The sequence below is a fragment of the Corvus cornix genome, chromosome 3, assembly GCF_000738735.6.
Source record: "Corvus cornix cornix isolate S_Up_H32 chromosome 3, ASM73873v5, whole genome shotgun sequence".
In the NCBI taxonomy this organism is placed as follows: domain Eukaryota; kingdom Metazoa; phylum Chordata; class Aves; order Passeriformes; family Corvidae; genus Corvus; species Corvus cornix.
In genome coordinates, this window is record NC_047056.1 from 41037267 (window position 1) to 41109355 (window position 72089).

A 72089-nucleotide genomic window follows, 5' to 3' on the forward strand; every position below is an offset into this window, starting at 1 on the left:
CTGACTGAACAAGAATGTCTCTTAGATACCACTGCTGGCTCTTTGGATTGAAAGTGTGTGAATAACAAGAAAATAGGGGACATACTGAACTTAAGGAAAAACAAACCTTGGACAAAATTGACCAATAAGTAAAAAAAATAATTCTTTGCCCTGGAGGTTGTTGCTGTGCCTCTGATGCTCATCAGTAAGGTTTCAGAGGGATAATCTCAAAACCATCCCTGTGAAGAGCCCAAAGAGAGCAGTAAAGTGAGAACAATTAATTAGTAGTGATAGCGGCATATCAGTTGCTAAACTTTGAACTCAGGTTCTAAAATGGATCATCATCAAAAGGATCATCTTCCCTGCAAAATAAAAATCAGATTGTTAGTATAAGTAGCTAACATTAAGTGATCATATCGTGCACTTTTAGCCCACTTTTCTATTTCAAATCCCCAGGAAAGTAACACCATGCACAGCTCACTGCTTTTTTCCTACACAGGACATAGCTGAGCCTTTCAGATATTCTTCTTAACAGCAATAATGTTGGTAATAAAAGTGAATTTAAAAAAAAAAAAATCTTTCCTCAGAATTACTATATCTGGCACTGTAGAAAAATTTATTTTTTACTTAGAACATAGATTGTGACCATATGCAGTGCTGTTCTTTTAACTGTTCCTGCTGTTTTCTTTCCTTTAGACAGTTCCCATACTGGAGAGCTCCTGGAAATAATTTTGGAGTCAGAAATTCTTTCTGTGTAAAAAATTTGAGACTTCCTGCAGCTGTGGGCTATGAGCCAGCAGACAGGAGATTTGGACTTGCTTGCCAGCTCCTGCACAGTGCATGGAAGAAGAAAGGTCCATAATATCATCAAAGTTTGATGTGGAGGTTTTCCACTCAAGAAACAAGGCAACAATGAGTGTTAAACACTAGAACAGAAAGAGAAATAAAAGTATCATCTGGTTATTCAGGACAGTTATGTACGTAGCTTTTGCACACTGATTTTCATGAAGGGGAAGCAGTATCAGATGTGGCACCTGGCCCACTTTCTCCTCTGTCTGGCATGTCTCTTCCCCTGGTCCAATACATAGCCTGGATCTGGACCACACATAAGGGCTTCATCAGATTGTTGGTAGCACATGAGCATCCCGAGTCCTCATTCCAGACAGAAGGGAAAACAGTTCCCAGAATGTCTCCTCCCAGAACAAACTCAGGGGAACATGCTCTGCTCTGGAGATGGGAAAATATGCCAGTGGCTTCATAATGGGTTATTAATTTTATTAGCAAGATAGGAAAAAAGCATACTAGTTATGAGTGAAATTTGAGCTCTAGGGAAAGTCAAGAAGAGGTTGATGTTAGCTCCAGTGATGACAGGATTTAACTCTGTGTCTTTATTGTCAAATTTAAATGGTGTTTTTGGCAAATGCACTAAAAACATTAAAAACATAATTGAAGCACTTCAATCAAAATACATTTCATAGGGTTTTCATACCACTTACTCACAAATTTCTGAACTATTATTTTAATGGGTGAGAAACCTTGATTTCTCTAGTAAAACTTCCATTAGCAGCCAACCACGAACTGGCAAATCAGCGCCATGCTATTATTTTTCATCTGGAAATCTTAGCTGAGGTTGTTATTAGTTCAGGAGTCTCTTTGTGTCCTGTTGCTTTACACATTCTAGGCTTCCCTAAGACACATATTTTAAGTATCATTTAAAATGCAAATGCAAACTGGACAAAGACTAGGCCAAGGGTAGTAGTATCCAAGCTGGGAATGTATGGCAAGCAAGTGTATGAGGAGAAGAGAATTTATGACTAAAAGGTGCAAAAGTATGCAGGTAAAAGGAAATCAAATCATTATTGGACTGGAGTAGTCATTTAACCTTTGGCAGGCATTGCAGTTCTGTCATGGACTTTTGACTATGGACCTCAAACGCAGGGCTATGGTAAAGTAAATAAAGACCAAACTTCAGTAGCTGGCTTGATAGGACAGGAATCTGGATCTTTCCTTTAACGAGACCTGCTCCAGCCATACTGCACCACAGTTCATTCTTGCTGCTGCTGTGCCATGTCCCATGACGTCTGCCAAATGCTAGGACAACAACAAGAAGAAGCTAACATAAATATTTAGTCTTTGCCTCATAACAAATTTACAGTGTTTGGCAAAGGTTAAAATGCCTGGACATATCCTTGTTCTATGTTTGTTGTTGTAGCTTTGTGCTAAAAAATATTTTTATCTATCTTGAAATTAACAAGTGTATTTAAGGGAAGGGAGGAGACAATGATCTAATGTGCCTCACAAGAGACAAACTTCTCATTTCCTTAAGGAAGGAGAAAACACAGTGAAAATGAAAAAATTGTCTTTCATTAAAGTACAGAAGCTAATCTATTTTCAGGAAAGAGTCTGCTAGGCCTCAGGAGCATGACTGAATCACAGTTTAATATTTAGCCCTAACCTAATCCCTTTCCTAATACACACTATTAGTGCAATGCTTTCTGAAGTGAGATAGAGGCAATTGAACCATTCAGTGTCCAAACACAGAGTACCAGAATGCTCCAGTCAGTAGCTGTCTAACAGCTGCTGCACCTACTTAAAAGCATCTTCTGCTCCTTGCTGGTGCTTAGGTATTATAGTCAACAGTGGTCTAGTCTATACAATCAAGAAGGCTTTATTCTGCTGCCCCCACACAGGCTTCTTCATTGGAGATGTGGATCCAAGGGATCCACACAGAGCTGGCAAATATGTTCCAGGACCTGCAGAGGATTAATGCCTTCCTGGTGGACAGGTGGGGTGCCTTGGGGTATTAAATCCTCATGTACAAGCAGCTGTATGGACGTTGATGAAGTCTGGAAAGTTATTCTATTAATTATTGCCAAGTATCTGCCATAGGGTCAAGTTAATTATTCAATATGGGTTCCATTAATTTTGTTGACTGGACTGTCAGTGAGTGCTCAGACTTTAGTTCATATACAGAAGCCTGAATAAAGCCTCAGCTGAATACCACCCTCAGTGAGCATAGCCCACAATGGTTTACTCAGATCTTTCTTAACCCTGCTGTATTGCAATGGAGACATGGATCTTCTTTCCTACTTAGAGGAAAATCTCAGTTTTTCAGTTCTGTGCATTTGATCACTTAGGTCTTGAGTATCTGAGTATTTATTTTCACCTTAGGATGTCTAAAAGCAGAGCTAGCCTTTATTCCAAACGCCATATTCAACCTCTTTAACTTGGGAATTTTCAAATCTCTAAATAGCCACATCTGCTTTGAGCCCACATCCACAGACGGGTTTCAGCCTCTGTGCCCGTGTGCCACAGTCTGGATTCTTCTGGCCAGGATATGTGCCCAGGCTCTGCGTGCAAGCTCAGCACTTCCCAGCTGAGAGAACGCTGGCTGCCATGACCAAACCTCTGTTCCATTCCCTCTTGCTGTCTGAGCTGTATCCTGACATCTCCTTGTATGTAATTAACTGTCTCAACTACAGTGCTATCCAGCTGCAGGATTTTTACCCAATGACTCATTTACCCTCCTGCCAAAAAGGCATTGTTTTTTCCGTCTTTTTTTGTTTTGCTTTGCTTTGCTTTGTTTCTGTGTAACAGGCAGCCAAACACATTAGCCTTTCTTTAGCGATTCCCCTATTCTGGGACACCATACCATATGCAAATCTTTCTCACAAGGAATTCTCAGGACAAAGCAACCTCAATTACACACGTTCTTACTTCGTGGCTGTGCAAGATCAACTTCCCAGCTCCTGGTAGTCCTGATAGGGCTGTGGATCATGCAGCTCATTTAGAGAGTCTCACACTCCTCTGCCACAGGCAATTTCTGCCCCATTGTTTAAAAATCTCCTTAGCATAGACATTGATAATGCAAACAGTTGGGAATCAAACACACAGCTTTACAGAGAAGCATCCAGACAGATAATTCTATTGGCAAAGGTGTGTTAGCAGTCTTGTTTTATTTCAATTTCAGGCTTTGGTCGTCTTGGAGGAACTAATTGTTTCTAAATCCCTCAAAGTGACATGTATGCATGAATAAAGCAGCCTAAGGTACTTCATTTTATTCTAGTTCTCTGAGTGCTGATGAACACAAGTGAACAGGCGGACAAGCAGTGACTTGAAGCCTGTGGTGAAAGCAGATCTGAATGATGAGGGATCCATGCCCATTGTCTTTTCCATGGCATCTTTCACAGAGTACAAAACCCACAGATAAAATTTGTCCAAATTTGTTGTCTTGACTCCAAACTTGTGAAATGCACAGTTACCTGAAGTAGAATATATTTCAGGGTAGGGTATGAGTAGGTATTACACTTACTATACAAACACTTGGTATAAACCTACACAATACAAGTAAAATTTAAAATCACCAGTGGCTTTAGCCACTGTCAGGGACTTGAATACATATTGCATTCCAAGACAAATAAGGAGCTCAGAAAAAAAAATTATAGTGGACATGACTGAATTTTTGCAGTGTTGAGAGGACAGAACTTCTATTACAAATAGATTTTTTTTTTTAACCCACAAACCCAAACATTTTAAAAAACCACATTATGTGTCCTTGAATGCCTCTTGCATAGGAATTGGAAACAGCAAAAGGAACTACACAGCAAAATGTGGTGCAACTCAGATTGTGGAAAATGCTGTTGGGAATCAGAAGAAGGGTAGGTTCAGACACAGACTTCCTTAGTTCTTTCACATGGCTGGAAGTCATGAAATTGTTTTCATGACCAGTCATGAAACCTTTCTCTATGGCTGAAATGATGAAAACATTTTAGCTCTGAGCATTTTACACACACCAGGAAATAAGATTTTTTCACAGAGTTGGGAGTTTTTTAATTGTTTTTAAGGGCTGATGCAGAGATTCTGAAACAACAGGTACATTTCCACTTTACAAGATGAAATGTAATCAATTCCTTAAAGTCAGAATTTTTTTCCTGTATCAAACAAAAGATGACATAATAAAGCAGGGAGCACATAGGCTCAATTATGCCTGGTGTGATTTAACACAGCACATAAGTGAGTGGATTGCTGGGCACTGTAGCACACTTTCTGTTTAAGCAGACTTGACTAAGAAAATATTTTAATTTTTTCTCTGAATTCACCTTTTACTCCGAAGTACAGCTATGCAAAATTCATACTGATCTACTAAAGATACCTGCTCTTTCTCTGTATCAGTATCTGATCTTCTAAATTCAGTGCTTAAAAAAATAGTTTCTCTTCTCTATTGCAGGCAACAGTGTACTATCTTTTCAGTAGAATTTTACATGAATTGTGATTCCAGAATCTTTATTACTAACCCTGGAGCCAGAAGGAGCTCAGACAGACTTTTAGATTTTGTGATGAATTTTTCAAGGTTTTAGCCAGTTAAGAGACAACCTTCTAGTTGTAATTTGAGCAGATTTTATATGAAACTTCTTAAAGATGATGTATACATCCACAAATTAAAGACACTCTTAGACAGAATATTCAAAGCCTTCTAAAGTCCTGCTTAATAATAAAATTATTAAGCTTTCTGAACAGATTCTTCTGGTCTTTCATCTTTAATGTCCATGCAGAAATTTTGTCAGGATTTAAATTACAATATTTTTTGTCAAATGAATATAAATTAGGCTGAAATCTGCAATGCACTTATCCTTCTCTCACTCAAAATGACACCTGCTATTTTAGGAAGCTACTCAACAGATTGTACTATTCATATAATTATCTCAGTAATGTTAGCAGCAGTCCAGAGAGACAGATAGAAAGTATCAAAGTGCTCCTCTTTGGAGTATTGTGATTGTCTGTACAAACCTGGTCATCCAGATTATAGTTTAGTAGAACTAATGCAGTATATGCAAATATTTCCAAAATGGCTAGTAAATCTGTATTAAGACCTCCCCAGGCTTGTCTTTCAACAAGTTCTAATGTTCAAGTCCAAAATATTTTAAAAATATTCAAATGCTCTCCGTGAAATCTGGGGTTTTTTTCAGTCCTTAGAAGGCCTCATTTGCATGGTTTCCCTGCTACAGAGTTGATAGTTCTCCATCTTAATGAACTGCAGAAATGCTTCTTACTGAGGAGGTAATATTCTAGTGATAGATCTCTACACAAATCTTAATACTTTCCTTAGAACAACAATAAAGAAAAGCCAGGTGGCTTGATTTTTTCCTTGAGCAGGTCATTTACTTCTTAATCTTCCTAAGGTGAAATCAATTCTGGCAGAAAGCCATATACATCAGGTCCACACTCTATTTAGTCACGTTTAAGTCCCATTTGTGTTTAGGAACATAAGTGACTCTTAGGTTTTGCACAGGCCCTGTGCAGCCCACCAGAAGTAAGCAATGGTTAAGGATTGTAGATAATGATCTGTGTCTAACTGGCAAAAATTCCCAAAGCACATACTCGGGGGTTTTTTCCATCTCCTGAAATTCATGGTTCCTCCATATGTCAGACCCAAGTACATCACGTTATTTCACACTTCAGACAAGCCCTTTCTCCTTCCTCTCCCTTACATGGCTTACAGATTGGCCTGATTCCATATAAATGCAGTAGAGCATTCACTTCTAGTAAAATTCATTTGGCTAATATCAACCTTGAAAGCTGAAAGCCTACTTTAACACTAATAGAATTGAAATTTTCTCACAGCTGATCTGATTTGATCACATAGCTTAGCAGCACAGACTGTATAACCAAGGTAGAATATATCACTAGAGAATTTCCACTGGATTGCCCACTTTGCAAATTACCTTTTTTGTGGTCCAGTAAAGGTGTCAATTAGCTTATTTTGATCAGCTTTTAAAAAGTGGAAATGACCTACTATTTTCATAGGCTTGACCTAAGCATAAACAGAAATATTTCTGACAAACTTTAAGGAGTCCACCAAAAATATACCATATTTTTGGGGATAAGGTTCAATGGAAAACCAGAGCATAAACATACACACTAGAGAAAGAAAATAGTTCAGAAAAAATTGAATATACTGAATACTTACGAGCTGAGCTCTGCTCCAGGAGTCAAGGTCAAATGCTTTTGGAGCAATAGGCTAAGGCTAAAATCCATTTTGTTGTTGCTACTGTTTTGCTCATGGTTGTTTGGAGGTTTTTACAAAATCTCTTTAGGCACATGAAAGAAATCATGTGACTCCTTTATTAAATTGCATATTTATAGTGAAACAGATTGATCTACAGACTCACAGACAAGCAGAGATGACGACTGATACCTTTTGTTTGTTTGTTTTTCACATATTTTTCAAAACTTGCTTGGATTGTTTTGGTGCTGCCTTGTATGACTGACTGAGCTTACATTTTCCCAAATAATTCATATGTTTTACCGTAAAAGAGAAAGACAATGTCATTGCAGCAATCAAGACAGGAGAGGAGGAAAAAATATGCAAAGTCTTGTCTCCATACACTTCAAACTCTAGAGAGGAACTTTTTTTTTAGTCATATCAGCTCAAATTTCATGTCAGCTTGAATTTTGAACTGTATTCCAGTGATAACTTACCCACTATTTGAAGTTTATTTAAGTTTTTGTTTTGTTTTGTTTTTCAGCTTCACATTACCACTAAAGCAGAAGGATAATGAGGGCACTATTTTATTGCCTCTGCACTCTTCGATATTTTTACTTTCACTCCCTTTAAGTATCAAACTGTTATATTGTCTTGGTGTGAGGCATGCAAACGTTTTAGCCAGTAGTAATTAGGAGTAACAATGGACTCATCTGGGCACTTCTGACCACCTGACTCAAAACCCGACTTACCCAGGAGTTAGCTCACAGCATGAAACCAAAGCAAGATTTGAGTTCAATCCCAGTGGGCCTTCAGAGGAATAACACCTCTGTTTGGAAGGCTAAAGGCAGACAAAGAAGTGGAAGAAGGATAAATAGATCTGCCGTTTAGGGGAGGGACACATTGCTGCATTTGTTCCAAGGCCGGCAGAGAGGATGCTCTGGTTTTTGGGTGTCCCATGGCCTGAAATTTCATTGGCAGCAGCAGGTCATGGGGAGGAGCAGTTCATTGCTTCTGGAGTACATCTGCTGGTTTCACTTCATTCAAAGGGCATCAGATTCACACACTCCAGGATGACTCTGCAGCAAGAACTACTACATGGGTAGTGAGAGAGATCAGGAGATTACCACTAAAAGCACACACATCTGAGGTCACCTACGACACTAAAGTCAGTCTGAGTTCATTTGCTAGGGTTTTCAGTTACACCTTGGAAAATTCAGCAGATACTCAGGAGGGAATAAAATGATTTTTTAAAACAATAGCCTCTCTCTTCACTCACTGCAGGTGCACAGACAAGGTTAACAACAGAACTAGGCATTATTCTACTCTTCCCCTGTGGGGACTTGTACAGTAGAGAGAAAAACTGGACCGAGACTTTGTTTCAGCACTAAACAGTTTCTGAGGGATCTTCAGGAACTGATATGGTTGTGAAAATATGCTCTCTACCTAGTTAACTTTTTCCTTCTGTTCCTTAACAAGCTTACCTATCTGGCTAGAGAGACATCAGTTCACCATCATCACCCGTCCTACTTTCACCTGATTCTGCCTTTGCTTTATCTAATTTTTTTTTCCTTTTATACCCACCGTTGCTCCAGCTCACATTTGATATACTAAGATACAATAAATAAACTCTAGCCCAATCCACCAGTGGATAAAAACTGGAATAATTTTGAAACAATGGATTTGCAAATCATTTCGTGTGTTATGCATTTCTACCCTTTCCCAAGCCTGCTTGATTCCATTACAGGACCTTTCAAGAGAAGACTCTTTCTCACCCTCAGCTTACAGAATGGGCCCCAATGACCACTGGAACCTCCAAGGACCACTGCATAGCAAACAATAAGAAAAACAATAATGCACAAAAGAGAAGAATTTGTCTATCAGACAGAAGGATTTAGTTCTTCTATCACTATTGCATAAATTTAATCAGATTTGACCAAAATTTTTCGTTCGAGTTTTCATTGCCAAGGAAGCTTTTGTAGATCATATTGACCCAGACAAAACAATTACAGAATTGTGTGAACTATAAATATTCATGTTTCTTTCTTTAACCTTGGCTTGCATTTCTTTTTCCTTGACTTAAGCAATAATATTTCATTCTGAAATGTTCAAGCGGAGTGAATCAAAAAATTAGTAAGAAAAACAAACATAAGATAGATAAATAACAAACCCCACTATGGTTTATCTAACATTCACTATCCATGAGAAAAGAGTTCTGGAGTCTTACTAGGGTTATAGCCCCTGGATAGATTTCCAAAGACTATGAAGTTTGAGACTATAGACTTAAGATGAATTAATAGTGTTGTGCAATCCCCTCACAGTATGATGTGTTTGTGTGTTTATGAAGCAACTTGGGAGGTTAATGAGTAGAAGTGCATACTAAAGATTCTCCATATAATTTTAATCTGTTTGAGAAATGAAGATATGAAAAAAACTCTCATTGCACCCTGATAAATGGTAGCAGAGAATTTTAAAGGAAGAGAACATATTGCTCCAGGATCCTTCTGAAACCCAGACATGCCACTCTTTTTTACCCAGTGCTGATGACTGGCTAAGTTATAAGATGTATCTTCAGATGGTAGCCATTCATCCCCTTTCCACAAAGTTTACTGAAGCACTTATGCAGTGCTTGCTCCAGCTGTCAGTTGTCAGGACATCTTTTTGCCAAAAACTCTCAATCTATGTAGCTATCCAAATCTCATTATGCTTGGAAGCAAGTCTGATTTCATGACCAAGCTCTCCAAGAGCTGATTCTGCACTAGTACACAAGAGAATACCTCAAGTCAAACACTGGCAAGGTAATTTTTCATAAGCAAAGGAGACCTAAGCTAAAGAGTATGGTAAATCAGACTAAGGAACTCTGGCAAAGAGAAACATTTTCTTGTCTGCATAGTAGAGAGTACAGCTGAAACTCAGTTTGTGACCTCAAAAGTCACAAAAGAAACATTTCTTTTTCTACCATATCTGTTACTGATGTGTTATTTTACAATAACGTGCCTTTTTAGAAACCAAATTAACCCATGCAGAATGCAGAACAGACTATACTAACTTAAATAGTTACATATCACAGATATAGCCTACTCTCAAAAAAAACCCTGTAGGAAATTTGTCAGAACAAGCAATAGGCAATATCTGAAAGAAATAATCAAGCTGACATATACGAGATGGAGAGCAACTACTAAAGAATGTGACGTGGGACTAACAGTAACCAGCTGAATCTGTCAGCATTGTTATACAGATGCAAAAAAACACCAGTCAAACAAACCCAAACAAAGCATGTTTGCATATTTAAATAAGAATCCAGCCCGCAGAATAAAAGAAGTTGTTCTGCTTTCTGCTGCACTATGCAGACATTGCTTAATGGAGTGCTATGTAAAGGGTAGGGCTCTGTATTTCAAGAAAGATGTGAACTAACTGGAGACAGTTTAAAACTGATCAGCTGCCTGGAAAGTTTGAGTTAAAAGGAAAGATTAAACAAACTGAGATTGGCAGAAAACATGGGAAGACATAAAAGTCCTAAATTGCTACTCAGGGTTTATTAAAAGAAAGTCTTTTACCCAGTTTCACAGTGGTAAGTATCTACTATCTAATGGTAAATATCTATGATACAAACAGAGTTAGTTCTGTCTTGTGTATGACAAAACCTATTTTTCTACCCAAATATGGATTAGAAATGTCCACTTAATTCTTCTCCATTCACTCAATTATGAATTAGGTGCTTATACAATAATGAGAAAACCTATTAACGTTTCATTCTAATTGTAAAGTCTTCTGTCCCTTGTTTCTTTTCCAATGTCTGAACTTCAATCCGTATTATATTCATTTAAATAATATAAAATTACTTTAATTGTTTGTGACATTTTCTATGATAATACTGACATGTCCTGTCATGTCAAGTTCATGAATGTGTGAAACACCTGAAAATTCATCCACTGACCTGAAAAAGAAAATAATGTACGGTTGTGCATCTGTGTCTTTTGCAAGCATGTGTAGTTGATTCTACTTTCCATTCAAACTAGTTCTATGTTAAAAAATAAAAATCAATGCCCTTTGTCTGCACCTTTGGTTTTGGGCATCTAATAAAATATGTAAAATGTTTCCAGGTTACTATTTATCCACTTACATCTAAATATCAAACAGCAGGTATTCAATGACACTTTTCACACCAGTTTCCCTGTTACCTGATTCTTCAGTCCCTACACCCCTAATCCCACCCCTACCTACAGAGCTCTTTGGTTGCAGGCTCATAATCTGAGGCCAGGCTATTTATCAGCTGGTGCTCATATCAAGCATTGTTCTTGCCACATAGAAACTATAAATAATGCTGAAACACCTGGTTAAACCATAAGTATCATTGATAGGTAGGAACCATCTCACTGAAATTACGTGTGGAAGAACTGTCCTAAGCCACAAGTTCATAGAATCATACATTGAATATGTATTGATTTAACAGTATAAATATATGTGGTTACAAAATTAACTGTATTTTTCACTGGGAAGAGACTATTACAAAGACTTTTTGCGCTCCTGAGAACACAGTGAAACCGCTGATCTGCAGCTGCTCTGGTTGCTGCAGAATCCTTGGTTCACACAAAATGCTTTCACAACCTTTTCAACAGGTGTGCTGGGATACAGAGTGGTTCCTCCATCCATCCAAACAGAACAGCAGGGCTGAGGTTTCATTTGTGAGAGAGCACCAGTAAGAGCAGAAGTGAGTATCATGAAAACTGGGAAATTATTTTTGTAACATTTAAAAAAAACCCTGATGTTTCTCCATTACAGAACTTCTTGAAAGAAAAGGATGAAGCCTCCTCCACCAGCACAGCCTCTATCAATATCATAACTTGTCTGAGAAAGCCAAAGGTCATTTCCAGTGGGATGACAGAAAAGTTGAAGCTACATTGCAACACAGCATGTCATATTTAATTCCCTAGTGAAGAAGAAGCAGAAATTCATGCAGTGGGATGGCTGTTGTCCCACTGAAAGGCAAAGCTTGGTATTGAAAGAGCACAGCAGGGGAAATAGCTCTAAGGAACAGATACAAATGCTGGCTCCAATTCCTGTGTGGGATTGCACATTTGATTTTCTGGTTTCTGAAAAAGTGAGCATGAATGCAACTGTAACTTGGCTGTACACTGGCAGAAACCTTTCATGTGGTCTTTGCATCTCTGAACCACCTTGTTTGGCAGGCCTGCTTTTCTGCTTCACTCGAAGACCCCCAAACCTGGTATGAACCACAAATTACCTCAAGTTTTACAAAAGAGTCAGCCCTGCCAAGTCTTTCAGACCAGAGAAGTTCAGAATAACATTTGAGTGCATCTGAATAACAATTTTTCAGGGCCCTCTGTGGCCTGCCTCCTTCCCTCTCCCTCTCTCCTAGGGGTTTAGCCAGAGGGAGGCTGGGCTGTTGTAACCTTTAAAATCACCATACTGTCAGAAAGACAGTAGTCAAAGATTTGGACCACAAGCATTAGGACTATATGATAACTATAAATTTTGTAATCTGGGATTTAGCTTTCAAAGAGTCTCACTTTTCTGAATAAATTTAGCCTAAGAGATTTTGAGGAGAGTAACATTAAAAAAAAAAAGTGTCCTTTTTATCAAGTTGCACAACACCTTATCTGCCAGTAAAAATGAAAATAATATACTGTACACACTGTCATTGGTTACAGGATTTAAAACACTGACAGTAATCCCATTATCATAGTCCTGGCATCAGTAAACATTTGTTGTGCATTAGAAAGAACCCAAAACAACTAATATTCATTAACTAACTAATACACTCAGAAAGTATAACCACCTTAAATAATTCTTGTAGGCAAAATTGCCTCATTATTTTTTGAAAAGCTTCAGGACTGGGTTTTCTGAAGCTGTTTTTCAGTCTGCTTTTTGAGTGAGAATACATCCCATCCTTCCTGCGGGGCTTTCCTATTTTTCAAGACCTCATCACCTTATGCTTGTACATAATGAAGCTGTTTAACTGTGGCAATAGGTGGTCTAATGAAATATTACCATACCATTTCTTCAAGGACTCTTTTGGCTTCTTGTGTCATTTATACTTCTCAGAAGCATAGTGTTTACTTTGGACTCTTTTGCTGGAATTGCTCCTTGATGCCTGATTGATTTGATGAATCACTGGGCCGCCACTGCCCCTTGACCCTGTTCAAGAACAGGAATGTTTCTCCAAGGCTGGCAGCCTGTGCTCACTCCAGGCGCTGCTCCAGGTCTCTGAGGAGGAGCAGCTCTTTCACAACACGTAGCCTGCTTGGAGGAGTCCTGTTGGCATCACCAGAATTGCCTTCACTTGCACACTGGTGGTGGGAGATGCAATTCAAGGAGATGTGAAAGGCACAGGAGGATGGGGGAAAGAATGGTCTTCTGCAAGTCATAGATCAAATGTTTTATTTCTTCACCGAGCCAGAAACAGATTGCTTTGAAGAGACACTAGGGATTTGAGGCTGTCGGCCTGAGTGCAGCTGGGACTCCAGCTGAGCTGCTGTTCTGTGTTTAGGAACAACAATTGTTCTCAGTCAGGAACTTCAGAAAACAGCATGTGTTTGGAGAAGCAGGATGATGCTGCCGTTGCTGTGAAGTACCAAGTATCCTTATGTCCCCACTCTGCAGTGAGAGCTGAGAGCTCTCAGCACTTTGTTGGCAGTGATCATCACCTCATGATTAGGTCCATGGACAATTAAGGCTTTCAGATATTCCCACACAGAAGTGATGAAGAGTTGCAAACATGAGGTTCTGATTCTCACTACTGTTATGAAGTGTGACTGCTGAACCATTTATTTCCACTTACAGTATTTGTCCATATGTGTACTCCCCTATTGCTATGCACACGCAGTATGCAGTTTGAAAGGTTGCAGTTTGAAATCTTTGGCCAGCAGGATCTGCTGGGGACATTCCTACTTCTTCTATGTGCACCTGCTGTAATGCCAAAACTGTAAAGGGCAGTTCATGTGTAACAGCACAGTTTCTTCTCTGCATTCATATTCTCCCAGGATAATCATTGTAGTCAATACATGCAGTAGTGTTAGCTTAACAGTGCTAATTAGGTTGCTGTTCCCTGAAAGTTCATTAATCAGATTTAGTTTGTAGACAGAAATGAAATGAGTTTCCTTCTTTGGGATAAGCTGTTCCACACTGGGATTGCAGGATTGAAACAATGCCCATATTTTAAGACAGAATTACTTCTTGCTCAAAGAAGACACATTTTTAGCAAGGACCTCAGAAACTGCAAGTATTTAAAAAGACCTTAAGAGCATCAGTAAACATGTCCTTACCTAACTATCCATGTGGAGACTGGAATAACTTCTAAGCTTTTTTTACAGAGACCAGTGGCTTTGTTAAGTTCATTAATAGAAAGCAAATAAACATTATGTGCTTTTGCTTCTTTACCCTATGTCCGTGCTGGTTCAGAAAGGAATTCACAGCACTGAGTAGAATCACAGAAGCAAAGGACATCCAGATTTTGAAAGAAAAAATCAGTCCTGCTCTCAAAGGGGCCAACCATTCCTCCAGCACATCCATAGCAGGGGACAACTGATACAGACTAGTGGAAAAGCAACCACTTTCTCTCCAAACGGAAAGCAGGTTGCACAAAATTTAAGCAATACTGTACATGAGAGGTGACCACAAAATAAACTTTTGAAAAAATTCAACTTCATAATGGGTATTTATAAACTGGAGAGTGGTTTTGCAAGACACATGATGCAATCCTTCTGCTCTGCTTCTAATAAGATTTGGGGCATTTTTTAACAGGCATGTTAAAAATACAGGACACTGGAAGACACTAAATAGGAAAACAAGAAAGGTGTTTTTGGCCCTATAATGTGTTACTTATGAGAATAAATTGATACTGGCTTGCATGGGAGGAAGGGATACAGAAAAAAACAGGTCTGCAAATATGTAAAAGGTTGCCACAGAGTTTAGCAGTGAAGTATTGTCTGTGGATAGGACAAGAAGTAGTTGGTTCAAAGAGCAGCTAGAAATACTTCATGAATTAGGGAATTTTTTCTCTCTGTAGCTGTGGTTAAGCATGATATCTAGGGCAGTTGTGAAATTCCTGCTCTGAAGAACAGACCAAGAAAATCATCTGTCAGGAATGGGTTGGGTAGCGGTTGCCCTGTGGGTCTGGACCATGGATCTTTTCTATTCTACAGCAATGATTTGATATAGTATAAAACTATTTTTCATTTAAATAGAAGTAGCAGACCCTTGAATGACATGACTTTTTTTTCCCCTAACTCATTTCCTACCTTTCCCCCTGAATGCCCACCTTTACTTTTATCCATATTGCCATAGACAATGTCAGTGTCCAACAACATGAAGGAAGATAATTAGTCTAAAAGATCTTACCTGCTAGAGGATAAACTAAACTAATTCCTCTCAGCTTTTCAAATCCTGCCTAAGACTTCCCATTAGATACTAATGAGGAAGAACAAAACCTAGCATTTGGGAAAATTGTGTTCTGTTCCTCTATGACCTTTTGGGGAAATCTGGGGAAACCGCCTTGACCTGCCTATTACACCATTCTCCATCTGCCCTTCCCTCCACTCATGACTTCCACACAGGCTTGAACATGTATACCTTTAGTCTATCTTGGGCACTTAACAGATTTTCCAGCACAGCAAAATGCACCTAAACTGTGCTTGTGCAGTACCTAGCAAGTTATCCATGAGGCTTGATTAGTATTAATAAAGAACAAAGAAATTACAACTTGGTTTTGTTTGTTTGTTTTAGTTTCACATGAATAGATGACTCATGAGCATTCTGAGGTATTTCCAAGGACACGAGCACGGGCACTGGAACTAATGACTGGCTTCCAATCCATTTGTGTATTTTAGCTGAATTTTCATTCCTCATGAGCTTTATAAGATACCAAGGAGAAAGAGATTAGAGATCTGCTAATTATGAGGAAAGATTTCAGTCTTTTTGTAACTTACTAGTAAAAAGAGAATCCACATGGAAGAGAAAATTTAATCAATCCTATTGGCACAAAAAGCCATATATACTTTATAATCTTCAAAATGTCTGTCAACTTCAGCTCTGTCAAGTCAATTTAAAAACAGTCCAATGAACTTAAAACTTCTGTAAGTCATTTGTAGCAGATGATAGACAGATGGAGAGCATAGTTGTGCCAGCTTCATTTCTTTGAGAAACTAAGATTTTTAAAAACCCTACTTCAGGTACTAGTTAATTTTTCACTGTAAAATTGATACAAAGCATTTTCTGTATCCTTAATCATTTACTTATTTTGACTGTTTGGATTTTTTTTTGTTTGGTTGGGTTTTTTTTGTTGTTTTAAACTCTTCTTGTTTAGACTACTGTTAAGGTAAATGATTTTCAGTCAGAGTAATAAAGAGGTGGAAGTCCTTGCTAAGATGCATCATCACGATGCTCTCCAAGTGTCTAATTTTCTGATGGAAAGCAGGTATCTTGGACCCACTCAGGTAGTTCTGTTAGTAGTTAAAGCCAGTTCCAGCTCTAGGCATCTACTGGTCTAAGTAGGACTACACTCCCTTCCTGCATCTGTCTAATAGAGTAGTCAGGACCCTGTCTTCCTTCAAGATTTGTGTAATTTGATAGTCTCTGTGTGGTACTAAATACAAGTTAAATGTAAGACAACTGTACAGCCTCACACATATCACTGTTCTAAAATCGGATTTAAGTTCACCACTGATTACAGATTTTCTTGCTCAGTCTAATTTGTTGCTGAAGCTTTACCATTAGCAATGAAGCACCTAAATCCAGTGCTTCTAGCAGCCTGTGTAAGACCTCCTTTATTTTTCCATCATTTTCTATAGGGTCATGGAGTGGCTGAAATGGGAAGGGACTGCTGGAAAATGTCTAGCCCAACCCCCCTGCTCCAAGCAGAGCCAGCTGGAGCAGTTACTCAAAAGTGATTTTTGGTTTAGTGATGAGATTTCTTACATCCAAGCAATGGCCTATATATCACAGCATCATTACTACATTTTTAGGAGATGACATATCTGCTGCAATATTGTTAATATCTCTAAAATTAGAAATGTCAGGTGAATGCAGCTGCTAGGATCCAGAATCACAAGCATTTGGGTCCTTCTCTCTGTTCAGAGTTTTTTGCTTAAGCTCAGAAATAAGTCATTAATGAGTCATTATATTCAAATGCCTTAGTGCAGGGATGTTGAATCAAACACAAGGTCAGCTTGGATGAAGTCAGTCCAGTGAACACAGGCAGTGAATCCTCCTGAATCTACATAGTCAAACAAACACTTGTTCCCATTTGCCTGGATAAAATTAAGTGCACCTTGAAAAGCCTTTATGGAATGATTTTATTTATATCCCACTAGGAGTTTGTAAGAGAAATGTTCTCACTTAAAGGCCATACCAGAAAAATATGGAATAACTATAACGTTATATTCACTTTTGAGTAGATCATTACAGGAGTATGTTTTCCCTCTGCATCCAAAAGAATAGTTTTGTAAGTGCATACTGCTTTTGGCTTGGACTTGAGCTTTTCAGCTTTGCTTGTCCTATTTTATATATCTAAATTTTAAAAAAAATGCTCCAAGAAAGAATGTTTCTCTTCACTAACGGAAAAGGGTGTATAGAAAGTTAAGCCAGGTGTAGATATCTACTCAGATGGTTAAATACCATTTCTTGTTGGGTTTGGTGGTTGGTTTTCTTGCCTCCCTCCCTCTTCTCCTCCTCCCACCCCAACACTTATTTACTATAACATCTTCTGTCTCACATATTTTTAGATCATAGATCTTTACTTACAGCTATATGTGCAGAAAGGACATCGTGGTGCACAGACCAAATGGAATGGCTAATCCTTTATTACCAGTATTCCTTTGGGAAATATGACTTAACCGTTGCCCTCAGCTCAACATCAACAATCTCAAATCATTTCTGTTTTCATCTTTAAGAATACTCAGTATTTCCTAGCTATGAACATGGATCAGTGGCCTTCATACTGTTCTGAAAGTTTTAAGAAAACAGAAAAAGAGAAAAATCTCCCAAGCAAAAGGAATGTAAATGAAAATTGCCACCTCTGTAAACTCACTCTGAGGAAGATAACTTATGTGTTTTATGCATACATCAAACTCTTCATCCTGCCTTTGCACAAGTGAAGCAAGAATTTGGCTTTCTGGTTTTATAGCTATTTAATAAAAATGCACAGCAACGAAGAAAGCCTAGCAGCTGGCTTCTGATGCACACAGCACAGCAGTTCCCCAGGGTATCCTGCCAGGCGTCTTAGGTGGTTCAGATACTGGCTGATAGTCTCTGCAGACTAGACCATACATTTCTGCAAGTACTGAGTATGACCCGAGCAGTGTATTTTTCTCCCTCTGCCCACGTCTTTTGTGTGGTTTGTCAGTCAATATAAAATTTCGTGAGATTTTATTGCTGCTGCTTTTCCTGTACTCATTCCTCTAAGCCACATCTGGAATGTTACATGTCTCCATCTGACAGATTTCTGCTGGCTTTTCAATAGCTTCAGTAAAGTGATATTGGCATAAAAACTGTAAAAAAGTGGAGGCCCCTTTGCAGCACAAATCCTCACAATATGTCTCCATCTGCCACTGAACCTGAAAGTTTAGTACTGATATTTTTTGTCTGTGACTATTTTGAGTCAGAAGCTATGCTGTTGTCAACAGGAATTTTGCAATAAGTGCATTTTTCATTGTGAATTGCATGCAAAGCCCTGTGCAAGTGAACATTTACTTTCCGTATGTTTAAATACAGGTTTGTCTATTTGTATAGGCATAGTCACAAGTGCTTTGTGACTGACCCACAGGGTGAGTAAAGTGAGTAAATATCCTTGACTCAGTAATCAACAGAAAGCCTATATTAATAGACTTTATCAATTGAATTTCCCAAGGTTTTGTGCCTCAGAGCTGAACCACACAAATCCAGATGCACTCCCCCTGCTCCTCACCATGCACTATCTCAGTCTCATCGCAAGGGTCGGATTTTTCCCTTCCTCCATGGCAGCATCTCTGGCACTCATGAAGCTCCATAATACTTTCTAAATAAGCAAAAAAGCTCTCTCTGATGGTAAAACAATTCTCTTTACAGTATATAAAATGTGTTTCATTTAGTATGAAAATAAGGATTGGTTTCTGCAATTTACTCCCTGAAGTATCATCAATAGAAGAGAATGAAAACAAACTTTAGATAGATAAGGTAACAGCTATTTTGACATTCACAGTTATTTATTAGACAAGTTTTTAAAAAAAATCTCCTTGGCTTAATATACTTCAGGAAATTAAACTGAAGAAAATTTAGAAATCCCTAAAAGCCCCGATAAGGAACTGCTATTTTATGCTGTTGGACCTGGCAAATAGCAATACCGATCCCTTCCATCGGCCTTTTTGTCTTCATTTTTCTTTTGTTTCCTTCTCAGAATGTGATGGTTTGTCATGCTGACTGCCTCCCACCACCATGGCATTGCTATGCACTTCCGAGATTTGTGGCAGGCAAAAAGGGGAGGATTTTCTATCTTTCCTATAGGTTACCCCTGGGAGAAATGGAACAACTTCTCATGAAATAGGGATATCACAGACATAAATATGTGTCACAGTCCCCGATGATGAGATAGAAAATTATGGCTATAGCAGAAAACTAAAATGCTCTGAGATTGTTTCCTTTTGAGTTAATAACTCTTTCACAGTTTCAGTTTTATTTTACATTTTAAATGCAAAACATTTGCAACATAAGTGTCAAGGTTTTTGCTAAAAAATGTATGTATCTCAAAATTTTGAACATGTCAATGGAAAACTGGCAGTCATAATAAGGCAAATTGCCAACACTGGCTTATCCCACAAGGACACATCTATGTAGACTATTGAATGAGTAGAAGAGGTAAAGATGTCTCAGATGCTTCCATTTATTACCCTACTTACTAATCACAGTGAAATGTTTACAGTTTCTTGCAAAAATTAATCTTCCCTCTTGAGACATTCCAGTCCTGTGTCTTGAATTATTTAGACATCACAGCCCAAAGGTTTTCCAACCCATTCCTCAGTGTTAAAACTTTACTAGAATATTGCAGGAAGGGGCACAGAAATGTACATTGATAATGACTTTTCCATATCCATATGGAAATGCAGCATCACAATTGGACAGAAAAGTGAACTTTCTCTTTATAAGAAGGCCATATGTGCAAATACACACATTAATTTATTTTGAAACTATAGAAATTAATGCACTAGTTTTACAAATAATCTTTTATTTCTGAAAGTATTACAAAAACTACAGTGGCTCCACTCTGTTTTGGGAATTGTCCATGGCCTAAGAAAGTGATAGGAAGTAATAGCTGATATGAAATAGGTTGTAATTTACCAACTGCATTGTTAAATCGCAGTATTTAATGCTCTGTCAGGAGAAACAAGAGGGAAGAAAGTTATATAAAGGATAAAATTATGGAGCTAAACCATGCAGACTTTTTGAGAAATAGGACCCATCACATTACAAACTTTTCCTGGACAGGAATGAAAATGCTCAAGCTATGATCCTTCAGTATTATAACACTACAGTGTTTTGCACTGGAGTTTCTTTAAGACCTCTTCCAAATCATTTCATGCTCTGGGACATACAGGAGCACTATGAAACTCCAGTTCATAGAAGAAAAAAAGCAGTGCTGGCACAAATGTTCCAGAAATAAGCAAGTAAGACTGTTTAATTTTAGTCTGTATGCATCATTAAGAAAAGAAATAAATCTTAAGTGCAGTATTCAGGTGTTAAATCTGGAACTAGATTGTACACAGATGCATTGGCATAAGCATAGGGGAAAGTATTTGTAGCAAAGGCAACACAGAAGCCATGGAGCTGATCTGCAAACCTCAGTGCTTGATTAACTATCCGTGGCCTTGGCACGTATTCTCCCCTTCTCTGTAGAAGACTGAACCCAGGATGCAGGATATCTTACCTTGGCTGTTTCTTTGACTGTCATGATAGGTCAAGTGGATTCGTGCCACAGATGCCAGGCTCTGATTTCAGTAACTCAGTTGCGCTATCCCTCTCATCAGAAGGCTGTTAGTGCCTTCTGGAAGAGAACTGGAAGAGAACAGTTCTTCCCCTCCACAAAAGAGTCAAATGGTTCTGAATAGAACATTCCTGCCCAGGGCATGTGATTTCAGTAAGAACCAGACTTCATGTCTTCCATGAAGTTAAGAATGGTTGCTCCAAAAACCAAAAAAAGGCTTCTCATTTTTATGTTACTGTAGATGGAAACAGAAAAAAACTACAGGTTTGTCTATTTGTATAGGCATAGTCACAAGTGCTTTGTGACTGACCCACAGGGTGAGTAAAGTGAGTAAATATCCTTGACTCAGTAATCAACAGAAAGCCTATATTAATAGACTTTATTAATTGAATTTCCCAAGGTTTTGTGCCTCAGAGCTGAACCACACAAATCCAGATGCACTCCCCCTGCTCCTCACCGTGCACATTTATTACACATTTATTGCACATTTATTTATTACATGAAATACCTTTCAATCACTGCAGAAAAGTGGATATTATCCACAAGTCTTCAAATATAATATAGTAAATATTTCACCTCCGCTTTGAAAATATTCCATAAATATTATTTTTCTTACTAATAAACTCAGTATATTAAATACCAGAGTAATTTGTTAAATTAGGCATTAGCTCTGAAATATATTTCTGTACTCAAAACTGCAGATATGTTTGAAAGTCTGGGCCTTCCAGTGTACTAGTATCAACCTGCCAAATCTAACAAGTTAGCAGGAAAGAGTTCTTTTGATCTACATCTCCAGCATAGTGCCCCATGGTTGAATGAATAATTAGAATTTTCAGAGGTAAACAAAGGAATATGGAAGCCTTCAGTTAACATTGCCTATCTTAATTTCTCTTAAAGGGAGGTTAATTCATTGTTAGAGGAAATTCTAAACAGGAAATAACAGGAGCTGATTTTTTCATGCCATAATGACTTGTTCCTTCTTGTTTTAAAATGGATGGTCTTCTGATAAAGTCATTGCCCTAGTGCTCAGAATCTCTCTGCTTCATTTCTGTTCAGCTACAGCTTCCCTTTCCCTTATGTTTAGGAGCAGGAGGATATTATCTTCTCACACCACAGGGATGGCTGATGCTAGGCATGAAGAACGATAGGTTTCTTGATTGTGCAGTGATGGACAATACAGCTTCTATGCACACTTGGGACATCTTCCTATCTATAACCATGAATGGCTTAATTTCTTTCCATTTAATGAATAATACTGATTTAAGGTGTATTTCTAGTGCAGACACCAGTCTTTGCTGGAGACATCAAGTAAGCTGATACATAAAAATAATTTATCAGTGTTGACTATTTTAATATTGTTAAATAAACAAAGAAAACTGTAAAGTCTTCAACTAAAAACAATGAATTAAATCCTATGGAGGAATTTGGAACCGTAGAAAAAATAATCTCAGTGTCCTCTGTGTAAAATTGAGTTTGCTTCCTTCTCAAATAAGTGGGAGCTCTACATTGATATATTAATAACAAATCTGAAAGCAAAGTGACTCTTTATTTCTGCCTTTAAAAAGAAATACTTAAAAAGCAGAATTTCCAAGAAGAAAAAAACCAAAAAAAAAAAAAAAGTGGTCTCTTGCCATTTTACTGCCCGTGTATGCTCCATTTCTCTGAAAATTGTGCAAATCTTAGCCTGAGCATTTAACAATGTTCTGGTTTTCTTCCCTCTCCTTCACAAACATTGGAACTTTCAAAATGAAGAACAGCTGATATCTAGAACAGTGATTGACAACATCTTTGGAGCTTAATCTCACTTGAGAAAGCAATTGATCTTCCAGTTGTCTCTAGTTTCAATTGGAGACACTGTCTCTTCAGCATCCAGGGTGAGCTGCTGCATATAGTTAAACCCACTGGATTACATCCACATCTAGATGGGTGGTCCTTTGCTTCTGGCTGCAAGAACCTAGACACTGTAGCTGAACCTTTAAAAACCAGGACAGATTAATTTGCTTGGGCTCCAGCTCTAAAATACTCTAAAGTACTCCAGTCTCACCAGCAAGGAGTGCCTTAACAATGTCGTTCCATTGGAGGTTGTTGCTACTTGTAAGAAGGCAGTAGCAGCAACTCCAGGAAGAAAACTGGATTGAATGATCAAAGACTGCCTTGAATGAAATTGAAACCATTTTTCTCCACATATACAAAAAAAAGGATTGATCAAAAATTATCCATTGCAGTTGCTGACAGTACCTGCAGCTTGCTATCCTCTGCTTTTTCTTTTCCGTCAACATTATTTAAAGAGAGAAAATCAGCTTCTAAAAGGGGTGTGAAGACTGTATCTGCAAGAAGTTACTGAATGACTGTGTAATCTCAATGACTAAAATAATTTTCTGAGTTAGTTACCTTATTACAGCTGTTGCTAAGATTTGAAGTGTGATTTGCAATTCAGCCCTCCAGCTTCCAGAGTGCATTTAGCAGTTCTGAAAAGAGTTCAGAAATGACAGCAGGTGTCTGAAAAGAAATTTGCTTGCTTCTGGAGAATACCAAACACTTCTAGCTCTAAATACATCAGAAGAACAGATAACGATCAATGATAATTGACAGGAGAAAAGGTTGTAAAAGGTCTGTCTGACTCATTTGCCTGATGCCAACTGTGGCCAGTAGCAGCTGGCTAGGGAAGGCATCAAGGACAAGCCAAACACAGAATGATACTTAACCTTTGCAAAATACAAAGATTTTTCTCCCCATGTGTGCACGTTCATATATGATATATTTGTACAATGGCTAGAATGCTAGATTTGAAGAAGGCCATAAACATGGGGAGCATCCTGTACCTAAAACAAAATTGCAACAACACAACAGCTGATCTTTTCAGCAAGCAGAGGAAATTCTTGTACCTTTGATGTACCACATGAACCCCTTACAGACCCATGCACACAAGCAGTAAAAGCAAAGTAGGATATTATTTTTCTAACACAGAGATTTATGATGAAATATATACTATCCATTCCTTTCCAAAGTCTGTGAGAAATCAAGCCTGTCAATGAAATTAAACAGCAACAGACCTGAAATCAGTAAAAGGAAATTTATACTGCATAGAGTGTATAATCAATCTCCAGAGCTCTCAATAGGAGAAGTGGGATTAAAAAGCTGGGATATTTATATGAATAACAATAATATTTGCAGTTATATTAGTGCAAAATAAACCACACAGGCACAAAGGCAGACCCACCCATTAACTGCTTGGGGCTAAAAATTATGTTTCCCTTCTAGGACTGCTAATGTATGGTTTTAAATGATAAATATTTGACACCTTCCTCTGGTGAATTTGATACCAGTAGCTTTCAAGGAGCAGGATAATGGATTAGAAGATCCTTTGGTTTAATCAGCACCAGGTTTCTTTTCCTTCAAAGCCCCCCTTCCTGATCTACAAGGGTGGTCTTCGCCACAATGGAAACAATGCTGTGCCAAGTTATTACATAGTTACATTTTTTTTTTCAAATGGCTTTAGAGAGCAGATGTTCCCATGCAAGCACTAGAGCTCTTCCTCTATGGATGTCTGGAGCACAAACTGAACACTGAATTCATCCAGCTATCACTCAAGTCCGTAGCAAAACTCCTACTGAGCTGATCAAGATGAGGGTTTGGCCCACTGACTGTGACAGTCTGTTCAGCTCCTGCCCCACTCTGTAGCTAGCAAGGAGTACACACATATGCTAGCAGTCATGATGCTGTTATTTGGGCTGCCTGATGTGCAAAATCACAGGTATAATCCTTGGGTGGATTTATTTCCTTTCTTTCTGGAAGAAACCATAGCAAATGTGTTTCTCTTATAATGGACAAATCCTTAAATACTGTGAGTTCAGCTTAGCTTTTCAGAATTCAGTGGCTTATCCAAAGTTTACCCAAAACCCCCATGCTTTAAAAGTGGTCAAGAATTCACATCAGAACTTAATTTTAGGAGGGTTTTGGGATTTCAGGATTTCCTGGTTTTCTGGTTGGCCCAAAACCAGTAAGATACATACAAGATATAACAAGTATTTTAAAGGTGAGGAAATTTATCACTGAATTTTAGTAGGTGGGAGCCTGATGCCCATGGAAGTGAAAAGAATTCTGTCTAGTATTACTCATGTGTTAGTGGCAGAATCCTCACCTGCTCTACTCAGCTTCCCCTTGTGAGAAAATACAGGTTCTCCACAGGCATTTCAGACCTTCTTCCTCCATACCCATCTCTTTTTGGGAACAAGAAGTGTAGACTCTGTAAAATTTTTATGTATTTTTACCAGATTATGCAAATACATCTGAGTATCTTCAAAAGCCTTAAAAAATGTAGTTGGAACAATGGACACAGGTCAAAGCATGCCACTGCTTTGGTGAACCTGCTCATTCACAGCAATTTTGCTTTTTTTGGTTCTTCCCTCCTGTTTTTCTGTGAGACCCTGTACTAGCACTAAAGTGCTGCTGTTATGTTTTCACACATTTCCAGTCATTTTATTTCCCTGTGTTTAGTTTTGTGTGGGTTTGTTTGGTGCCATGGAGAGATTTTTCCCCATAGAATCATAAATAAGTGCTCATGTTCAAAACACTCATGAAGATCCATACCAGTTTTACAAAACTCTTGAGAAAGTGAATAAAAAGTTCTTAATCACTCTATTAGCTGAATAATGTCAATCATTGATGTCCTTGCAGCTGTCTACAAGACTGAACATTTATATTGTTTTAAAGGACTCATCAAAAAATGTACTGAAGACTACATGGCTTTCTTGTGTAATGTTTCAAGTACTCTCATGGGAGTCAAAAGCCAAGGAAACCAAATAGCTGGAATATTTTTAAGGCAAAGAAAAGTTAGAACTTGTGTTAACACCTCAAAACTGGCATTTTGACATGCTGGTCGTTCTTATTTTTCCTAATCCAATTCAAACTCCTCTCCCTGTCAGTAGTTTATACTCACAGGAAAGATGTCTCATGCTAAGAATTATTTTCTTGTATTTTATTCTGTTTGGTTTGTGATGATTCACTGGTTCCTGAAATTCTGCAGCAGGAAGGCGATCCCCACTGACACCAACGAATCCCAATGATTCAGATGGGACTCAGAGAAGCAGCAGTTGCAAAATAAGATATATTTGTTGAAACACATGGCCAAGAGACAATACAGAGAAGCAGGACCAAATTTCTCATTCACAACGCTATAAATAAAATTTGTGATTGTTTGCCAGATAAAGACTTCATGGGGAATGATGTCTTGTCAGAGATACTAGGAAACCTGCTGTTTACAACCTTAGAAGACAGTCAGTGATTTTTTAGCAAAGCAACAGACGTCCCGGTTTGCTTGAAATGAAGTGGTTTACAGCAAGACAAGAGGCTTAACTAAGGGCTTAGGGGAATGGAGTGTTTTCTTTAAAGAAAAACTTTAACTACAGAAAAGGTAAAGAGATTTTGGATTATAAAACCTTTTTACAGTTTATTTCCTATTATTAATTTCTTAAAATATATATATAAAAATGAGGATCTGACTAAATGAATCAGGACGTCAATTGATAAAGGTCCGTCCTTGTAAACAAATAAATAATTATTTACAATCTTTGGTAAAACAAAATGAAATTTCATCAATCTCACTCTCTCACACACACTTGCAAGGAAAAAAAAGAAAAAGAAATTTAAAAAAACCCATCATAAATAACTTACATAGAATAGGAAAATTATGATACAGTCCAAATATTAACATCTTCATCCCTAAACTGATGTCTCTCTCTGACAAAACAAAAAACCCTACACAGCCATTACTTATTACATTTAATGAAGTCATCCTCCTTTCTGCTTGGAACTTGGGGATGCCATTTGAAACACCAAAAGAAACTGAAATATTTAGAAACCTCATGAAGAGGATTTGTGAAAAAAAAAAATCCAAAGCAAAACAAAACCAGCAACAAAACAAAACAAACTTAAAATAATTTTTAAAAAAAGATTTGATAATATGAATACTATAAAATGTGCAATAAAGCCATCAACTGTTGATTCCTTTCTAATGAATATAGCAACAAAATCTATTTCAAGGGAGAAAAAGTTGATTCGACATTTAGCTCCCTGTGCCCCAGAAGAAGGCAGAGGTACTGTATTCTTCCATCAGGTATCCCATCTATGAATAAAATTACACCAGCGTGTGTTCTTTTTGTGAACAAAGCTCATGCAATTTAAACAAAGCAAAAATGTTAAACATGTCTATACTATTGTTTATCTGAGTAACTGTTGTATCTGTTTAGAATAAACACTGGTACCCCTTCAGCATTATTTAAGAAGTTCTATATACAGCAGACATAGGTAACAATACAAAAATATTCAAATTAGGGTAACTGGATATATATTAAGGTTCCATTTGTAAATTCCTTATTATTATTCATTTAACTTCAAAGTATACATGACTATAATCCATGGAACTATACTTAAGTGTAGGCCATGCTTTGACAATATCTACATATTTTGATATGCTTTCAAAAATAGCTTTAAAATATTATTTGTGAATGTATTACTGATGCATTATATGCTTTAAAATCAATTATCAGAGAAGGTAGCTTAGTGTGATAATCACCATAAATACTACCAAAATATTTATAAATGGAACCTTAAACTCATATGTTACCGAATTAACTAATGACGGCGTTGCCACCTTTTCAAAAACCCACATCAGGATTCAGGATGTCAAAGTGCTTTTTGCAGCAGAGGTGGAAAAGTGGTTCAGGTTCATTTTGCTCCACATGATCATGGTATATTCTTTATTACAAGGCAATGCAGAATATGAAGAAAACAGGGCAACTGGAAATAATTTTTTGTAATCAGACAATAGTGATAGCTTCAGATGTTTAAATGAATCACTCTTCCCTTTCACATGAGAGTTTCTAGTTCAATTCTGTTTGGCCTGAATAAAGGTCCTACTAGAGAATGCTTTAGGTTGCAAATTTGACAGTTCTACCAATTATAAGTTTAAAGAGTGTTACCTTATCAACTAAGCACCTTTTTGAATCAAGAAATGTTTATAATTGATCTTTACTTTAATATCCAAAGTAATTTCACTGTTGGTGTGGTCCTCCATCACTTTGCTAAAATTAGACCCAGAAGCTTTGTTTACTGAAGTCCAGTCTTGATCAGAGCAAGGAAGTGTCAACCATACACCCAAAAAATTGAAACACATTTTTCCTCACTTAAACATAATGACTGATAATCATCATCCCCCCTCTTTTTCTCCATATATATAAATACATTAAGTAATTACATTTTTATATGTAAACGTCATTCTTTTAAAAAGACAAGTAAACAAACACATTTTGCTAAGTTTTCACTCTACAAAAGTGTTCTAATGTATCAATCTGCTTTTGCTTCAGTGGTGGGTCCGACGTTCACGTTTAGGTTTCATTAGTCCTGGCTGTGAGAAGGCACTTGGGTGGAAGGATGGCTGAAGCACTCCTGGCAGCTGGGAGGATCCTGGAGAGTAGAGCACGAGGACAGAGGGCAGGAGGCACACAAAAATAGAAACTTGGAGTACCAGGGTGTACTGAGGTGTCTGGGTTGCATAGCATCTACAGTACTTTGCTGGTAATGCAGCAACCGTTGCTCAAGCATCTGAAAGAAATGGGAGAAAATATCTTAATTGTGGTTGGAGTTTTTTGGTTAGGAAGTCAATCACATAAGAACTCCACCATGATACACTAAAGAGATACAGCACAATGCTTTCTGTTCTTCATTTTTCTACAAATGGGAGTACATTTATATAAAAACGCATATGCCTACATATACAAAGAGACAAGCACATGTATGTGCAGCTATGTATCTAAATGTAAATACAAAATCACATACAAGAAAACCTGGAAAAGCATTTTCTGTATTTCAAAACATTTCAGACAAGGCATTACAGGCAGACATGCTCATTAATGATATCTGCTTTCTTTTCCATGCCTCTCGAAAGAGGGGTGATCCAGAAGTATCCCTCTGCCTGCAGGACATACTGAAGTAGCCTACAGAGGACAGTGGATATACAGAGAGAATTCTAAGCAAGTCTCTCTCAGAAATTTCTACCTCATTTTTTACACATGGATAATATTAACCATCTGGAGTTTATTATTCAAATTGAGATTACTGTAGGAGCAAGGGGCATTCATGGCATTTCAACAGATCAATATGATGCAAACAAATAAATGCTATGATATTACATATTGCTTTTCATTTAGAGGATACTTTTCATTTAAACACTTTGTGATTGCTCCACAAGTTATCAAAGGCTTCAGTGTTTTCTAGAAATTTTCTGTAACTAACCTCTGCATTCATATTTGAGGTCAGAGAAATAGACCATCTCTTGAGAGAAGACAAAAAGACCTAATCGTCCACCAGCAAAAGTTGTATCATAGATTGGTCCAGAATCCACCATTACTTGTTTCCCTTCATAAACCAGAACTCTGTAAAGAAGAACACAAATTAAACAAGGAGGATAATACAGTGTCCAGTGTAAGAGCTGGTAACAGTCTCTAAAAACTGGAACAGAATTAATTTTAACAAGGCACCAGAAAACCCAACCTCATTGTAGGGATCACTTCTCATCCCTATCTCACACCCACCTGGCTGGCAGCCATAACACATTAATCAGAAGCAGTGGGGCTGCTCCTTAAGTGATTTTATGCACACCATCTGCAAAAGATTTCCCAGTTCTTTATTTAGAACAGTCATGTCTCCTGGAATGAACTATGTCATGTACTAGCATTCACTGATAAGCCCCTGTCCCAGTGAACTCAGGGGTTAGCACACGACCTTGTCACATCACTGAGAAAAGCTGTCTTTGCAGCTGTGTGAACAGCTGATTTATTTATCTTTAGGTGCAAGGGCCAACATCAGAAATTGGAAGAACCATCCCTTCAGAGTCAAACAAAACATTAATTGGAGACATGCTGAATCTCAATTTCAGACATTTTAAGAGCTTAATGAAAGCTGGAAGGATTTGAACACAAACAGCTAGACTAATAATAAATTGGAAAGGGAGAACTTGGATTTTTTGGTTTTTGGAGGTTTGTTTAGTATTTCAGGCATCCACCCTGGAGACAAAAGACCTCAAAAGACAGCACTTCATATTCTTTCTTTATCAGAAAGACTGCATTTCCTCAAACTTGGATCCTCCACTTCTCCTGGAAGACCTTGAGATAGTCAACATTTTTAGGCTCTCAGTCTCCTGGGCCAAATGAGAAATTACTCTATAGTTTGTTAATTAGGCTAGTCTCTGGAGGCAGGGATTAGTGTCCTGCTCAACTGACAATACATTGGCTATACACAGCAATACAGATGGCTTCACATGAGAATGAAAACACTTGAGCAGCTTCCTAGAAGTGTTTTATTTCCTGAAAAGTGCACAAAGTATGAAACTGCTCCCTGAAATCAGTATTTAATGGATGGCGAAAAGAACAGCAAAAAAAAAGACAGATTTTCATGTTCATATAACCCTATTTAATATAATTCTCAAAATATCAAGAACCCAAAACATATGGGAAGAGTTTAATAGTTCATTCATCCCACCAAAAAAAACTACATAGCTCTGATCATGTTCATATGGAATTGATATTTCTGTACAAATAGAATTGTTTCATGATTACATGAGCAAAATAATTAATTTATTTTCTCTCAGAACACCCTAAAGTATGAAGGAATTTAATGCCCCAAACCTCAGAATTTGTCATGCTAGATTAATCTAATGTGATACCGGTGGTAACATCTTTTGTCTGACCCTATGTAGATTCTGTAAAGGAAGTTAAAGGTAACAGCAACATGAATGAAAAAAATAAAGTTTCCTGTTGGCCTGTATCAGTCAATGCTTTGCACTGCAATATACCAAACCATAAAGAAACTCCTCTCTTTCCAAGAAACAGGTAACAGTATATCCTAATTTGTCTACACTTTGTCTTTCACAGACAAATGAAAATCCCCTGCACATAAGCACAAACAAGACTTTTAGAGGTAACGTCTGACTCTACCCCATGAAAAATATCCTTTACAGTTCCAGTAGTTAGTAGAAGATAAAACCGACGTGGGCAGTTAATGCTCAGTCTTTGGAACATCAGCTAAACATCTGGGCTCTACAGAAAGTCATATGCCACAGCTCCTTGTGTGCATTACAGATGTGCTCACGGCCACTTCTGCAGTGTCTTGTATAAGCCACTACGGGAGACAGGATGCTGAAGTAGACAGGACCTTGGCCTACTTCCCTGAGGCAATGCTCATGTTTCTAATTAATTTCATTCACTGAAATTCCACAGGCTGGGGAGCAATCTCATGTTCTAATCTTGCTTTGAGTTTTGCTCAGGAATTTTTTGGTCTTTTTACAGAAAAGCTATTGAGAAAGAATTCTATTTTTTTTTTCTTTAATTTAAGGGTATTTAGCTGATGTAAATATTGAATCATCCAGACTAAATTAAATACATCTGAAAAGGAAAATAACTTATTCTGAAGATAACAAAATGTTCCCAAAATATTGGACAAACTGTCACACAAGTAACATAATTATCAGAAACAACAATGAAACTGATAACATAGCTTTTAAATCAACAGAGACAGAACTATTGCTACTAGAAAATGTAGAGGTACAGAAATATCTCTTACTTTATTAATCCTGTTTTAGGCCTATGAATCAAATGCCACCTGTAAGCAGTATAATCTTTCCAGCCAATGTTCTTGGGATCATGCCACAAAGTACGCACCTACAGTAGGAATACAAATGCCTTATTAGAAACACACCATTCTCCAGTAAGTCTACCATAGTAACTGCACATACAGCCAAAGCTTATTTTCTGCAGAGCATGAAACTGAAAATAGTTTAACATTTGACTGTATGATCAAAAGGCTTCTTTTATGGGGTGAGAGTAATGGAAGTTTCTGTCTTAAACTGTTGATCAGTTATTCATCTGCAGTTTCATAGCTAGAGTCACTGAAAACCATTACAGCATCGAACCTTGACTTCCCTCATGAAGTCACAGAATCAGCCGAATTGGAAGACACCCACAAGGCTCATCAAGTCCAACTCCTGGCCATGCAAAGGACCATCCCCAAGAGTCACATCATGTGCCTGAGAATACTGTCCAAATGCTTCTGGAACTCTTCAGGTTTGCACATACACACACCCATGCTGACAGCGTTGATGCTGCACGAGTGCCTCCAGTGAGGGAGAGGGACTGCAGCTTGCACAGATGTTACTGCCTGTGGTTGCTCCTTGAAAATTCTCACTCAGTAACAGTCCTATCAATTCCTATCCACATCTGAAGCCCTACTAGACCTAATTTCCAAAATGCACAAGTTCCTTCCATGGTTGGACCCTATTTGGAACAGCAGCAGTTTTTCTCTCTTTTCTTTCATTTCTTCTCTCTTTTTCTGTCACTGGTTACTGTACTCTAAACCATGTATAATTCAAACAAGCTGGAACACCAAAGAAGTAAGTGCCAGTACAAAACAAAGGATTTGTGTATAACTGAGACCTCTCACTCCTTCTCCTTTTGATCACACCTCCTCTTCCCTTTTACACACGTGATTTTCTTTGAAACACAATGCGAATGTTATTATTGACACTACTAACAAGGGAATTGAAGAAAAACTGATAAACCTCTGCAAAAACTGAGATGTGAAAGTCTTTTTGAGACATGTCCCTTATTTTTAAAATATTAGTCATGCACTGTTGGCCTGAAGTTTTACATCTCTCACCTGTCCAGGGGTGTTTCCTGTGTGCCAGAGAGCATTTCGTAAGTGTTCACCAGTACCAGTTGTTGAATTCACTACTTTGAGTGACACACCAGAATAGCCATAAGCCCTGGTGGGTTTGTCCTCCCAATAGGTCTGTGTGACCTGCTTCCACATGAGAACGTAAAACCGACTGCTGGACTGGTAGCCAAACACAAAGCCGGCATAGTCATCGTCACGGTCTGTGTTAACATAGAATGTCCCGCTGAAGTCAACAGAGCTGAACTCATCATAGCCTGGGAGATGACAAAAGAGACAAAACATTGGCTTACAATGCTGGGTCCAGCTGCATACACCCAAGAGTCCCAGCTACATACTAAATTTTGGCAGGAGTCATAAGTGGTCTTTCTCAGTTTTCTTACCTGTAGAAGAGGAGGTAATTACACTTGCCTGCATGGACACTTCTGGAGAGAAATAAGTTGCTTACAAGGTGCATTGAATACAGCAGGTACTAATATAAATTTTTTCAGTTGTGTATTTTATGTATGCTAGAGTCAGTGATGAGATGAATGGACAAAAAATGCAGGCAGCATTGAGCTGTTTTTACTTTGGGCATATACACTGTCTCCGTGGTTAGTCCAAAGTTTGCAGCACCAAAAATGTGCATTTCTCTTTCTTTATTTCCCTTTCCTTATCACAGAATCACTAATTACTTTTCCAAAGATGATGACTTACATCTGATACTCACCTACAGCTATTCCAGGATCCGAGTTGGCAGTCTGAACCAGTTCCTTGCCTTGGTGGCGAATAACCCAGTTGGGATCAATCTGAGCTGTTCCCTTGGGGTCCAGAGGGACCATCTGGAACTTTCTGAAATCAGTTTCACTGATGGCATTGTTTTCAGGGCACACATCATAAATATCTGGAACATTGTCATTGTCAAAGTCATCTTTGCAAATATCACCTCTTCCATCACCTGTAAGCAATGTGAATAAGCAAAGGCAATTGTTAGCAATTTATCCAGCCCCAGTCTATACACCACTTTGGAATCAGGGTGGGAAAAGTTGGAAGTTTGCTATGTCGATGTAATTCACTAATGCTTGCATTACTTTTTCCGTTTGATTTGTTCCAGATGTGGATACAACACCACATTTTAATATGTGCTGTGCAAATCAATTCAAACAATAGCATTAAAATCTTAATCCTCCACACATTACTAAATCTTTATACATTGTTGATCATATTAGACTTTATTACAGACTCTTATTACTTAAGATTCTTTCTGCAACAATCCATCTGAGATGCTTCAGATTGCAGATGTGTCACCTCTATGTCAAAAGAAAGGGAAGAGAGTGTTGCAGTAAAATATGCATACATGCTTAGCCACTCTTTCACTTGTAAGTAGAACAATTTGACTCAATAAAAACATAGTTCTTCAGAAAAGTGCATGAGAAAAGAAGGCAGTGCTGTATTCAACAGGACTAGCCTCAGAGGAATGAAAAAGTAAAGTTTTGTTGTATGAACAACAGTAAGTTTTTTAGATAACAAAAAAATACAGCTTATCTACAGTTGTGCTTCTGCTCAACTACTTTTACACTCAATATTTTTAAAAAACTAAAATTATTTCCTTTCTTAGTTTCCCCTTAATATTAATGGAAACCAGGAGATGGGATGTGCCTCCAAGAGCAAGAAGTGAAAGAAGGTATCTATAAAAAATCTCATTGCCAATGGCTCTATTATTCCATTGCATACAATAGCACAAACACCTGAAAATAATGTAGAAAAGCTAAGCTAGACAAGTATAGAAACGAATTCCCAGATGGCTCCAACTTTTACAACAGAAACCACTGGGTATTACATTGGGTACCAACGCAAAACCAGTGCTGCCTACTAATTTGTTCCTATCCTCACATAGCAGAGCATCTGCTATTTTTTTTTTTTTTTTCCCAGTGTTTATGACTGCCCTAAGAACATGGGAATTAACAACTTGGGAAATAGCAACGACCCAGCTCATTCAATACTGACCTACTACTAGATGTTTCACAGAAAAATAGAAAGCTACCTTACCGTGACTGACCACACAGCATTACCCAAGTATGGAGCTTCCAGAGAGAAGGCAGAATGAGTTTTAGGCAACAGTCAAAAAGAAAAGAGTAATTAGAGAAAACTGAAACATCTAGTATCTCAGGGCTCTCTGCAGCTCAGATACGTGGTAAAATGGTCCCATTTTCCACCCTGGATATCTGCCATAGAGAACTCCAAATTCTGACCAGCTGTGTGCTCCTCCACCTGTTTGTCTTAGCACTTATTGGAGAAAAGAGAGTGAATTTCCTATTTTGTTTCCTTTGCCAAATCAAAGAGATAATTCACAAAAGAATCTAATTATTCACTGAAAGTCCAGCTGATGTTCATTTGGTAGTGAGTTGCTGCTGACAACATTCATTCCTTGTCAAGGAAAGTTAGAAAGTGTTTGTTTATCCAGTCACATCCAACAGCTCTCTCCAGGGCCTCATCTTTATATGCTAAAACTCACATCTTCAAGAGCATGGGAACAATTTTTGGCTTTATTTACCCCTTTTCCAAGATTTCTGTTGGACCTGCTGCTAATGACAGTGATGAGCTGGCTAAACTGATGAAATATATGTTTTTTGTGAATCATTAATCCATACATAAATGTAGTTTCCCTTACAAGATCCAGGTAATGGATGACTCAGCTTGGGGTCACCCTTATTCTGGATTTATGAAATTAAGGGGCTATTCCAGAGACTGGCAAGTACAAAAATATTCTGGACACATATTATAGGACTGAAAGGTTATACAAATTAAGAGCTACTACTGACTACCAACCAGAAACTTCCTACTGACAGCAGTTGTCTTAACAGGAAATTAGACAAGGTTCAGCATTTCATCTTTCTAAATGTACATAAAAACATATTGTGTAGGTAATAAATTTCAATTTCTACAGCACAGCCATGGAACGACTCCATCAAGTTGTATAACTTGGAACAGAAATTGCTTACCTGTATTTATTGCAAGGGTCATTATTGTAAACGTATTTGGTGGTTGTCAAAGGATCATAAACATTTTCAATATTAGAATAATTGTGAAACTAACACTGTTTCATTATTTAAATAATGCCAAGCATGGAGAAGGACTTTTTGAGGTGACCAGCAACATTTTACCAAAAAACTGGAAAAAAGAGCAATTACATATCCATTTTTTAAACTGTGACATGTATATCACCAAGACATATTTAAAGCAGCCTATATAGAAAATTTGAGAAAAGCTGCTCAGAAGTCAATTTTTAAAAAATAATTAAAAATTAACAATACTTTTAGACTTTAAAAATCCTGGAAAATAGTCTGTTTTTCAAAATAGAGCAGTAAACCATATTTTCTCCATTTTAATTTTCAGATGGTAACTTGTTTTGAAACAGCTCCCTTTCCATTTTTTAAGACATTTGAAATTCAAGCTATTTGAAATATTTTCCAAGATTTTTAGTATTTCAATTAAATGTGAAAATAATATTTTTTAAAAAATTGATTTTTTGGGTTTTTTTTTTTTTAATTTGTTAAAGGTTTTCTTCTATAATTAAGTACATGGATGTTTGAGCTCCTGTCAAAGATGCTTCCTAATGCTCTAACCCTGGATGAAACTGGCCAGTTCAGCTCCATTGAATTCCACGGTGTCTCAAATATCAAAAGCAGCTCAGTTTGATGTGAAGTCTCTCTTCACTAGATGTTAATACTCCAAGATGAAAAGCAGATACTAAGAACTAAATGAAATTCATATGACCTTGTTCTTACCATCTGAGTCCTCCTGCTCAGGGTTGTATCTGAGGCGACAGTTGTCCCTGTCATCTGGGACACCATCATTGTCATCGTCAGAATCACAGGCATCTCCTTTACCATCCTGATCGTGGTCAGCCTGGTTAGCGTTGGGGATGTAAGGGCAATTATCCTGGTTGTTCTGGTGGCCATCTTCATCTATGTCCTCATTATTGTCACACTGGTCACCAACAAGGTCATTATCTGCATCAGTCTACCCCAAAAAAAAGTTTACAGAATAATTTTATTATTTCCCTCAATGCAAAAGAACAGCCTGGAACTTAACTGCTCAGTGCTTCTCTTCAAGGGTTTCTGTAGTGACAAATGATACCACAATGACAACTGTGCTTAAAGCACACACATAACTTCAAGCTCATATGGCTACTTGTTCTTCTATCAGTGGGTAAGATTTGGTCCCCAAGATATTGCAGGGCAGGGCTTTATTTGCAGATGCATTAAAGGAGTCACCACTGTACTTCCCTTTCATCTGAGACAAAGAGATCTCACAACGTGAGATGTGAAAGTGAGCAATATAGATCCATCTCTTCAGCTGTCCAGTACAGGGACTGATAGCAATTCCTGTGTTCTTTTCTCTGCCCTTGTTCTGATGTTGCCATTAAGGAAACTGTTTTCATCACTTACCTGGTCTGGATTATGCATCAATGGACAATTATCACACTGATCACCAACTCCATCACCATCTGTATCACTCTGGTCTGTGTTGTAGACGTAAGGACAATTATCTCGTTCATTAAAAATGTCTGGGGGAAAAAACAACAAAATATTGAAAAAATCAAAATGATACAACATCCAACACAGACGGCCATAGACTGTAGGAGTCACCAGTAATGAAGCACGGCTCTTAAGGGGTTCATAAGCTTTTTGGCTGCTACAACATCATTGCTACAAAATGAAATAGTTAAGACTAATTGAAAGAAAAATTATGGCATCAATTCCATTTTTCTTGCTATGATAAAGTTTTCTGTGTCCATCTTTCTATAGAATTTTGCTACAATAAGGGCTGATCATGTCCAAAGAATTTAGTCATTTTTCACAGAATAACAGATAAAGGGGTAGAGTATTTTTCTTTTTAAATAATTTGGTTTGGATTTTCTTCCCCCACTCTAAGAAATGCCACAGAACACACAGCTATATCAGGTTCAAAATTCTGAAGTTTGGTAGAGAAACAACTGTATTAATATTCAGCTGCCTCAGCATTTAATAACTTAATTTTACCAGAACATGTGCATCATTAACTGTATAGCATGACAAATTTTCAAAAGAAACTGTACCTCCTCAGGAGACTTTACTATAAACCCAACAATTTACTTCAAAATTATAATAAGATGAAAAGAAGCAAACACATGTTGGCATATCTGTCTGGGAAAGATACAAGGATACAACCCTTTCCTATATTACACGGTCCCCGGATATTTGCATAATCTTTCAGCCAATAACATATGATTGGATTTTTCTTCAAATGCAGAACTAACATAAGTACTAATATGAACCTGATGATCAGAAGAAGGATGTGAGGACTTCAAAATGTTCAGAAGCTAAAGTCAGATAAGCATCCAAAAGTTTTAAACATTATTGAGGAAAATGCAAAGCTAGATTTATTCATCTTTTAGTATTTCTGGATCCTCACACATTTGAAATGCTGCAGGGATATGATTTTTGAACTATATTTAAGTGGTTTTCCCCCTTCTTAATTCTGACCAAATTAGGGTTATATAGGAATGTACTGGTAGACGAAATAAACATTTTTAACAATATTTTAAAACATACAAAAAAATGTGTATTTGGATTACTGTGAGCTTTGCATACATTCATGGAAAAGCAGATTACTTTACTATGGATATTGTCTTAGCTGCGTGAATGTTCTGATGTTCTTTTCCCTCCCTAAAAAGAAAGGTCAACACAAGTGTCATATTAGGCCCTGATTACTTTGGAATACAGATGAAGGAAACATTTTTCTTTTTTAAGTTTACACTGATAAAGACTCGCTGTGATTTATTTTTTAATAATATTAACTGTAGTCATTTAGGGACTGTATGGGCAACTATACTACACAGGACAGATAACTTCAGCCTTCTCTGTCTTTGAGCTGCTAGACCCAATTTTATTCCACATACAAAAGCAGGTAGCCCATCTTACTGGACATAAAGTGCACTTGTGGAACAGCACCTAATTCTCAAAAGTGAAATCATACCATCTCCATCAATGTCCACAGCACATGAGTCACCCTCCCCATTGTTGTCTGTGTCAATCTGAGCAGGGTTGTGCACATAGGGGCAATTATCACAGCGGTCACCAACTTCATCCTTGTCATAATCAAACTGACGAGGGTTGAACAGAAGAGGGCAATTGTCCTAGGAAAGAAAAAATAGAAGATTTCACAATATAAATCACAACTCATGAGAGCACACTATGAAGTGGTAACTCCTGTTCATCTTGGATAGAGTTCAAAAATCAAATATTAATCCATTATTTTTTCAATGGACAAGCTGTACCTATACTGAAGATCTTGGTGGTAACAGGATGGCATCTGGACAGCCTGGCTCAGTGTCTGTTTCGTACAAAACATGTGAATTGTGTTCCATATCTCACAAGGAGAGCAACAGGCATTTTAAACTGGATCTGTACTCAGATATATAAATAAAGGTGTATCACTGGTACATGTACTTTAGAAAAAAAAAAACAGAACATGTTGCAAAAACAGGCCAACTTCAGCTGCATTTTATAATTTTTGAAAAACAAAAAAAAACCAACTAGAATTGTTACTCTGACTTTTTTGGAACAGACTAATATCAGTATTTTCAAGTTTATATCACATATTTTGATTTTTCAATTTAAACAAGTATTGACTTTTTGTTGGTTGTGTTCTATTGAGCACAATAATAAAATGTAAAAAGTTTTTAAAAATGTTAAAATGAAATACTGTCATTTATCAAAAATATTTTTCCCTGAGACCATTCCTTTTAATGGACTTTTGAAACCTTCCTATCACTTGAATTTCAAAATCTGCCAGAAGAAGAATTCTCATGTTTCACACATTCCCAAATTACACATGGACTTTTGCACAGGCATGAGAAAGTACTTTGTGAAATGCAAAGAAGAAAGAAAGAAAACCAAAACAGTGGGTGTGAGGGCTACATCAGTGTCATGCAATCTGAAGGGAGACATAATGAAAAAATCTTTAAACTACTTTTTCTCTGCTAAAGAGAAAAAAACCAACATTTACCAGGAAATAATTTTTTAGCACATTATTTTAAATTCCCCAGAAATACGTTTCGTATAATCAAGGGCAACATATAGAGGCCAGTCAAAATCTTATGCTGTTCATCAAATAACTTCTAGCTACAATTTTAAAAAATATACATACTAAATCATATTACTTTATCAAATGATTCTTTGAGGTTTTTTTTAAATTTTCCAAACAGACACCAAATGAACAAAGCTCTTACCCAGTTTTAACCATCTGAAGCTCTGGAGCATCTAGGTTCCCTCTGAAGGGAACAAAGAGGAAGAGTAAAATTCTAATACCAACTCATCCTAAACATGCTCAGAAAAGCCAGGGTGAAGCACACTCTGAAAGTGCCTCTGTCTTTCTGTTGAATGTACAAGGTAACAGTTTTAGACTGTCTATCTTTTAGGTTCTGCAAGTAAATGAATTTGTCTTCTGGGCAGATCTGAAGGAAAGTATGAACCAGGCTAGGTATTTTCCTCCCATCATTTCCCCTTGATACTGACTGTGTTTATAGTTGTTTTAGAAACAGGTTACAATTAATGAAAATAACATCATATATGTAACATTTACCAGCTTTTCAAATACCATAGACTTGTCATTCTCCCATTACAATATAAAAAATCCAACACCACTTTCCATTAAACTGTTTTCATGTACATAATTGAACACAAAACTGATACAGAGAACATAGTTCCTAGGGTTCCCCGGGCTGCTTTGCTCTGCACAGTACTACTTTCCCTTGACTGAACACAGCTTTACTCTGCACTACCCATCATTCAGGGAAGGAAGTGCAGAATAACTCAGCTGAAGCTCTGAACGATAAAGTTTACATCTATTGTAATGTTTTTCCTTAAAACCAGATGTTTAGGTCAAGTGTACTGCAGACAGATACACCTCTTACTTTGTCATCTTCAACACCATCATTGTCATCGTCTTCATCACAGGCATCTCCTTTGCCATCTTTATCAAAGTCTTCTTGGCCAGAGTTAGGCAGAAGGGGGCAGTTATCCTAGTCAAAAGAAATAATCAATGCATTATGTTTACATTATGTCAGAGTAACTTGCCCGGGCAGAGGAGTAGATATGGTACACCAGAGAATATAAAATAAGAGCAATCAGCAAAGTACTTTTTAAAGTGCCTGTTTGTTTTCTGCCAAAGATAGGACTCATTTGCTGCTTTCATATTGTAAAGTAAAACACATCTGCAAATAATTCTATTTCCCAGCTGCTATTCAAGTGACTTTTCTAGTAAATTTTAGAGGAAACTATCAGAGAACAAACACACCACACACACAGACATGCATGCTTACATGAACTTTTAATAGACAATTCATGAGATATGTTTGAAGCTTATGTAAAAAATGGCCAGGTTTGGTTGCCAGAAAAATAAAGATACAAGCCAAGAGAAGGTCTTCAGAAACAGTTGTTCACATGGAAAGCCACTACACAGCAATGGAAAGTACTGCACATTAATGAAGGGGAACACTATAAGAAAATTTTGAAAAAAGTGTCTTTATACTGTTCTGCAAAACAGTACCTCTGCACTCCCATGTCTTTAAAAATAAAAGACAAATGGATCTCTTTATTTTGCATAACAGCTTTGTAAAGAATGATTATTTTAAATAAGCAATTCTTAAGTTACGCTGAAAAATAAGAAGTAAATTGCTTGCCAAACTTTTAACATGAGTTCTTAAAAATACTAAAACCAGCTAAAATGGATTGCAATTCTACCACTTGCTGTGAATAAATACATCTCTGAAAACACACTCTATTATTCTCATTTTTACTCACATTCCAGATCTACCTCACCCAAAACTGAATCTGTCAATAGAGTCCAGAAATATCTTTTTTGTAACACATACTCTAAAAAAGTAATATTATAGTTACGTTTTCAAACTCAGTGGTTCTAAAAGTACAGACAACTTAAGAAAATTGAAAATTTTGTGATAAGAATCAAACACCCAAAATTTTTACCAAATACCTGCGAAGAGTCTTGACTGTTGACCTCGACATTGGTTACCAGTGATACAAAAAAAATTTTGAAACAATGAAAGAAATTAGTCACAAGAGTAAGTTAATTTTCAATCATTATAAGCTCAAGAAAAGAAGCTTTTAAAAATCAAATTACTCAACTAGGATATTTTGTAAAGAATATAAGGGCCTGAAAATTTGTGGTATTTTTAATGGGTTTTTTTTGGTGGGTGGAGGGATCCCCTTAAATGAAGTACTTGCGCCTATTAGATCAACACATTACACAAAACATGAAACAATCTTTAGAAACAAGTTTTTCCTGAATGAGTTCAGCATGCTGTGTTTAATCAAAACTAGTGCTTTGTGTTACATCATGAGTGAACACGTTGGAAATTCTGATGACAGGAAGTGAAAGAAGGCTATAAGAACTGCAACAGCTGAGTTGGCTGAATCCACAATGAGCAGACATCAATTACCGTGAGGAAGACCTACATTTGAGGTCCAAATTTCCATCCATATCTGAAACTCTTCAGATAACAGAGCCCAGATTCACACAAGTAACTTATTCCCTCAAACAACCTGATTTCAAACTTTCCTCGCCTCTTGGTCTGTATTTGTTTTAACCACTATAGTAGTGGTTTGCATTTCTTTCCTCATTTTTTTAAGCAGAAGGTTTTGTGCTAGAACTTCAAGAATGTTTATAAGTAGATCACTTTAGCACGGAGAAGAAACAAAAATGTTTCAGGTCTGGGAAAAGAAGCCCTCAAAAACCTCAGAAGAGAAAGCTTGCCCTGAGAGCCATGACTGATCAGCAAAATACTTGAGCATCTGCCTAGTGAACATATACAGGTAATCCAGTGTTGTCAGTGGTCCCATAGGTAGGCGTTTAAAACTGAACACCTGCATATGTCTTCTCAGACAAAACTCCTCCATCCAAGTTGCTTAATTTGCTGTTGCAAACAGTGTATGCCCCTCTGTACTGTGGCTGTCATTCAACCACCAGCAAGGCCACCGCTCAGAACAAAGGTCCAGGGAATTGCCTGTCAGGAAGTGCCTTTGTCCCTCAGCTGTTTGGGCCATTGTTAAACTGGTGGACCTGGAACAACTTTCAGCCTGGTTTCATACAGCAGTATAACTGCATCGGGATGAGACCTACAAGGAGGCTCACCATTTTTGAGCAATTCCCACTGGAAGGAACCTCAGGCCGTGAAACCAAGAAGGACTTACTGTGTGCTTCAGATGAGCACCAAACCAGGTCCCAGGGAACATACCATGGTGGACACACCCTACTGAAGCTACATGCCACCATTTTCAGGCTCCCTGATGCTGATTTTCTCATTGGTCTAGTAATCTTTCATTGTTCACTACAACATCCCAGCTGCACAGCAAGACTGGACAAGTCCCAGTTGCCAGGTGTAGAGCCAATGGTTGCAGGCAGGTCACGCTTGGAAGAGTGAGAGCTAGGACTTCACATCTCTGAAGGGTGAGAGAGGCTGAATCTCTCATCCTGTTCCTGTGAGCTTTTGCAATAAGGAGAACCCCTCTAATTATTCACATTCATTCCTCTCTTAGGCTCCTATTGCCAAAAATTATCTCAGGCTCTGAATCCAGTTTTCACAGCATGTGGTCTGTTTAACTCTTTGAAAGGAAGGAGTAGTTCAAGAGAGCTTTTAGAAGTGTAGCCCTTACATGGCTGTCAGTGTCTTTTTACAAGTCCTGCAGGTAGGATTTCACACTCACCTGGGCCCCCAAATCCCTGTTTGGTTCTCTCTAGCTGTGTGCTTCACACCCATGCTTTAGGTAATTCCTGCTCAGTGTGCTAACTCCATTCACAGGCATCCCAATCATCCAATTCTGCATAGGAAGAAATCCAAAGCAGAGGACTCTGGATTTAATTTTGAGAATCCCTTACAGTATTTTACCAGATTAAGTGAATACACATTCCACAGCATCTCCTAGAAAATGAGCATGCTGTAACAGTCAAAAGCTTACTGAAAGCAACTACCAGCATCAAGAATTAAAAGCGTTACTCACTACTACTTAGGAAAAAGAGAACATTTTGTTAATGCGTGGTATTTTTATCAACCTTTTTCACCCACCTTCACACAGTGGTATGTTGCATTAGCAGCACAGACCAAGTTGTTGTTAGGCCAGCCATCCAAATCTGAATCCTCACCACAGATGCGTCCATCACCAGCATACCCTGTCCTACATTCACATTTGTACATTGGATCACTGAAATGGCCCAGATAGATGCAGTCTGCAGACTTATGGCAGCTGTGTGTCTTGTCCTTGCATGGATTCTCAGGTTCACAGACCTATAAATGATGGAGGATATTCACTGAAACTTGATAATCACAGCCAGCTGTGTGTGCCTCAACTTTATCAAAATCAGACCCGTTATTTAGAAGTCTGAAGACAGGAACTTTGTTTTAATTGTGGTTAGTAAATCATACTGCTCTGTCAGTTCACAATTCCAACAAATATGTACAATGAAAGTAATTAAAAGAAACCACAGGAAAAATTGGACATCATTTAAAAAGTAATTAAAGTGGTTAACAATTTCAGCACTGTATCTGCCTTCTTCCAGATGTCATTAAACCCCAGAAACTAACTGCAACAGAAAGTAGATTTTACTGACCTCTTTTCTTTAGTGTTCTGCCTGACAGTATAAAAGGACTACCTTATTTTCTTAAATCAAAGAGACCCTAAAGAATTCTTGTGTTGACCTCATGTAGGTTTTTGTTACCCCTTGCTTATCACTATATTTTTCATTGCCAGTATTTGAGAATCTTACACAGATGGTTTACATGTAGAATTCAAAAGCTGAGCTAACCACAGATTGATTCAACAGCAACAAAGAGAAGGCATCCCATGACTTCCGCTTTAACATTTTTGTCTTGTCTAGAAAACTGTAGTCTTCAATCTCACTTCCACTTCCTGCTGTCCTTCACTGCTGATAAATTTTGGCCCAATGGAATTTAGGGACTGAGAACTTCAGATGTGTCTGATAACACTGACATTAACAGCGTTATATTTATGAAAAAAACAATCCTAATTCTTCAGTTTCCACTCTCCAGAATAGGTATGTAAACCTTGGAGAAAGGAGTGCAAAGCAGGGAAATGTTTGCTCCTGGAATTTTAGGCTCATTTGGTACAACTGTGCAGATGCCTAAAGAAAATCAAACCCTTAAAAAAGCCAATCCCAAATTCAGTGTTTTGTTACTCAAAACAAAAATACTCTGGAACACCAGTTATTTATTTCAGGCTATTTTTGTTTGATATCCAAGTTTATCACACGCCATCATTAAAAGATATTTCAAATGAGAATTACTCAAAGCCATCAAATTCCCTTCAACTTCACTTACTTGCTTCTCTGTCTTGGCAACTTCCAGCCCTACTCCATAGGGCTGACTTCCTTTATAGCGTGGAGGACACGGCAAGCAGTGGAAACCCGGGTTTGTGTTCACACAGCGATGGACCTGATTCACTTTAAAGCAAACATCTGACACAGCTATACACTGCAGGTAAAGAAAGAAAGAAGGAAAAAATTAGATGGCTGTGTAATTCCCAAATATTAATTTTTCATGGTGATTGCCTGGTGTTAATGGAAACAAAGTCAATACCTCATCAAGATCCTCACAGACGGTACCATTGCCAAGGTATCCTGCTGGGCATGCCCCACATGACCAAGACCCATCTGGATAACTGTTGCATTCTGCTCCAGGAAAGCAAGGATTTGACAAACACCCATCTGGCAAATACAAACAAAACTGTAAATTAAGTAAGGAGGATAAACGGCATGTAAAACTTCATTTAAGAAACAGGTATTCTCTGATCATTAGCTTAAACCACACTTGATGCAACAGATTCTTATAAAACCCCTAAAATTAGAGTTATTAAGTGCATTTAAGACTAAGTACTATTGATTTAATATGAAAAGATTATGGATTGCTACATCTGCTTGAATACATTACATCATGTTGAATCCCTATTTAAGAAAGGTATACTTGTTCAAGAAGTCATTATTGAGAATATATATAAAATCCCACAAAACAGTACTCAAAATAGTTAAATGTCCTCTCCAGAAACAAAGGTATAGTTAGCAGACTCCTGTAGTGTCACTTCATAAATTACCCATTAAAAAGATAACAGCAACAATAATTGCTCAGACTGAATAAAGAATGAATACCAACCAATTGGGCAATCCTTCTTATTGCACATATCATGCTGCTTAGTATCTCCCACGCATGGCTTTCCTCCATACTGTGGCTCTGGACTGTTACAGAGGCGAGACCGCTCACGAATTCCTCCTCCACAGGTAACAGTGCAGGCAGACCACGGAGACCAAGGACCCCACTGGCCGTTCACTAAGATATGCAGAAAAGAAGAGCATCACAGGCAATAAAGTGGGGACATCTGGTGCCAATGACAACAACCCTTCATCAGATCCCTGGCTAGAGACAGTTTCTCGCTACGTACATAGAAAGATGTTGGCAGATGTTTGCACTGAGATAGCAGTATTTCAGAAACAAACAAATGAAAAATACCCAACTGCTTCATAGGCATTTTTTGGCCAATAATTCAAAACAGCATGCCATGCCAACTGGATATGCAAAGAGAAAAAAGGGAGGAAAAATTATATGAAAGGGAAGTGAAAGTGTGTGGAATGAAAGGTCTCTAAAAATGGCTTAAAAATGTAGATGAATAAGAAAGAATTATAATAAAAATTGTGTTGAATGTATAAAAAATGCATGCACAATTTCAAAGAAATCTGACTATTGGGGGATTCTATGTGTATTCTGAACAAGTACAGAGACAGCTTCCTTTTAGAAAGGAAGTGTTTATTTTTGATATGCAGAGATATATCACTAAAATGGAAATTTCTCTAACTCTTAATATTTAAAGCCAAATTATAACTTGGAAGGTTTACAGAACCTCTGACTGCATTGTTGTCCTCATTTTCAAAGCATCCTTGTGTGTTATTTCACTCGCAAGATAGAATTATATTTTCCGTCATAGAAATTCACTGTCATTTAGATCTGAATAAAGAGAAGGAATTCAGCTGGAATATTATTGTGTTACTTTTGATTCAAGACCACAGACATACCTGGACATGGAGCCTTCTCACACTTCTCCGTTTCACGCCCATTTCCCACACAGTTTTTCCCACCCATCTGGGGAATAGGAGAATTGCAGAGGCGGATGCGGGTGATATTTCCTACACCACAGGTTACTGAACAGGAAGACCAGGGAGACCAATGACTCCAGCCACCATCTTGACGTACTGCCAAAGAAAAGAGCAAAACTCAAGCAAACAGCCCACCTTGAGCACTAATACAAACTCACTTGAGAAGTTAGCCTTCTAATGAGCCTCTCACCACATCTGATGAATGTCCCATCTCTTTCCCACCATTTCACTTACAAAGCCCAGCATGCCAGCTCAGGTACTCAAGAACAGCTTTCTTAGGAATTTCAGTAACCAGTGTATTACTAACAATTATTTTATACATTTTACTTAAAAATAAACATTTCCAGTGAAACAAACACTTGTTCAAAATGCACATTTGGACATCTAGCAGTCTCAGCTGCTAGATACTGCCTTACATACTATATTAGCCCGGATATCGCAGGTACCTGCAATAGTATTAATTACACTTCTGGAATAGCATCCTCTTAAGTGCCTTAAATATAAAAGCAGTTTGATATTTTGCAAAAATCTTCCATGATTATTGTATTCCTAAACACAACTAAGTTAATGGAATGGTCCAACAATCAATGAATGGCAGATGTAAACACAGCCCCGTATATCATCGTTACGAACTGAGGGTCGTCTCCAAACTGAGTTCAAACAAAAGACTCCAGTTCATAATGTTAAAAAAAGGATCACTCATCATCTTTTTTTTTAACATAGCTGAGCCCAAAATGTACATACCTATTAAATTGTCAGGAAAGGGAGGAATATTCGAAAGGGGAAAAATGACAACGAATCTAATGACAGCTACTTTAATTGTGCATATAGGATTTCTCAAGTACATACTATCCTGACTTAGCTTGGTTTTGCTTTGAGATGTCCAAAGAAGCTTTTAAAAAAGAAGAAATTTTATTACTTACTGCGATGGTCACATTTCTTAAAGCTGCACATCCTTGTTTGGATGTGTGGGCCTGTGCAAGCACTCCTGGTGACATCACACGACCTTCCTCGCATCTGAGTCCCAGAGCCACAGGTAACTGAGCACTTTGTCCAGTCTGACCATGGTGACCAGCCCTCCTCACTGTCATCAGCTGCGGAGCAAAAGGCAAGAAAAAGTGCTTAGTTTTCAAAGTTGCTCTATTATCCTATTTAGAAGATACTCACTTCTTTTTCTCTGTAGAATATGTACTTTAACATTTAGATCTCTCCTAATTTTGCTTTCCCAAGCTGCTGCTGAAGTAAGGGAATTATGGTGTAATATAATGAGAGGTTAGTTCAGGTAAGAATCCTGGATCTTCATGAACTTGTGTGCAGTATGTTTGCATGAAGCACTGATCTTTGGAGGAAGAACATCTTATCTCTAGAATGGACCAAGCCCAAAACTGAGTCCAAATGGCCCTTGCCTTCAGAATATAGGTCAGTAGGATGAGATGTGGCCCCACCTTTAAAAGCTACATAATGGTGAACATGATCAAGAGCACATTGTAAGAATATGCCCTATGCTTTGAATGGGCAAAAAAAGTGAAACATGACTGGCGCGAAGCATGCTTTCAACAGTTTATGCCCAAGGTAGCTAGGCAGGTTATCATGTTAATTCTAAGCAACCAATATAATCAATGAGGACAGACCAAGTCCTTCAGGGGGTAACTTCAGGCACCCAAGTTACTTCATATGATCTTTGTACACATAAAAGTTTTATATTTGATCTTACCCGCCTTGACATCTTGCTTGTTTTGAGCTTTCAAAAACACTAGTAGTGATTTTAAATAATGCCAAAGACTATCTGTCTTTCTCCTCAGCTAAATACTCACAGTGAGAGCAGACTGGACAGCATTCACCTTCAACAAAAGCTGGATCAGCACAGGAGACTGCTGGGCAGGTGATCTGATTGCACACAATTTTGGAATCCTAAAGGCAAAGAAATCAACTTACTGATTTATGCTCACAGACAGAGGTAAATGAAGGTGGGCATCTGGAGAAGTTTCATGTGTGGAAATGTTTTGATTTGATCTAACTACCCTGGACATGGGGACTACTTTTTATAAATGTCATGAAGTTCAGCCAAACTCTAAGTAAATACGACCTGACCTGGACAGATGAGCTGGATTAAACCCACTGTCCATTTCTGCAGAGAAGAAGGTTTCCAAAACCTTACCTGGCAAACGCACTTGGTGCAGCTATCTACAATCCAGCTTTCATTATCTGCGAATACACGGCCATCCTGCCAGCAAACTGGTTGGCTCTTCAGTGTTTTGTTAGGCCCAATCAGTTCCCACATAATTTGGTTCTCTTCAGACTAGAAGACAGAGTTAATGAAAACAAGTTGTGTATTTCATAAGCAAACTGTTTTAAATAGACAAAATTGAGACACCACTGGACTTAATTCTTCCATTAAAAAAAGTATTTTTACATATTTATGTAGATAAGGAAGATGATCTCAAGTATTGTAGTCCTGCATAGCAATTCTTCTAGCAATGGTAAAAAACAGTCACACGATACTAAGGGAAATCTCTTCTTAGTCGTTTTGCTTTCCTCTAGTACAGCTCATCTTTAGATGAGAAGATTTTAATCCTGAGACATATGGCATAGCAATAAAATTCCTTCCGAAATAATTAGCTGATTCAGAATAAGAAGAGGGGCAGACTTCAGCAAAACATCACCATCACACTTCAACTATGAAAATCCCATACATTTACTTACAGTTTAGGTACCCCATGTAGCCACTTACTGATGCATTCATAAATGTTGCAAACATGGTAACAAGGCTTTAACAGTATGCAGGCAAGGTTGGGATTGATGGCTTTCAATTTCCAAACTTTAGGAGGATTTCCCCTGTGTATGAGTGCATGTGTGTGTGCTCTTTCAAACCCAGTCTGTGAAAACCAAGTCTTGATGAAAGTGTTATACTCGAGAAATACCAAACTAGTCACAATGAAAAGAGGACATCTTTACATTATGTAGATATACTAACAAGTGTTCATATGTAATACAGAAATCTCTATTAACTGCCCGGGCACAAAATAAGTAAGGAAAGAGCACTGCACAGCAGACCTCTGTCAGTTCTCCAGATTTACAGGTACCTACCACTTTTTGGAGGTTATCAGCCAAGTTGTTCACCACGATGCGCAGGCCGGTGAGCTCTGTGAACATTGATCCCAGCTCTTCACATGAGCGGTCACAGAATTCGGCCTTCTCCGGTTTCTCACCCACATACTCGGTTGTGACAGCAGGGCTCAAATGAAGGATCTCAGTGCTCTCGTTGATGGTGTTCACTTCAGCTGGTAGCAAAAGAATGAAAGAGAAGAGAAGCATATACAAAGCTCTTCCACAGATTACAGATTCCTGCTGAAATCACAGATTGGCACCCATGGGTAGGGTTTAAACACATCTATTTTGGCACAGCTTCATGCTTATTAAACCCATGAATAAAAGAGGAGTTAGATGTCAGCTGGTTCCAATTATAGGCTTTCCCTTTTCAAAATTAAGAGCCAAGCTGTGTCTCACATGGCCCTCGCTTTAAAATTGTTGGCACTGCAACACATTCATTTATGAAGAAGGCTAACAAAAGAACACAGTATCAAAAAAGCAAACCCATTTAGCCACTCAGACATAAAAGGATTCAGATTTGTTCATGACCTATCAAACTTTCTCAAGGCAGGGAAAAAGGCAGGAGAAAGAGTTTCCTTGCAGAAAGTTGTTGTCCTTGTTCCGTCCATAAATTCCATGGTTGGATCAAATTTGGACCATTATGCAATGTATACCAGACTTTGGGCTGCTCTATATTGCACTGCCCAGTGTTAAGCTAAGAGGACCTGTTATAACAGTAGTTTCATTCTGACGTGAAATGGAGGTCAAGCTAAGATCAGACTGATTATTTGATTTGTCATTTCAAACCCTCCTCCAAAAGGCAGATTGTAACTAAAACAGAACTTTGCATGCATTCGACAGGGAGAACTGGACATGTTCTAATATAATTTTAAAACACATCCCTATCTACAGCACATTCCTGAAAAATAACATAAAGAAAGCTTGATTTGTAATTAATAAGAAAAAAGCACATAGAAAACTACATAAAACAGTCTATGTTCTGTTAAGCATTTAAATGTCTATCAGGTAAATGTCTTATGGATTCCATGGAAGCTTTCTCTAAGGACTCCATGATACACTCAAATTTGGTATCAGCTGTACAGAAGTCCACACTACCCTATCTCTCAACAAAGACTTATTTACCAGATTTAGTGACGTTGGAATAGCTCAAGGTTACCAAAGAGAAAAGACAAGCAAAGGATACAGCAATTTAAAAAGAAGAAATCAGGACAGGAACATGTGCCATAAAACATATGCTTCAAAACCCCAACACCATTCAGTGTTGACGAATCACCAAAGGTGGCCAAGCTTCAGAGATGTTAAGAGCTTGATTTGGTGCTTTACCATACAATGTAAAGTGTTATATTTAAACAAAGAAGTACATGAAAACAGGAGCAAAGTATTCTTCATTCATTTGGAAGGCTAAAAATAAAAGAACAAATAACCAACCCACAATATGACATTAAGTGATTACTTCTCAACCAAACTTAAAATTATTGGCTTGATGTGCTTTTAAATTAGCTATGAAACATCTGCACCTAGCCAAGGTCTACAAAAAATTATTCACAGTTTTCCAAAGTTGAAGCAATTGTCCAGCCTCTTTTACAGGATGGAAGAAAACCACATAGCAGATCAGAACTCTCTGTGTCATAACAGTTTATTTCAGCTGGTTTTTGATTCCCTGGAAAGAATGCAATTTTCCTACCACATTGAAACATTAGATTTCTCAGATCCCCCCATAGCACTTCTCAGATCATTAATTTCATATTTTTCAAGCCAACATGGAGTGTGCCTTGACCAGAACATTCTGAGGACATTAATAAAATTGCAATCTCAGCAGGAAACATAAACCAAAACTATGTTAGAAGAACTAAATCCTCACTTCCTACTGGTACTTGGCAATGACTGAAAGAAGATGCCTGGGGATCACTGGGAAATCAGTTCTCTGTTGCTGACTTCCTGCTAATTTCCTAAGGACCACATGATTATCTTTAAAATGAGAAACCAGAAGAGTAAAATGTGCATCCTCTCACATATGCAAATGTCATTCTGTTGATATAACTCAAGAAGGGATTTTATTGATGTGCCTATTTAGGTGTGTTTTTGTTATCTTTCCTATCCAGTGCAGTGTATAAATCCTGCCTAAAGGATTTGCAGCCACTATGCCACAGGCATACTTTTCTACCCTTAACCAAACAGCATTCCCAAGCCACCATTTCACCGTATGTCACATTCCCATATTAGGCTTAAAGATACATTGGGAAAACACAGTCCTGTCTCTTTTTGTGTCCTCAGGGCTGAGGGACCTTCATTTGTAACATCTGCCTTGCTGTTATGGAACATTAACACAAAAATATGTCATCTTAATGCCTGTACTTCAGCTCAACAAGTGAGCCATCAAAATGGGAAAATATGTATCTTGTGGTCAGTAACTTCACTCATGGCTTTTCAACTGTGGTAATTGTCCTTAGCAGCATCCCCCCAAATTTCAGTACTGGGCCCAGTATTGTTTAAACCATGCATCAATGACTTGGATGAAGGGACAGATGCCTCCTCAGCAAGCTCACTGATGACACAAAGCTGGGAGGAGTGACCACTAGCCCAGAGGGCTGTACAGACCTCCATAAAGATCTTGACAGGCTGGAGAGATGGGCAGAAAAGAACCATTCTGCCCCTCTCCTCATCCTCAGCCACATTTGAAGTGCTGTGTCTAATTCTGGGCTCCTCAGTACAAGAAAGATATGGAGCTCCTGGATTGAGTCCAGCCAAGGACTACAAAGGTAATTAAAGGATTGGAGCCTCCCTCTTTTGAGGAAAGGCTGAAGGAGCTGGGCATATTCAGCCTCAAGGAGAGACAACTGAGAGGGGACCTCATCAATGTGTATAAATATCTAAAGAGAGGGTGCCAAGAGGATGGAGCCAGGCTCTGTTCAGTGGTGCCAAGCAATAGCACAAGAAGCAATGGGCAGATACTGATACACAGGAAGCTCCACCTGAACATGAGGAACTTCTTTACTGTGTGGGTGACTAAGCACTGGAACAGTTGCCCAGAGAGGTTGTGGAGTCTCCCTCACTGGAGATATTCAAGAACCATCCAGATATAATCCTGTGAAATGTGATCTAGGATGACCCTGCCTGAGCAGAGAGGTTACACCAATGACGCCCTGTGGTCCTTTTCAACCTGACCCATTCTGTGAGTATGTAATTAAGCTGGATAGGCAATGTCAGAATCAGACATGCACATAACAAACCTCTTAAATAATTTTGATGGCCTTACTGTGCTATTTATTCCCTTCTGTTCCTGCACAAGAAATTTCCATCTTGTAGCGTTCTCTTTCGTGTTGCAAAGTAAAAGTAAAAATACTGTGAATTGAATTATTTGCTAAATAATTCTTTACTGAGAATTATTGTCAGCTACAAGCACTGGGAAGTAAAACAGTCAGCACCTCCTATGAGCTTGAGTACAAAACCTTAGGACACATTTGACAAATAATCCTAATTCTTTTATGAGGAATCCACTACACGCCTACACACAGAGTGCTCCCCTCCTGGCGGGGTAAGCATGAACTGGACTAACAAGAACACGTCAGCCCATAACATACATGCCTTCCCTACCTCTTCCTTTGATTTCTTATTTTCCTGAGGATGTTTTCATTAACAATATTTCGGGATTCAAACCCAAAGCCTCTTTCAGCCAATGAATTCAGTGTCTTTAAGAATGGCAGACTAGTTTGTGGGCCCATTGACAGTCAGAAGCAGAATTCAGAACCATTACCCATCTCGTGCTCAAAGAATTACAGAAAACTCATGTAAGAAAATATATATTTTCATACATATGCATTTTTCCTTCCATTTCTACTAATTTCTTGCTCAACATTTTTTTTCCCAACTTAGAGACTCAGAGTTATGGACCTAAGCAACCAAACTAAAATAATAGACTGGAGAGTAGAAATGACATCATATAAACATATAAGTTCCCATTACCACCAAAAATTAACTCATTCTACTTTTCATTTCAAAGGGATCTGTTGCATAGTTTTAGGACGATAAGTCACTGCTGACATTTCTAGCTCTCACATTATTAAATATTTCACAGTATTAATATTGAACAGTGTTAACAAGACAACAAAAGCCTTACTTGACTGGCTTCTCTGGCATCCTTTCTTACGCAGAACATCCTCTATTGAAGTACCAAAGATTAATTGAATATTTTGCAAAAGACCCTGTAATGATAATTTTAAATAGCAATTAAAAACAGTAAGATCAATTTTTGAGTAACTAATAACTTTCCTGTTTCAATCCCATGCTACTGACTAGATTCAGACATAAGCAGATATATAAAAAACAATCTACAAGGCATTAAACCTGAGACACAGAAACAGAAGTGGTTATAGCTTTGTTATATACAATTTCAGTGCTATAAACCACAAAGCTAGGTATGTTCTGAAACATGTCACATTAAAAGATATTAATCCACTAAGAGCTCAAATCTCCATTTCCATAGTGAATTTTAGATTGTAGTTCTACAAGACATTTGTCATACGGTCAAAGCCAACTTTCCTGCACCATCACACTTCCATCCTTAGCCAGTTATTCCCATGCACCATAGTTCACTGCTTTCTCAGTTGTGCTGATGCTACCCTGAGACAATACTCTAAAACCAGACACGTATCTATTTCACTTGGGGAAAAAAAAATCCTCAAAGAAGAAAAAAAGTAATTAAAAACCAGATTATTTCAGTGAGCCACTTAACAGTACATCTTCAGAAACAGTTGTATGAGCACTACTGGTGGAGTGAGTTAGTCATGGAGGCAGGAATGGAGAGGCTGTGGACAAGAACTTCTGACGTCCCTGCCAAAACTGGTCATCCCTCCAGCATGTCAGGCTCTGCCTGAAAACAAGATGGCACAACATGATGAGAAAAAAATGGCTTTTTGAAATTTTTGGAGCCATGAGTTCCAGTTTGATATCAGCTGTGAGAGAAAAGAAGCCATCCTTAAAGCTGTTGGGCCAGATCATATCACTGTATGATATGAGGCAGAAGGTTGTTTTCATTTGATAGGAAAATCAGAAAGCTTATAAGTACTTCATCTCAAATGTTTTTCACAAAAAGAAAAAGAATCTCATTTACAGTGCTGATCAAAACTCTTTATTCTATTTATTTTTTCAACATTTTCCTCTTTTTTTGATTTAAATTGAAAAGAAATGTTCAAAATGGCAAACCAGGATGTTCTGTTACAGGATGAAACAATACCACATGCTTCAGCTCCATTAAAAATTCTTTTTTTCCTTCTTCTTTCAAATAAAAAGCAAAAATATTGACATGTTCTCATTATTTGAATAGATATATTTCAATGGAAAACCAGTTCTTCAAGAAATTTGCAAAGAATTCTACAAATCACCACAAAAATCCAACATCTCTAGAAGACTTACATCTGGAAAATAAAAGGGATGTATAGGAAAGCCCAAAAATTGGTTTTTCACACTTTTCCTGGATTTAGACTTTGGTTTGCCAGGCCTTTGCTTTCAGGAACCCCAAAATGACACAACACAGATCCAGCAATTAATAAAAACACACTCTGAAGAAAGTCTGCTTGGGAACACCTGTGACCCCATCAAATCCAAGAGGCATTGGGAGAACAAAACTGCACCTACTGCATCTTCCCAAACTACTTGCAGTTACCTTCTTACCACACCAGAGACCCCAGCTTCTCCACGTCACCTACCCTGAAATGATTCTCCCGAGTGGAACCCTTCGCCAAGTACAACCTGCTGCTCTCTGCTTTCAGCTGCTCATAGAAAGGCTCCTCCAGGATGAAGCTGTCAATAAGGTCACAGCCAACGTAGAGGTTGTAGTTCTCCCCTGTTATCTGCACGGTGAGGTTCTTCCACTGTGAGTCAGCAAGGTCCACGTCTTCCAGGGAAATCACGTTCTGGAAGCCATCCACCCAATAGATAAGGTCCAGGGTGTTGGCCCGGCCATTGGAAATGATCTCAAACTGCCTCTCACTGATGCCGGGACCCTCTAAAGCAAGGATAGTGCCTCTAGATTGCCTGTCCTGCCTCAGAGTGGCTGAAAGGATAAAGCCCTCATTCTGCCGTATTAGTTTTATGATCTTTTTTAATTTCTCCGGTTTACATGGAGGTATATGGTCAAACCGAATGAAACGATATGCTGGCATAGTGGGGTCTGGGCCCCGGAACACCTTTGCTCCAATTGTCTTTCGGTTTATGCTACTGACTTGAAGTAAATCGAAGGTAGTCTCCTCTTCCTTGTCACCATCTGAAAAAGTTAACAGTGTGTGACAATGCATCTACAGAAAGTCTTACAAGAAACAGCTCTGTACACTATAATTAGTAACCGCAATTATATGACAGACATTAAGGACCAGCAGAGTAAACCCAGTACTTTCCCACTTCCACAAATGGAACTGTTCCTGCTAGCAGGCAAGTGAATCATATTTACTACCCAACATTTTCATTTCCATGACAATTCTCTTCTTCTATGTGTACAAATACTTTTGATTATATATTTATATGTATGGCTTCATATTTTCTAGCACTATATAGTAGGTACTTGTATATATATATGCTATATGCCACATATATGCCTACACATGGATGCCTGTAGCAATTTATCCATTAAATATTTTAATTTATATGAATGGATAAGGAATTTGAGGCAATTCCTATCTTTTGATTACCAGATAATGGAAATCAAATTATGAGGATCCGTGTGCCTACATGATGACCTCAAAAAAGAGATTTGCTTTTTAAAGACTTCAACCAATAGGTGAGGTGTAAATGAGGATCTGGCATTGTGCCAATTTGTATTCTACTTATATCTCATCTGTAGATGTCTATTTCTCCACCTCTATCTTTTTAAAATATTCATCCCACACAGTGATTCTGTCTATGCTACTTTCACCATACATTTCCACCACATAGAAAAGTATATCAATTATTTCTGGGATTATACACATATTAATCAAAAATTTCTAAAAAAAGTAATTTTGAGATATATTGAGAAATCTTCATTCAGCATTGGCAAGGTATATCTACCACAAATATCCCAGGCACTTCTAAAAAATTCCTTTCTTATTACTTTTCCCACTGTAGTTCAGGTAAGCCAACATTTACAACGACTTTTAACTTTGGGAGTTACTCTGTATCCAGTTAAGAAGTGTTTGAACTTACCCTGAGCATTTGAGGAAACCCACAGGGTTATCAAGACAGCAAGCCACAACAACCCTCTCCTCTTCAGCATAACTCCTATGAATAAATCAAAAAGTAGTAAGTATTGAGGAAATAATATTTATCAACTATAAATAGTGCAATTTTCCTCATGAAATGCCATAAACAGCAACTATACATATAAAATCAGAATTTTTATTTTGACTGATTCTTGTAATATTTATTCTGGGTCTATTCTTGATGGCAGAAGTAAAATGTTACATCAGATGAAGGGAAGAGAAATTATAAAAGTTAAAGATCCTTTTAATGGAAATGTCCTTAATAAAAAAAAAAAAAAAGGAAAGTCATACAGAAAACATATGAATTCTTATTTTCTCCATTACATTTCAGTAGCTGGCATAGAAAGCATATGACACTACAGGAGATACAGCTTATTGCTAGCACATCTTTACTTTGGAGCACAATATTTAGCCACAAATCCTTGTAGGATAATGAGATCTAAACTAGATGATGGTTCTGAGTAATAGGGGTACTTGTCAGTACCTTTTTTAGCACCATGATACAAACTCCTCTCTCTTCCATATATATACAATCCTCTGTACCCAACCATAGCTAGATAAAGTGACTCTTAACGTGATGCTGGGTTTGCCCTGTAGCACTGTGCAGTTATAAACCACGTAATTGCATCTCCATATGTGTCTCAACTCACAATGAATGGAGCAGAAGCATTCCCCGGAATGTGTAGAAATCCAGTTCTCTGGGTTCAGCCAAATAGCTTCAGCACTGCCAACTCCACACATTTTTGCAAGGACGCAGGGATGCCGCCAGCGCTTTCTGTCTACATTTTCTTTGTCCTACGGGAACTCCTATTACCTGGCATCCCCAGGGTACCACCGCTACAGCCAACTACCGGCAGCGGCCAGGATGCCTCTCTCGCCTCTCGAACTCAGCGGTTCCCGGCGGAACAGACCGTGCCCGGACGGCGGGCGCGGCGGCGGCAGGGCTGCTGCGGGCAGGTGCCGCACACCCTCCTGTCCCGCGGCTGCTCCCCTCACCTCGCACCCCGAGTCCCCGCGGGGTCGGCAGCGGGGCGGCTGCCCACAGCGAGTTCCGAGAGGCCGGCGGGGGAGCGGGCTGACAGCCTCCTCCGCCCCCCGAGGGGGCTTCGCGGCGGGCACGGCACCTCCCCGCCTTGCGCCTCACCTGGCATCGGGGAGCCGACGGTGCGCTGGGGCTCTGCGGGGAGAGGTCGGTCGGGACTGGAGTGCGATGCGATGCGATGCGATGCGATGCGATGCGATGCGATGCGATGCGATGCGATGCGATGCGATGCGATGCGATGCGATGCGATGCGATGCGATGCGATGCGATGCTGCCGCCGCTGTCGACACCGTCACAAGTCCCTCCTCGGCCCCGCGCCCCGCGCCGACGCCTTTATGGGCTGCGGGCCGGGCCCCGCTGTCAATCAGCGGCGCCGGGGCGCGCCCCCGGCTCGCCCCTCCGCGGCGGTGACATAACCCCCCGCCGCCCCCTCCCCACCTCGCCTACCTGCGGGGCCATCGCGGGCCCGGGCCCGCCCCTGGCGGGCGGTGCAGGGGCGGTGCGGGAGGCGGGCAGGGCGGCAGCGGCCTCCCCCCGGGGAGCGGAGCGGCGCGGAGGGGCGGGAGGGGAGCCTGCCGTCGGTGTGGCGGGGGCCGAGCGCGGCAGAGCCCCCGGGAGGCGGCGCCAGGCCCCGCAGCGGGGACAGGGGCGCGGCCGGGCCCCGCCGTCGGGGCGTCCCGAGCCCGGTTCCCGCGAGCGAGAAGCGTATCCTCGGCCCCTTCGGCCGGCCCGGCTCCCCCGGGAGCACTTGTAGCCAGAGAGCTCGGTGCTCCTGCCGCCACCGCGGCAAAAACCGGCCTTCTCAAGGGCTCAGTTCTATCATTTTTATCCTTTTTTTTTTTTAAATTGTACAACAGACCAAACCCGAGACTTGCCCCGGTCACGTTCCTTGGTCAGCTGGCAAAGTGCTCATTGCAGGGCAGTCAGCAGCTTCTCAAGCGAGCCCAACACCTCGGTCCCGCTTTTCTGCGCAAGAAGCACCATCCCCTTTCACTCCATGGAAGGCGTTGAGGGCTTACTGAGGTGTGCACCTCATGGAGGGAGCCTTGTCTCGGGGCGCGTGAAAGCGGCACACAAGAAACTTCACTCTTAGGCTGATCCTTGTCACGTTAGGAGGACTGGGAAGTATCTCCACAAGCAAGGACTCCAGTCACAACCATTGAATTTTAAAGGTCAACATGCTGACGAGCAGCCAGCACAGCTTCCAGCATTATGTTCCACAGGGAGCAGTAGGATGGATCCCTGTAGTAGGTCTACACGCAGAACCTGCTGTGACATGCAGATGCATTTCAGAAGTCAAAGGAGAAGACCATGATCCAAGCTGCTGAGTCCTAAATTGGGGTTGCAGAATATCTGTGAAAGAATCCTGCAGCTAATGCGAAGAAGCACGGATTTGTCTCAGTTGCCCGCAGAATCCAAGAAATGTAGCCTTGTCAAATATATAGGTAGACAAACTTCACAAATCTTAACACAAAATAAAAGTGAAAATCTCCCTCCCCCCCAAAAAAAAATTTTAAAAAGCGCTGGAAGTCATTAACTTTGCCCATCACAATTTGAAATTCCAGTAGAAAAAGGTGTTGATGTTTCAGAACTTAGAAGACTTCAAAAAGCTCAATCTATCACTACAGCACAAAATGCCAATGCAAGCACTGCTCCCTTTCCTTTTGCCATGGAAGCTCCTTCCAACTTGGCTGGCCTTGGCCTTGCAGGGTAGCAGGAGCCAAGGAGCTTTCCCCTTTCTCACAGGGTCCAGGGGACCGAGCCAAGCTAGGAGGGAGAGGGCTTTTTTGTCTTCCTAAGACATTTGGTTTTCAGTTTTGCAAAACCTCAAGAATTTTTAAAAAATGGCTAATGATGTTCATAAAACCTCAAATTCTACTGGGTTTACTCATTCCCCCTGCTATATTAAGACTTAGTCTTTATATCTGTATATGTAGCTGTATGGTGTGTTTTCCACAAGACTGAACTGTACTGGGATAACTCTCATCAGGAATCTGCTCTAGGATTACTGTTGGAGAAGAGAATGCAGCAAAGTGTTTAAGAGACCAAGAAAGTATCTTTGAGATAGTTTTGTGAACTATTTGTACATTTATATTGAAAGCCTTTTTACAAGAGAAATTTTTAAGTCAATAAAAGGACAATAAAGAGGCAAATTTTATTGTGACAGCTTTTAGCCGTCTGCCTCCTAACAAATCCTTCCTTTCCATCTCTGTGAGTTACAGGAATGAAGGATCGATAGCATATTTTTTTGAGCTGAGTGGTTTATATGTAGGATGATGACCTTTGAGAAGACGGTTTTGACTGCATTCTTTCCACAACCATGAAAATGCTCACTGGTCACTTTCCCCTGGCCACCTTGGAAGAAGTAAACATCTTCTTCCAAGATTCCTGGTGGAAAGGCTCAAAGAAACAAATACGCACTCTGCTTTCTGCAGCGAGCCAATGTACACATGCAAACGCTGAAATAATGTTCGCGTGTCTCAATTTACCTGCTTTTTCAGTGCAAAGGGAAAGTGAACAATGGTAATTAGAGAGATTATAAAGCCAGATTTGCTAACATATAGAAACACAACTGAGGTAACAGTAGATCTTATACTGATGGTTTTTTGTAGCGTTTTACTTTTCATTGCATTTTGCTTCAGACCAGCACATCTGACATGAGCACAGGTCCTTAACTTCTCATTTCTGTATGCACGTCCCTTTGCCTTTTTCAGTCTACTGTTTTCCTTCTGTACGAGCCCTAGGGACCTTCCATTTTGGATCATGTAAACATCATGCAAGGTAACATACATTACTGAAAATCACTGGGGAATGTCAGGATTCTGGTACGGCACTATCTCAGAAAGAGCTGTGATTTGATGGATCTTCACCAAATATTCCATGGTTTTGCCTAGGAGTTTCTCTCTAACATTCTGACTTAGCTTGACTTGAAGGAAGTCAAGGACTTGACTTGGGGAAGACTTGAACTCTCCTAAATTAGAAGAAATCACAATAAAGTGGAGTATGCTATACATGCTATATATTTTTTTCTTCTACTGCTTTTCTGATAAAATTGAAACTTCATGCTTTTGGCGTGATCCAAAAGACAAATTCTGTGACTTTTGCTGGGTGAAATTCTGATCATTTTTTTCCCTTTTCTGACAAAAGCATTCCCACTAGTTGAAATAGATCTAGTTGCATGAACATGATAGTGTCCTTCAGGTTTTATCCTGCAATCCTGGATTTTACCTGATGCTGATAAACATACTTACTGAAATGCTGTCAAAAAGCCATGAAGAATTTTTCTTTTTTTTCTTCCTGTGGTGGAGTTTGATTTTCATAATTCACTACACTGAGGTTCTGAAACTGAAACGCATGACTTCAGATTAGCATGTGACAGTCACTGAATTTTTTAAATGAGCTTGTAGGGACAGGGAGAGGGAGTTGGGTGGTTCCTCTGACAACATGCTGTAAGTACTCCAGCTAAATGCAGATTTTGAGTCCTGGAAGAGAATACACAAGGGAGAGTGAATTCATCTATGATGAAGGAGAAAGTTACTTTTGATAAAGCTTTATGTATGCTTTAGTTTGAGTTCTGGTGCCAGATAAAAATGGGCATCATAATCAGGTACTTAGTCTTCTGCTCTTTGTTTCAGAGGGAAAAGTGTTTTGAGCTTGTTTTAAACCTTCCTTAAGTAATTTCCAGGTGTAAAATATATCCAGATACAAATGCTAATGCATTCTGTCAGAACAAATGGCCATAGACTGCACAAGCACAAGTCGGTATGCTTTTACAATAAACTTGTCTAAGAGGAAAGGCTGCTACCCATTTGCAAACTTCAGCTTTACTCAGAAAAGGGCTGTACACAAAAACTTGTGCAGTGGTTTCAGCAGGACAACTTTGAGTTTAAAGCTAAGTCTATGTTTAAGTGTTTTGCTACATTGGTTCCTACATGATTTAGCTGGTGTCACACGGTAAGTTATGGAAAGAGCAATACATAAGTGGAACCCAAGGCTCCTAACTCATGCTTGGAAACTTGAATCTGGAAACGCTTTTTTTTTCCTGTTCTTGCAGTACATATGACAAAACAAATATCCATCTACAGCTGACTGTGTCCTTAACAATTTTACAGATTTTTTTGTATTCTCTCCCCACATGTGAGCTGCTGAACATATTAAGACTGCAAAGTATTTTCAGCCTCCAAAAAGGAACATTCCCCTACCAAGTGCAGTGCAAATGAGCACTGAAAATGCTCTGCAAATCCCATGTTGCTGCTCTGGGTTAAAAAAAACCAAAACCTTTTACCAGATTCAGAAGAGATTTATTACCCAAAGACCAGCTTTTATTCAACTTTGTTACATAGTTACACAGTGTAACACAGAAGTGTTGATGTTTTCACTTATAACAGGAAAAGAATAGGTCACTACAGCACTGACTAAGACTATCCTTATTATCCTGACTGTAATATTATAATTTTTATTTGCAATACTGTGCTTTCTGTATGTCAAATGGGATTTGGTGTGTTGTATTTACATATGTTCAAAACCAACCCAATCTCAAAGCTTTTAGATGATTTGGATTAAATCCTTATTTAGAAGTAAAACATGCTGAAGTTGACAGTAGCCTTAGCTGAGAGGTAATTGAATACAACTAAAATTATAACTTCAGTGGTCCAGCTGGATTCTTAAAGTTGTTTGGGGGAACAGATGCCATTCATTTCAGAAGGAGGTAAAGCCAAACTACTTTTGAAGGCTTGGGCCTAGTTTCTTTTCATTTAGTTAGGTGAAACAAAATACCAAATTCTTACTGAGAGCTTAATAAGTTATAGCAAATGTTTGAATGATCTTAGTCTAAAAAGAATTTTTTTCTTGCAATGAGACCCACACTTTTGTTTCATCGGAACTATGATGGGTCCTTGCCCTACCTGCATGACTGCCCTGTGAAATGTGGGTTATTCCCACTGCTGCATGTGTTGACTGCTGAGGGGGCCCATCCTGAGGGGACTTTAGGTGAAAGCACAGGACAGGACCCCTTTTCTTGGCAGACATGCAGTCTGATATCCAAGGGTGCTACCTCTGCTATGCTTTCTCCCTCCTTCCAGCAAGGGCCTGGGCATCTGAACCCTTCTCCTTGGCCCCCATTTTTCTGTAGGTCCAGGTTGGCTGCCTGAGATCAAAATATGGCCTCACCAGGTTCAGTGTGTCCATGAAACATGGGATTCACGGAGTCTGGAGAGATTGGCATGCACAACTGGGTAGAGAAACTGAATGGAAGAGAGCTCCAACAGGGCAAGAAAAAAATGTACTCAAAAAAATTGAAATTAATTGCAAAAAATTTGAAAGGCCACAGAGAACAGTCTGGGGGTTTGACATCTCTCCATATGTTCAAAACTCCCACAGATGGAGTCATAAGTCCCACAGGATGAAGTGAAGAGATGAAAGAAGGCAATTCATGAAACTACTACTGCTGGCTGTGTCTCTAACTAGGAGAAAGAGCGTCATTAAGCTGTGGCCTGATAATGGTTATGAAGATTAAAGCTGAACAAATAATTCCCATATATTTTGTTTTTACTCTAATATGTGTTTTGCCTCTTTTTCCCCTCATAAGAACATCCACACTCAGACCACATTTTGCCCTAGCACATTAATTATTTGGGTGTGCTCATATAGCCATTACTTGCATTGTTGGTAAATCCAAATCATCTTGCTTAGGTGTAAATGGTTAGAGGAGTCAGTTGGCAGCATATGGGCTCCCCAGTTAGCACACCATCACTTCCCAAACAAATATTTGGCCATACATATTAAAAGTGGGACCTTTTACGGTGTTCATGCTTACAAACATCCATTTTGCTCTGAAATAGCTCTGAAAGACAATAAGGGAAAGAGAAGAAGTACGGTCGATGATTGTGGCACTTCTGCAACTGGATGAATGTTTTTGCAGGTGTTGGGATGATCCTGTGTGCGTGTCGCCGGTGGTGGAATCCTGCATGTTGGTGAGGTTTGCATGGTGTTCTGTTAATGCATTTGTGTGAGCACGAGTGTGTGACTGTTCAAAGATGTGTCCTTCATTGTATTATCCCGTGTTACACTGTGTTGAAGACACTGAAATTCAGACTCAGCTTGGGTACAAATACATAGCTTTACTTCTTTTTGTTTTGGTTAAATATATACTATAAGCTAATCCTGTCATCAAACATCCCTTGTTCAAATACAGCAGAATGCCTTTCATTTGCTTTTAATTTGAATTTAATACATTTTTCTCAAAAAAAGGAAAAAGAAAAAAATAAACAAGCAATTATTCTCTTAATTTTAATTGTTCTTACTGTTATTTTGAATACAAGGGGGAAAAAGAAAGGCAGAAAAAAAAGGGGAAAATATAAACTAATAAAGGGTATTGAAAAAGAATATAACATCTGAGGTGGAAGAAAAGGCCAGACTCCTAGAGTCAGAAATGTCCAAAATTTACATCACCAAATAATTTCTGCACCAGGACTTTGAAGGAACTGGCACCAGAGGTTCCAAACTCAGAAGTTTACTTACACAGTTCTTACTGTTAGACATGTGCCCCCTTACAGGTCTAATCTTTTGCATATTTGTAGAAGTCTATCCAAAAACCGTCTAGAAACCAGCTCAATGACAGCCTTCTGAAAAAGCCGTGCCTGAGGCAGTTTCCTGGCTACTTATCTGCCAACCTGGATGACTCTTTATTCAAAAGTGCAGCTCTTGTAGCAGTTTTCATTTCCTGCAATTAAACTAATAATTCTCCATTTGCCACTGGGCCTTAATGTTTTGCTATCAGCTGCAGTATTGGGTATTTTGCATTTTCCTTCTCTACAAGGTCTATCTTAGCATAAAAGCTACTAAGAGCATCCTTTGGTAAATACACCTTGCTTTTATCCAGTTTTTCTCCCTATCTTCATTTACTCCTTATTTCAGTAGTTTTAAATTCATTGTGCTTTACTGAGATCTGATTTGCTCTCTCTTCTCCTTTATGAAATATATGTTATTTTTACCTATTTTCTGTGAGACTGTCCCAGATGAGACAGATTCAAATTATTTACTTCTGGGTTTAGAATCTCCAGTGCTGGTTCCTTCAAAGTCCTGGTGCAGAAATTATTTGGTGATGTAAATTTTAGGCACGTCTGACTCTAGGAGTCTGGCCTTTTCTTCCACCTCAGATGTTATATTCTTTTTTAATACCCTTTATTCCTATTTTCTTTTCTTTTTTCTTTTCTTTTCTTCCTTTTTTTTCCCCCTTTGCATTCAAAATCAATGTACATTTTTGAAATATGAACACCAGAAATGGATGTAGCTTTCCAGTTGAATAAGTGGCAAAAATATTTTCCCTGTTCTACTTGGTCTTTGCCTGTGTATGTGTGGCCAAAGTATAAGTGCTTTTTGATAATCCCGTTGTAGCACTTGATGAATTGTTCAATTAATTATTGCGTTATGACCCTTTACAAATCTTGATTAGAGTCACTGCTTCCTGTGTTCTCATATTTCGTGGAATTAAATGGTGTGTTCTTAGGGAACACCACCTGAAATATTTATGTAATCTGAAGACCTCAGCAGTTTTGGTATTTTGTTTCACCTACATACAGCTACTCAACATGGCTGCAATGGCAAGAGCCCCTTATAGGACCTTTCTGCACTACTCTCTTTAGCCACCCACAGAGAAGATCTTTCACCTATAGCTAATACTGCAATCAAAACAGTTACTATGCTCTATTTACAACTGCTTTTTATCTATGATGGATCTATGGTGAAAAGATTCTTGAGACAAGAATGGACAGACTCAATATACATGTCAGCAGAAGAATTTAAATTTTGCTCAGAAAAGCCTTTAATTATTTTCTTGATCCTGCTCTCAAGGAAAACTAAATTTCTGTCTTTGAGAACATATTTTTGTACTAGCTTTCCTACTAAATTTCTTAATAAGTGCTCTCTTAGAATTGAGATATAAAAAGTCTACAATATTTTTCTTCCGAAGTAAATAATGTAACTTTGATCAATTACTTTGTTGAATTCTGCAAATATTCTCTCCTTCCTTTGGGCCTCAGAATTACTGTGGCACTTTGATGTACTTGAGGGTGGCAGAGGGAGATACCCAACTACTACCCTGTGCGTCTCAGAAGTATTGAAGTGCTTTTTACATAAAGCTGGTTATATATCTTTATTTATTGTTTTGGACATCCAAAATTATACTAAAATGCCTTTGATTCCCACATTCAAAAGCAACTAGCAACAGAGCCTCTGTGTTTTAAGCAACTCAGCACACCTTCAGAGGACTAGTTCCTGTAGTGTAAGTCTATGGAGATGTAATTCTATAATTCATTAGAAACAGGCTTTTATGTGGTGCTGTTTTTCAATTTATTTATAAAACTTTGGAGGGAAAGGAATATTCCTGCTACTGAATTTTGGATCCTAAGTGAACAACAACATGGCTGTTTGGAGTAGCTCCTCTTAAAGACTTTTAGACCCTGCTTAAAACTTCAGTTTTCTGTATGGCTTGCAACTTATTGCTGTGTTAAGAAGATGTTACTAGATAGTCTATAATCCTGTTCAGGTTTGATCTTGAAGAAACATTCCTGGACAACAGTTATGCATTTCTCTTCAGACATAAAGCGTGCGCTAAGGCAAATTCCCTGCATCAACCTCTCACTAAGAACTGTGGCTACAACCTTTAATAACTTATACCTGTGTGAGTCCCCTTGGGACCACATTCTTACATGTAATGAGGAGCCATTTTCAATATAATAAAGTTTGTGTTTTCAAATTCAGTGAAAGTTTATAAGATATTTAAAAGCTGGTTATTTTTCACACCATCAAAGATGGTTAACTAAGTCCTATTTTGTGTCCTTTATTAATCTCTCAGTGCTGTCTTGCTGTGATCTCCTCAGATTCATTTCCAGTATAAGTAAGTTAGTGGAATATTAGTTGTGTCTACATTTTTTGTGCCAAAATTAGATTAAAGTTCTTTGTTTGTTAGAAATCAAGTTGCTAGTAATTAATAAAAATCTAGCTGACTGACCTTTGTTTAGAATTAGTATTCTAGGCTCTTGGGTTGAAAAGTAAAACTAGACACCACCTCTAAAAGAATGCATTTCACTCTGTAAACGGAAGTGGTGCAATCTCTTTAGACAGCCTGGGGTTCCTTGTATGGAGTAGAATGTGTTCAGCCAAATACTGCTTCCAGTCTCTTAAACCACCTTCTGAAGGGAGCTGATGGATGACACATAACCAGAGGATGAGGTTATTTGCACCACATGTCCTAAGTGGCTTTCACAGAGTTGCTTTTTTTAATGCTGAAGTGTAAACTTGTCTTTCCACCCTGCTTTCTCCTGGGAGGTGTGCATCACTCCAGTGTAAATAGGATGTAAATTTGAGTTATGTCTCTGTGTCCATTGTTATGTGTTGCTTAAAAGACTGCTGTGAGACGATCAGTACATTGACAGCTTCAACACATCACAGAGAAACAGTAACAATTAAACTTAGAGGGTTGTGGTTCAAACAAGCCTGAAAGACATCTGGCTAATGATGTGAGTAGTGTAGCCATAGGTGTACATGTTGCTCATTGACCATTGCTACTATCTCAGTTAAGAGGGTGTCTATTAGCTGCTAAATATATAATAGTGATTTCTGCTCCTGGTAGGACACAGTCTGACTTTATCTTATAAGTCTCTAATGATTAGTTTTAACAGCAAAATCAGTAGCTTCCAACAACCTTATATATATGGTCTCAAAAAAACAAATCTATGGAAGAATGCAAAAGAAAATTATCTCAAATGATTGCTGGAAAAAAGACAATGAAAGCTGTTTTCTGAGGCTTGGCTGGTTAGAATGCTAATTTTCTTAGAAATTCAGTCCCAGATATAATTAAAATGTCATTAGACTTCGGCATCACTGAGGTCTGTGTTAGGTTGAACACACAGCCAAAAGGAAATGTGTTTTAGAACTTTTGTAACAGAAGGCCAGCCCAAGAACTTCTTTGATCTTTACTGGATTGCTTTATAGGCAACCTATTTCACAACTGCATTTAGTCATCTGTCTTCATGATAAAAAGCACATTTGGTGTACGTCTGTGCATTGTAAAAGTGGTAAGCAGGTCATGGCACAGCACCGTGGAAGGAGAATTTTAAAACTAATGGGACTGTGCTTGCTGAGAAAAAAAGTCTAATAGGAAACGGAGACTTTGGAAAATTCCAATTGTGATGGTTTGAGAGCTGCCCTAAGTATAAAAATACATATTTTTCTCACTTAACTCAGAAGCTGGTTATACAACTCAGCTATACCACTCTTAGTCTTTCTGTGGTCAACAGAGAGACACAGGCATTTCCAGAGAATGACTTCCCCCGTCTTAAAAGCAAGTCTGAAATGAGCAAGACCCAAAATGCTTACCAAAGACCAAAATTAACAAAACATGACTTTAAAGGTTGCAGTGACGGTAAATGACTGAGTTGTCAGAGTTCACACATTGTTCTGATAAGTCTGAACACAATTTTTTCCTTAGTGTTGCCATGTATCCAACCTTTTGAAGGCCTTTTGAGTCTTTCCTGCTTAATCTCTAGGAGTTAATAATTTGTTCTTTGACTAGCAAGTTGTTACCTGCCCTCATAATTCAACGTGGCCAAAAAAACAAATGTGAAAAATGCAGATTCTGAACACTAGTAGTGAAGAACAAAGAATGAATGCCTAAAATCCCAGAGTGAATGAATGAGGACACTGAGCCCATCACACAGAAGCAGAGAATGTGCTAAATTCGGGTATAGATTTGGATGTTTAAGTCAATGCTGGACTCAGATTCTGAAGGGAAGTTAATTTCCCATTGACCTTCTAAGCTCTGTAAGAGCAAGATAAACCCAGACAGTCAGGCTGGTAGGGTAAAAAGTGCAAATTAGCCCACCTCTTGTACCACACCTCATTTTTTAGAGGTTCTAAGAGTGATACAAGACCCAATGAAAACACCCAGGAATTCCTTCATGTCAAACATTTGCCCACAGGTTGGATCATCAGTACAGACTTCTGCCAAAAATTGCAGATACTAAAGAGTAGGAAAAGCAGTGGCCAAGTAACAATGCAGGCTTTGGACAAGGATGGTCTTACCCTTTCCTGCAGGTTTCACACATATCTCTTGGGAGCCATGAACTCAGACTCTTGAAAGTTCAGTTCTGCAGTGAGGCTGCTAAAATGATCTATAAAAATTCTCTATCAAGTCAGTGTCTCTCTTGGATGTCATTTCTTATTCTCTTGCTGCTATACTCCAATGTCTTTCTCTTAAAGAAGTGCCATTATCTGTCCCCCATGTGTGACACCAATGATGCCCTTCCTGCCTTCTTCTCTCTTGCCTAGTACCCAAATGTCCTTCTATCTCCTGACCAGCACTAGTTTCCCCCACTCCTGACTCCCCGATCTGATCTCTAAATAACTCCCAAACTACTTTGTCAGCATTTCCAAGTAAGCCTACTTGCTCTTTTAATTGAATTTTGATATTTTATTCCAAAGATGGGGATGCAAAGCTGCTTCTAAATGATAGGTTTTGGATGAGTTGAGGATATCAGATGTAAGATGTGCTCATTCCAACTTTAGAAACAACCTTCCCAAGTATTTCTTTCCTGAACATTTCTAAAAAAATATCTCTGAGACAGACTCAAAACCAGAAAATTTTAATTGAGAGTATTAGCATAGGAAAAACTTAAAAGCTAATAAAAAGAGAATCAAATAACCTTAATGCTGAAATGTTGATATCTATGCTGCCTGTGACATTTCTATGCTATTTCTATGTAGCAGTTGTTACTGAATCCCTTGGGATAATCCAGAAGTATCAGATTATCTACACTACCAAATATTAAGCAAACAGAAGAGATTTATGTTAGTAGGAAATAGAAGTTGACCCTCACTGTGTAAGAATGTTCCTAGGAAGGGAGGATCAAGGAATTTTTCCTAGTCAGACCATGACCTGTTGAGTGATTATTCTAATAAGGAATTTATCTCTAAATCTCTGCCTAGTCCAAAAAGCTGAAGTACAGTTGGGGGAAAAAAACCCTAACAAAATCAACCCAAATCCTGACAAAAACATCCTTGAATCCTGTACTGATTAAAAAATTAATTTAGACTTATTTTATGGACAGACACAAATTGAACTGGCATCAATACAGTTTCCTAAAGCTTAAAGCATGAAAGAAAATACACACAGTTCATGTTTCAAGCAGGCAACATGAAGATAAAAAGTGATTCTTATTGTATAAACCTCCGGAAGCAGAAGGAGTCTTGCAGGAAAATATAGATATCCCAAAAAATGGCATGTACTTCTCACAAAGTCATAAAAAACTGCTCACAAAGTATAGCTGATCCTTTATATTTTTCAGGAAAATTTTGCATGCCTGACATTTTTTCTGGTCAGTTCTGTGTATTCAGCTTACATAAAAATGTTCAGCTGAAAGTAAAATCTACTGGTGAAATGTTTGATGCTTCTTGCACCACAAACATATAAGATTTTTTTTTATTGATTCTTTCACCCATGAGACTTGGGAAGTCTCAAATGGTTGCTACTAAATTGTATCCTAGAGACCGACATGAAAAGACTTTCTCAACTTAAATGGAAGGCCATAAGTAACTCCTCATAATAGCTGCATTTGGCAGGGATGGGAAGAGGTCACTAAACTGTACATCAAACTGGGAAGTCGTGCCAGGAAAACATGCATTTCTGTAGTTGACACAGCAGTGTGCAGTGTCTCAGCATTCTAGTGTATGGAAAAAATTCTGATGTCCCTACTCAGTTTTTAATCATTCTTTAGTTAAAAATGTCACAGAATGAAAGAGGAACAGTGCCAGAATAAAGACTGAGTTATAGTTGGGATTGACAGTGGTTTACTGTTTCAAAGATGACTATTCCAAGTACTCAAAAATTCACATATAACCGTAGCTGTTTGGAAAATTGTTGGACTCCTGAGGCTGAAGGTAGGGTTAGTGTCCCAGGTCCAAACTTATTTAAGCAATTGATTCCAAAGTGCCCCCCTCTCATACCCATGGAACAGCACACAAAGCCACTTGATCCTTCATTTTCTATGTACAACTAAGCCTCAAACCTTGGCTCAACCTTTCTCAAAAATGAACCAAGACCTTTTGGATATGTCTCAAGCACATAATTGCCATGGCCTTTTAGGCAAAGAGGTAGTGGGAAGGGGTTCACATAAAACCTTTCTCAATGTTTAAGTTAGAAACTCAAAGACAGCCAGGAAAATGAGCCGAAAGAAGCAACACGTTAATGTTGAGGCTTTGTGTGTGTTGAGTAGCAAAGGAGCTCCGCACATGGACTGACTCAGTATCTGTGAGGATTAAAGAAACAGGTAACCTAAACTTCATGTTTGGTGCCTCTGGAGAACCTGCAGTATTCCTGCCACCTGCCAATGGATGTGTTCTGGGAACTTTCCCATGGTCATTTACAACTGTACGGAACGTGTATATCTCTGTCTTAAGCCATGGGTTGTCCAGTCTGGGCAATGACAGAAATGTGTTATACCTACTTTCTGGCCTGCAGGCAGGATTTCTTTTCCAAGAAAATGAAAAAATGAGAATACATGAGGTCATAAGGAAGGGCCTAGAATTTGCATAGACCTCATCCTGATGCTGTTTGAAACATGAATTATATAGAATCATACAATATTTTGAGTTGGAAGGGACCCACTCAGACCATCAAAGTTGAACTCCAGGCCCTGCACAGGACAGCCCCAAGAATCACTCCATGTGCTTGAGAGCACTGTCCAAATGCTTCTTGAATTCTGTCAGGCTGGTGCTGTGACCACTTCCCTGGGGAGCTGTTCCAGTGCCCAACCACCCTCTGTGTGAAGAAACTTTTCCTAATATCCAACC

The 72089-nt window shown here is 38.6% G+C and overlaps 1 protein-coding gene across 2 annotated transcripts; it reads right to left on the bottom strand.

Moving 5' to 3' along the window:
* Nucleotides 1-26021: 26021 nt before the first annotated feature.
* THBS2 (thrombospondin 2) lies at nt 26022-58596 on the bottom strand. Of its 2 annotated transcripts, none has more exons than XM_039569175.1 (22): nt 58344-58596; nt 57144-57218; nt 55673-56229; nt 54085-54169; nt 49944-50137; nt 49015-49155; nt 48671-48767; nt 47780-47950; nt 46776-46952; nt 45862-46035; nt 45292-45419; nt 45034-45186; nt 43765-43983; nt 40597-40704; nt 38658-38817; nt 37088-37206; nt 36425-36659; nt 33367-33594; nt 32643-32914; nt 31551-31648; nt 29226-29365; nt 26022-28535 (listed from the first exon to the last, which is right to left on the bottom strand). In XM_039569175.1, exons 1-22 carry the CDS (start codon nt 58348-58350, stop codon nt 28528-28530), a joined length of 3546 nt encoding a protein of 1181 aa, XP_039425109.1. In that variant the 5' UTR covers nt 58351-58596; the 3' UTR covers nt 26022-28527. The 2 variants fall into 2 exon arrangements, with proteins under 2 accessions (XP_039425109.1, XP_010389884.1); XM_010391582.4 differs by lacking the exon at nt 58344-58596 and adding an exon at nt 57850-58087.
* Between the last annotated feature and the right edge of the window lie 13493 nt (nt 58597-72089).

Bases quoted from the DNA above. Each gene is read 5' to 3' on its own strand.
- THBS2 (XM_039569175.1), bottom strand. The intron at 48,768-49,014 runs GTAAGGTTTTGG...CTTTGCCTTTAG, and splicing joins GCACCAAGTGCGTTTGCCAG to GATTCCAAAATTGTGTGCAA. The intron at 46,953-47,779 runs GTAAGTAATAAA...TTTCTTTGGCAG, and splicing joins TAAGAAATGTGACCATCGCA to TACGTCAAGATGGTGGCTGG.